Below are 72,089 nucleotides of genomic sequence, written 5' to 3'. Positions count from 1 at the left end.
TCTTGCCTCATTACAGGTTTGAGTTCCATACACTTGAAAAAGAGTTTTATCAAGGTGCATTGAACATGCAGTAGTGCCGGGCAGCAACAGGGTAAATGGTTAAAAGACTCGATCTTATAAGCACAGAGGCTGCAATTGACAATTTTAGAGAGAGGGCAACTCGGGTCCCATCCACCTTGAGACCATTATTAGCTTGAAGCAGCTTTTCCGGTGAGAGCCATGGAGGAATGGCTGTGGTCTGAGGCAATGTGGCTGTGTGTTTGTATATGATTTTTCCACAGCTAGTAATAGCCAGGAGTTCCTGAATTTCTCAGTGTTCGAAAGTGTCCATGTTTTAAAAAACAAATGTGTATTGCTTTAAGTACTGCATGCAAAAGATGTAGCTTTTTTTTAACCTCGTCTGGTCTAGTTGGAGAGAGGAATTGAACATAACTTTACCAAGGATTCTTTCCAGAACTAAAAATATTCTGAAGCACAGCTTTCAAAGACTTAGGGAGTGCTTTAATAATCCTGTACTAGTAATTGATCCAAGCCCCCATGCAGGTCCATGATTCACCCTCTAGCCTAAATTCAAATCTAACCAAGCATCCTCATATGTATGGTAGTAATCTGAAAAGCTTTTTAAAAACTTTAAGCTGGAATTTTTCCATAACTTTGATGAATTCACATGGATAGGCTTCGTGACCGTATTTAGTCATCGGGAGGAGTATGTGATGGGGGAGGGGCCGCTTGTGCACGCGTCACCAGCGCTGCGGCCGCAATAAACACTAGAGACACCTTCTTATGGTTGCTGTGTGGTCCCGACTGCCTTCCGCGGGCCATGCCCCTTTATTTATAGCTATTCAGAAATGGGGGTGGTGATGAACAGAGTGTCCGAATTAAGCAGACCACTCTTACCCAGTCCAAAGATCAGGGCTTGATCCATCACCGTTATTTATCTCACTGCACCATCCCAGTTCAGAACCTGGCTATATGCAAATCAGTCTGTCCCTGGCCCAGTGCATCATGGGAACAGGGCAGACTAAACTACCAAGCCAATTCTTCACCAGAAAGGAGACAAGCTACCGGGGACCGGTTTCTGGCATTTCAGCCGTCTTCGGCCCGGCTTGCTTGAATCCTGATGGTGCAGTGAGAAAGGGACTCATGTCTGAGTATACCCTGCCACACCAATAGTGGCCAAAAACGATTCAGAAATGGGGGTGGTGATGAACAGAGTGTCCGAATTAAGCAGACCACTCTTACCCAGTCCAAAGATCAGGTCTTGATCCATCACCGTTATTTATCTCACTGCACCATCCCAGTTCAGAACCTGGCTATATGCAAATCAGTCTGTCCCTGGCCCAGTGCATCATGGGAACAGGGCAGACTAAACTACCAAGCCAATTCTTCACCAGAAAGGAGACAAGCTACCGGGGACCGGTTTCTGGCATTTCAGCCGTCTTCGGCCCGGCTTGCTTGAATCCTGATGGTGCAGTGAGAAAGGGACTCATGTCTGAGTATACCCTGCCACACCTATAGTGGCCAAAAACGATTCAGAAATGGGGTTGGTGATGAACAGAGTGTCCAAATTAAGCAGACCACTCTTACCCAGTCCAAAGATCAGGGCTTGATCCATCACCGTTATTTATCTCACTGCACCATCCCAGTTCAGAACCTGGCTATATGCAAATCAGTCTGTCCCTGGCCCAGTGCATCATGGGAACAGGGCAGACTAAACTACCAAGCCAATTCTTCGCCAGAAAGGAGACAAGCTACCGGGGACCGGTTTCTGGCATTTCAGCCGTCTTCGGCCCGGCTTGCTTGAATCCTGATGGTGCAGTGAGAAAGGGACTCATGTCTGAGTATACCCTGCCACACCTATAGTGGCCAAAAACGATTCAGAAATGGGGGTGGTGATGAACAGAGTGTCGGAATTAAGCAGACCACTCTTACCCAGTCCAAAGATCAGGGCTTGATCCATCACCGTTATTTATCTCACTGCACCATCCCAGTTCAGAACCTGGCTATATGCAAATCAGTCTGTCCCTGGACCAGTGCATCATGGGAACAGGGCAGACTAAACTACCAAGCCAATTCTTCACCAGAAAGGAGACAAGCTACCGGGGACCGGTTTCTGGCATTTCAGCCGTCTTCGGCCCGGCTTGCTTGAATCCTGATGGTGCAGTGAGAAAGGGACTCATGTCTGAGTATACCCTGCCACACCTATAGTGGCCAAAAACGATTCAGAAATGGGGGTGGTGATGAACAGAGTGTCCGAATTAAGCAGACCACTCTTACCCAGTCCAAAGATCAGGGCTTGATCCATCACCGTTATTTATCTCACTGCACCATCCCAGTTCAGAACCTGGCCATATGCAAATGAGTCTGTCCCTGGCCCAGTGCATCATGGGAACAGGGCAGACTAAACTACCAAGCCAATTCTTCACCAGAAAGGAGACAAGCTACCGGGGACCGGTTTCTGGCATTTCAGCCATCTTCGGCCCGGCTTGCTTGAATCCTGATGGTGCAGTGAGAAAGGGACTCATGTCTGAGTATACCCTGCCACACCTATAGTGGCCAAAAACGATTCAGAAATGGGGGTGGTGATGAACAGAGTGTCCGAATTAAGCAGACCACTCTTACCCAGTCTAAAGATCAGGGCTTGATCCATCACTGTTATTTATCTCACTGCACCATCCCAGTTCAGAACCTGGCTATATGCAAATCAGTCTGTCCCTGGCCCAGTGCATCATGGGAACAGGGCAGACTAAACTGCCAAGCCAATTCTTCACCAGAAAGGAGACAAGCTACCGGGGACCGGTTTCTGGCATTTCAGCCGTCTTCGGCCCGGCTTGCTTGAATCCTGATGGTGCAGTGAGAAAGAGACTCATGTCTGAGTATACCCTGCCACACCTATAGTGGCCAAAAACGATTCAGAAATGGGGGTGGTGATGAACAGAGTGTCCGAATTAAGCAGACCACTCTTACCCAGTCCAAATATCAGGGCTTGATCCATCACCGTTATTTATCTCACTGCACCATCCCAGTTCAGAACCTGGCTATATGCAAATCAATTTGTCCCTGGCCCAGTGATTCATGGGAACAGGGCAGACTAAACTACCAAGCCAATTCTTCACCAGAAAGGAGACAAGCTACCGGGGACCGGTTTCTGGCATTTCAGCCGTCTTCGGCCCGGCTTGCTTGAATCCTGATGGTGCAGTGAGAAAGGGACTCATGTCTGAGTATACCCTGCCACACCTATAGTGGCCAAAAACGATTCAGAAATGGGGGTGGTGATGAACAGAGTGTCCGAATTAAGCAGACCACTCTTACCCAGTCCAAAGATCAGGGCTTGATCCATCACCGTTATTTATCTCACTGCATCATCCCAGTTCAGAACCTGGCTATATGCAAATCAGTCTGTCCCTGGCCCAGTGCATCATGGGAACAGGGCAGACTAAACTACCAAGCCAATTCTTTACCAGAAAGGAGACAAGCTACCGGGGACCGGTTTCTGGCATTTCAGCCGTCTTCGGCCCGGCTTGCTTGAATCCTGATGGTGCAGTGAGAAAGGGACTCATGTCTGAGTATACCCTGCCACACCTATAGTGGCCAAAAACGATTCAGAAATGGGGGTGGTGATGAACAGAGTGTCCGAATTAAGCAGACCACTCTTACCCAGTCCAAAGATCGGGGCTTGATCCATCACCGTTATTTATCTCATTGCACCATCCCAGTTCAGAACCTGGCTATATGCAAATCAGTCTGTCCCTGGCCCAGTGCATCATGGGAACAGGGCAGACTAAACTACCAAGCCAATTCTTCACCAGAAAGGAGACAAGCTACGGGGGACCGGTTTCTGGCATTTCAGCCGTCTTCGGCCCGGCTTGCTTGAATCCTGATGGTGCAGTGAGAAAGGGACTCATGTCTGAGTATACCCTGCCACACCTATAGTGGCCAAAAACGATTCAGAAATGGGGGTGGTGATGAACAGAGTGTACGAATTAAGCAGACCACTCTTACCCCGTCCAAAGATCAGGGCTTGATCCATCACCGTTATTTATCTCACTGCATCATCCCAGTTCAGAACCTGGCTATATGCAAATCAGTCTGTCCCTGGCCCAGTGCATCATGGGAACAGGGCAGACTAAACTACCAAGCCAATTCTTCACCAGAAAGGAGACAAGCTACCGGGGACCGGTTTCTGGCATTTCAGCCGTCTTCGGCCCGGCTTGCTTGAATCCTGATGGTGCAGTGAGAAAGGGACTCATGTCTGAGTATACCCTGCCACACCTATAGTGGCCAGAAACGATTCAGAAATGGGGGTGATGATGATCAGAGTGTCCGAATTAAGCAGACCACTCTTACCCAGTCCAAAGATCAGGGCTTGATCCATCACCGTTATTGATCAAGCCCTGATCTTTGGACTGGGTAAGAGTGGTCTGCTTAATTCAGACACTCTGTTCATCACCACCCCCTTTTCTGAATCATTTTTGTCCACCATAAGCGTGGAAGGGTATACTCAGATGTGAGTCCCTATCTCATTGCACCATCAGGATTCAAGCAAGCCGGGTCGAAGACGGCTGAAATGCCAGAAACCGGTCCCCGGTAGCTTGTTTCCTTCCCAGTATAAGAATTGGCTTGGTAGTTTGGTCTGCCCTGTTCCCATGATGGATTCACAAAAGGGGGTGGTGATGAACAGAGTGTCTGAATTGAGCAGACCACTCTTACCCAGTCCAAAGATCAGGGCTTGATCCATCACCGTTATTTATCTCACTGCCCCATCCCAGCTCAGAACCTGGCTATAGGCAAATCAGTCTGTCCCTGGCCCAGTGCATCATGGGAACAGGGCAGACTAAACTACCAAGCCAATTCTTCACCAGAAAGGAGACAAGCTACCGGGGACCGGTTTCTGGCATTTCAGCCGTCTTCGGCCCGGCTTGCTTGAATCCTGATGGAGCAGTGAGAAAGGGACTCATGTCTGAGTATACCCTGCCACACCTATAGTGGCCAAAATCGATTCACAAAAGGGGGTGGTGATGAACAGAGTGTCTGAATTGAGCAGACCACTCTTACCCAGTCCAAAGATCAGGGCTTGATCCATCACCGTTATTTATCTCACTGCCCCATCCCAGCTCAGAACCTGGCTATATGCAAATCAGTCTGTCCCTGGCCCAGTGCATCATGGGAACAGGGCAGACTAAACTACCAAGCAAATTCTTCACCAGAAAGGAGACAAGCTACCGGGGACCGGTTTATGACATTTCAGCCGTCTTCGGCCCGGCTTGCTTGAATCCTGATGGAGCAGTGAGAAAGGGACTCATGTCTGAGTATACCCTGCCACACCTATAGTGGCCAAAATCGATTCACAAAAGGGGGTGGTGATGAACAGAGTATCTGAATTGAGCAGACCACTCTTACCCAGTCCAAAGATCAGGGCTTGATCCATCACCGTTATTTATCTCACTGCCCCATCCCAGCTCAGAACCTGGCTATATGCAAATCAGTCTGTCCCTGGCCCAGTGCATCATGGGAACAGGGCAGACTAAACTACCAAGCCAATTCTTCACCAGAAAGGAGACAAGCTACCGGGGACCGGTTTCTGGCATTTCAGCCGTCTTCGGCCCGGCTTGCTTGAATCCTGATGGAGCAGTGAGAAAGGGACTCATGTCTGAGTATACCCTGCCACACCTATAGTGGCCAAAATCGATTCACAAAAGGGGGTGGTGATGAAAAGAGTGTCTGAATTGAGCAGACCACTCTTACCCAGTCCAAAGATCAGGGCTTGATCCATCACCGTTATTTATCTCACTGCCCCATCCCAGCTCAGAACCTGGCTATATGCAAATCAGTCTGTCCCTGGCCCAGTGCATCATGGGAACAGGGCAGACTAAACTACCAAGCCAATTCTTCACCAGAAAGGAGACAAGCTACCGGGGACCGGTTTATGGCATTTCAGCCGTCTTCGGCCCGGCTTGCTTGAATCCTGATGGAGCAGTGAGAAAGGGACTCATGTCTGAGTATACCCTGCCACACCTATAGTGGCCAAAATCGATTCACAAAAGGGGGTGGTGATGAACAGAGTGTCTGAATTGAGCAGACCACTCTTACCCAGTCCAAAGATCAGGGCTTGATCCATCACCGTTATTTATCTCACTGCCCCATCCCAGCTCAGAACCTGGCTATATGCAAATCAGTCTGTCCCTGGCCCAGTGCATCATGGGAACAGGGCAGACTAAACTACCAAGCCAATTCTTCACCAGAAAGGAGACAAGCTACCGGGGACCGGTTTCTGGCATTTCAGCCGTCTTCGGCCCGGCTTGCTTGAATCCTGATGGAGCAGTGAGAAAGGGACTCATGTCTGAGTATACCCTGCCACACCTATAGTGGCCAAAATCGATTCACAAAAGGGGGTGGTGATGAACAGAGTGTCTGAATTGAGCAGACCACTCTTACCCAGTCCAAAGATCAGGGCTTGATCCATCACCGTTATTTATCTCACTGCCCCATCCCAGCTCAGAACCTGGCTAGATGCAAATCAGTCTGTCCCTGGCCCAGTGCATCATGGGAACAGGGCAGACTAAACTACCAAGCCAATTCTTCACCAGAAAGGAGACAAGTTACCGGGGACCGGTTTATGGCATTTCAGCCGTCTTCGGCCCGGCTTGCTTGAATCCTGATGGAGCAGTGAGAAAGGGACTCATGTCTGAGTATACCCTGCCACACCTATAGTGGCCAAAATCGATTCACAAAAGGGGGTGGTGATGAACAGAGTGTCTGAATTGAGCAGACCACTCTTACCCAGTCCAAAGATCAGGGCTTGATCCATCACCGTTATTTATCTCACTGCCCCATCCCAGCTCAGAACCTGGCTATATGCAAATCAGTCTGTCCCTGGCCCAGTGCATCATGGGAACAGGGCAGACTAAACTACCAAGCCAATTCTTCACCAGAAAGGAGACAAGCTACCGGGGACCGGTTTCTGGCATTTCAGCCGTCTTCGGCCCGGCTTGCTTGAATCCTGATGGAGCAGTGAGAAAGGGACTCATGTCTGAGTATACCCTGCCACACCTATATGCTTAATTCAGAGACTCTGTCCCTCACCACCCCTTGTTGTTAATATTTTTGTCCACCCTAAGCGTGGAAGGGTATTCTCAGATGTGAGACCCTTGCTCATTGCACCATCAGGATTCAAGCAAACCGGGCCGAAGACGGCTGTAATGCCAGAAACCGGTCCCCGGGAGCTTGTTTCCTTCCCAGTGTAAGAATTGGCTTGTGTAGTTTGGTTTGCCCTGTTCCCATCATGCACTGGGACAGGAACAGACTAATTTGCATACAGCCAGGTTCTGAAACTGGGATGGTGCAGTGAGCTAAAAAACGGTGTTGGATCTAGCCCTGATCTCTTGACTGGGTGAGAGCTTTCTGCTTAATTCAGAGACTCTGTCCCTCACCACCCCTTGTTGTTAATATTTTTGTCCACCCTAAGCGTGGAAGGGTATTCTCAGATGTGAGACCCTTGCTCATTGCACCATCAGGATTCAAGCAAACCGGGCCGAAGACGGCTGTAATGCCAGAAACCGGTCCCCGGGAGCTTGTTTCTTTCCCAGTGTAAGAATTGGCTTGTGTAGTTTGGTTTGCCCTGTTCCCATCATGCACTGGGACAGGAACAGACTAATTTGCATACAGCCAGGTTCTGAAACTGGGATGGTGCAGTGAGCTAAAAAACGGTGTTGGATCTAGCCCTGATCTCTTGACTGGGTGAGAGCTTTCTGCTTAATTCAGAGACTCTGTCCCTCACCACCCCTTGTTGTTAATATTTTTGTCCACCCTAAGCGTGGAAGGGTATTCTCAGATGTGAGACCCTTGCTCATTGCACCATCAGGATTCAAGCAAACCGGGCCGAAGACGGCTGTAATGCCAGAAACCGGTCCCCGGGAGCTTGTTTCCTTCCCAGTGTAAGAATTGGCTTGTGTAGTTTGGTTTGCCCTGTTCCCATCATGCACTGGGACAGGAACAGACTAATTTGCATACAGCCAGGTTCTGAAACTGGGATGGTGCAGTGAGCTAAAAAACGGTGTTGGATCTAGCCCTGATCTCTTGACTGGGTGAGAGCTTTCTGCTTAATTCAGAGACTCTGTCCCTCACCACCCCTTGTTGTTAATACTGTTCCCATGATGCACTGGGCCGGGGTCAGACTAATTTGCATATAGCCAAGTTCTGAGCTGGGATGGTGCAGTGAGCTGAAAAACGGTGATGGATCAAGCCCTGATCTTTGGACTGGGTAAGAGTGGTCTGCTTAATTCAGACACTCTGTTCATCACCACCCCCTTTTCTGAATCATTTTTGTCCACCATAAGCGTGGAAGGGTATACTCAGATGTGAGTCCCTAGCTCATTGCACCATCAGGATTCAAGCAAGCCGGGCCGAAGACGGCTGAAATGCCAGAAACCGGTCCCCGGTAGCTTGTTTCCTTCCCAGTATAAGAATTGGCTCGGTAGTTTGGTCTGCCCTGTTCCCATGATGCACTGGGCCAGGGTCAGACTAATTTGCATATAGCCAAGTTCTGAGCTGGGATGGTGCAGTGAGCTGAAAAACGGTGATGGATCAAGCCCTGATCTTTGGACTGGGTAAGAGTGGTCTGCTTAATTCAGACACTCTGTTCATCACCACCCCCTTTTCTGAATCATTTTTGTCCACCATAAGCGTGGAAGGGTATACTCAGATGTGAGTACCTAGCTCATTGCACCATCAGGATTCAAGCAAGCCGGGCCGAAGACGGCTGAAATGCCAGAAACCGGTCCCCGGTAGCTTGTTTCCTTCCCAGTATAAGAATTGGCTTGGTAGTTTGGTCTGCCCTGTTCCCATGATGCACTGGGCCAGGGTCAGACTAATTTGCATATAGCCAAGTTCTGAGCTGGGATGGTGCAGTGAGCTGAAAAACGGTGGTGGATCAAGCCCTGATCTTTGGACTGGGTAAGAGTGGTCTGCTTAATTCAGACACTCTGTTCATCACCACCCCCTTTTCTGAATCATTTTTGTCCACCATAAGCGTGGAAGGGTATACTCAGATGTGAGTCCCTAGCTCATTGCACCATCAGGATTCAAGCAAGCCGGGCCGAAGACGGCTGAAATGCCAGAAACCGGTCCCCGGTAGCTTGTTTCCTTCCCAGTATAAGAATTGGCTTGGTAGTTTGGTCTGTCCTGTTCCCATGATGCACTGGGCCAGGGTCAGACTAATTTGCATATAGCCAAGTTCTGAGCTGGGATGGTGCAGTGAGCTGAAAAACGGTGATGGATCAAGCCCTGATCTTTGGACTGGGTAAGAGTGGTCTGCTTAATTCAGACACTCTGTTCATCACCACCCCCTTTTCTGAATCCTTTATTTATAGATGGCGTGTCACGACACGCCCCAGCGCTAGCATAACACCTCTGACGCGGGTAGGCTGCACCGCTACCCGGCGTCGGAGAACACTACAGTGTATTGCTCCCAATAAACCTCTTATTGGAACTGTGGAGGGGCTTTCAGGGAGTTGCTTAATTGACATGTTCTAATGATCACTGTCTCTGCCTTTGTTTCTAGGTGCCTCAAGTGTGTTTTTCCTTCTACATTTGACGATCGCCAGACTCCCAAATAGTTGTATGTTTTGGTGCTTTGGATCTTTAGTGGACCCAGGCTCCAAGTAAGATTCATGTGGCCTGACTACTTTAGTCTTTGTGCTGTTTGCCACTAATTTATTGCCAAAGTTGTATTTGTAAAGGGCGTTAAGTGCTCTCTGAATGCCTATTCTGGACTGGTCCAGGTAGACACAGTCATCTGCGTATTATAGCATTGTGACTTTGTTAGCTCCCATTTTTGGCAGGATTCTGTTGGCCTGCTTCAGTGCTGAGCCCATGTCAGCAGTGTAAAGATTGAATAGTAAGGGCACCAGCATGTACCCTCTCTTTAACCTGTTATTCGCTATTGCATGAGGTTTGCAAAAGTTGTGTTGCAGCTTTGTTTTATCGTCTTATTTTTATCTTTTAGAGTGTGTTCTACCTACTCTATTGAATATTCTTGCATTTTGCTTCATCTTGATTTATCTGATTAGATGTTATGCGACATAATATAATATTTTCATTTATTGCTGGTTCTTGGTCTTTTTGGACTGCCCTGGATGTGCCCTTCCAAGGGATAGGAAGGGTGTTGTCAGATGACTCCATAGGCAGCTACTAATGACCAAGCCAGTTCAAGGTATCTCCATACACAGGTTCTCCCTGTGCTGTTGGTAAATTGTGTGTCATGTCTTGTGGTATGTTTGCAGGAAAAGAAAATTTTGAATATGAAAATTGAGAGCTTACTTTTACTGTGCAATTAAGGGTGAGCTTTCAATCCATGACCATTGAGGTTAGGACCTCTAGTAAAGTGCCAGCTTTTCAACTATTGGGCAGCATGTACAAGTTCATTTTCCCTTTTCAGTTGTACAAGCGCATACAACCCTTGGTTCCAGAGCATCAAATCTGCTCTCCATCTTGGTGATTGACATGGCTAAGGCGTCAATCAATTCCAGTTGTTGTTCTAATTTGTCTGACAATCAGGTCAAGGCATTGATTGTCGCCACCACAGTGGAGTTGATTGATCCCAGTAAAATTCCCTGCTCGATGTTTGGTTGGGATGCAGACTGGGCTGATTTACTGTAACTATTCATGCTCCCTGTTTGATTGTTGTTCTGTAATGGCGTTAATCATTCTTTTCCCTGTGGAGTGACTTCATCACTTCTTCTGCAGGTATTGCATATTCTTTCAGCACTCACCTGTATTCAGTAGTGCAAGAAGTTTATTTTGAGTATTCCAATAGACTCTGACATACTCCCCCTCCATCTGGAGTGACCTGTATGATGATCAGTGAAAACACGTAAACTTCATGTGCCCTGGGGTTGTACTTATGCACCTGTGCTAATGTAGTAAATAAAGAAGGGGCAGCAAGCTGTGTCAACAGCACTAAAGGTGTAATGGATTTTAAAGGCCTGTTCGTGCTGGTGGTGCTGATTCCCTTTTTTCGGTTTGTTTTAAGGGATTGAGCATTTTTTGTAGGTCTACATTCCTTTAGTAAGCTATCTGATGACAGTTCAATGATCAAGTCATCCCCCCTCAGTTGGGGGCAGGATGAAATGCTTCTGCGACATTGAGTAGGAGGGGGCGCACATATGCACTTCATGGGCACTTGCATATTTAAGTTGCCCACAAGGTCTTGCTCTACGCTGTGATCTTGAGATAGTTTTTTATTTGATGAGTGGATTCGGACAGTGATGACATGCTCATTTCTGATGAGTGAGTTGCTACATTACTACTATGTTGGTTAATACTTGTTTTGTTATTGTGCAGAATTTGCATTTCTGCATTCTGCCCTAGTGAGTCTTTCACTTTTTGTCTGAGTTCTTATAGACATGAGCAGCCATCTCAAAGGCCCTCTCAGAAATGCTGGTGCTAATTAGGTGCATGTCTATAGACTCCTCTAATTTACCATTGCACCGGTGCATTGCTGAAGGAAATGGTAATGTTGAGGAGGGGGAAGGAGCTGCCTCTTCGAGGTCGCAGCCAATGTTGAACCAGGACAGACTGGTGATGCTGTGACGTTACTACAATATTGCAATGTTGTGGAAAATGGTTCGTAGCAGCTGCTGACAACTGCTGGCTGAAATTTCTTTTTTGCTTCTCTGATCTTTCTGGGGTCCAATGATTCTTGTTAATAAGTTGGAGGATTTAAGGCACCCACAAGCCACACCTAGACCTAGCTAGGTTGCCTGTGCAGTAGTGGGGCCATGCACTGTAACGGCATCTAATTACACCCTCTTGCAGATCTTACCTCACCTTGTTGGTCTCGCTGCTCTCACCACTCTTGCCTACTTGGCAGCTGGTCCTTGGTGGGTCTGAGTGGGCCAGGCTGTTGGAGCTGCCTGAGCTGATGAGATTGCAGGCTGATGAAACTGATGAAGTGACCGGCTTCTGCCGATCCTGTAGGGCCAATGGTGAAAGACCAGCAGTGGAACAGCCTGAGTTTGTTTCCAAAGGGGGCACTCTAAACATTCACTCAGTAGTTACTGTGAGGTGCTCTCCCCTGCTTTCCTCATGGGTCCTCACATGCTCTCCATGGCTGAGCAGCAGTGGGATCCTGGGTGTCCGGAGAAGAGGCATTGTGAGCAGGCTGGGTGTGTCTGGTCAAGCCCCCTGTGCTCCGTGGCTGCTGGGTGGGAGCGGGAGCGGAACGGGGTGGGTACGACGCCTGTGCAATGAATGTGTGTAGAAGGGCAGGGTAGAGTGGCTCCTACTGCTCCATGCCCACTGCTTTCCTACGCTAGCTCATCGTGCCTCTCCTCGTCAGGCCTCTCTTGGCATTGCCTCAGATTCGTTTTGGTGTTCGCATTTTTGACATTCAATGTATAGAATCTATCGCTTTCGAATTCTGTGAGTTACAGGAAATAGATATAAATGCTCTGTTGTTTCCCACCTTCTGCTGTGGGACATGGTGGAAGTATCTTGGGAATAGTTTATTGAGGTCAGAAGAACAATAATAATTTCCAAAATAAAAAAGGTAATTGACTATTCACATTTAGGGATGAATTTGGGCAGGTTTCTTGCTGAGATGATTAAAGTATAAGAGCATACCACCTCTTCAAATTTAGGTAACACATTATTTGAAATTGATTGGAAAATTCAGAATATTTTAAGAATCTTGAGTGGAAGTTCAAGGTTGGCCACATATTCAGCAAAAAAAGGGTTAAAATAATACCTACTAATTGGAGAAGCAATACAAGGAAAGGTGACCTGAAGAGAGAGTGTGGCAAAAGACACTGTATAGGGGATTACGCAATAAGGAATTGTAGTACTTCTGGATGTTATCCACATGAGTTAGAACACTCCACATTTAAGTAAAATGTAGTAGTGGTTCATGGCTCCTGCTCCAGAGACCTGCATTCACCTGGCTGGGTGGGGACAACTCAAGTTTTCTTCCTTAGCTAGTTGGTAAAATGAATATAGATGAATTAGTACTAGAACCACCTACTAAATTAAACTTTCAAGGCTTGCTGTGAGCACCATAGAAATAGTCAACGTGTCTCTTGTCTGCAAATCAATCACTCAATCAAACAGTAGATTTGCAGAGTGCTACTTCTCACCTGTGAGGATATCCAGGAGCTGGGGGAGTCTATTGATTATCTGAATAGCCAGATCTGCAGGAACTTTTTGAACTTTGGAAGAGATGTGGAGGTCCCTAGATGAAGGATAGCCTGTTCCATGTCATCGCTGCTTTTTAGAAGGAGCGACCTCTGGCATGTTGCTTCATTGTAGTAGTTCAGATATGAAATTTAAAAAAACTACTGGTATGCAAATACAAGTTTATTTTCATTTTCTAATTCTGTTTAGCCACTGATAACTAGAACATGTCTTTGGTCACCATTCTTTTCCCTTTCACATTGTGAGAATGTTTCTTCCTCCTTCACAATCAATACATCCAACCCTACAAGAAGTTCCAACCTCTACATTTAAAGTGCCACTGGGCTAATTATTAGACCTGTCAGCCTTACACTGGTGTTCCCCCAAACGTCTTGCCTTCACCATCTTATTTTTCCAAATTTGTTTTTGCTGGCCTTATGTTTCTAGCACTGCTTAGCAGTGTTAAAGTGCACAAAGTGTTTGTGCTCACTCCCTAAAACATAGCAAAATTGACATACTTACACTTGCTCAGCCTGAAGCCGCCATGAAGGAAACGGCACCAGGCGAACGCTGCGACTCACCTCACTGCTACCGCCTACCGCCAGCGGACTACCGCTCCCAGCAGCCCCGGGGAGGGCGTGACAGTTCAACACGCGCCCGGAGGCGCCATAAGAACTTTGAGCGCCGAGCGCTCCTGGGGGACACTTGCTCAGCCTGAAGCCGCCGTGAGGGAAACGGCACCAGGTGAACGCTGCGACTCATCTCACAGCTACCGCCCACCGCCAGCGGACTACCGCTCCCAGCAGCCCCGGGGAGGGCGTGACAGCTCAACACGCGCCCGGAGGCGCCATAAGAACTTCAAATGCCTCCCACCCCGCGGGACGCGAGCGGGCAGCGCCGGGCTGAGCCCGGGCAGAGGGCGGGCCGTCTGTGGCCGTCTGTGGCCGTCCGAGGCAGGCCGAGACAGGGCAGGGCCACGGACCTTGGTTCTGGGACAAGCTCTCGACTTGTAAGGTAGACGGCTTTGCCTTTGGTAATTGAGACTGTTTATGCATTCGCCCAGCCGTACCCTGTATCCCCCATTTAACATTTTAACTGTAGAACTGTAGAACGTTCATTAACGCTTTCGGATTTTATTTTTGCTATGAGTATTTGAGAGTTTATCATGTCTAAATGTACCAACGTAAAAACCTGTCCAGCCCTAGCTACTCTCGATAATTATCTCATTAAGGTAGTAGATAAAATTAATAAAGAGCGTCGGCTTTCATTGGGGCGTGGAACCCTCTCTGTACCTTTAATGAGTCCACCCAAGTCACCTATATCCTTGTCGACTTCCTTAGTCGACATTAGTTGTGACCCCGAGTTCCCTGTACCTCCAACTACGGCTACCCTGATTGTATCAGAGTCAAATTTGTTCACGCCCGAGCCCCCTTCAGATGCAATAGTATCTGACTCCCCGGCTCCTAGAGTCCAGAGGGTACTGAGATCTGGGAGGAATATCGGTAGGACAAATATTCCAAAACGGGGGGGGGGGGGAGGGGGGGAACATTATAAAAAAAGATCGGAGCCTCCACCAGACAGAGTTATAAGTGACCCTGTAGCTATTAATAATAATTCTAATGTACAACTAGACCCTGAACAGCTAGAGCTTTTGATTAGCATCATTGATGCAAAGCTTGACAAAATTATTAAACCCCTAATTGAGAAACTTGATACCATCTCGGTGGAGGTACTAAGGTTGGGTGGCCTTTTGAGTTTACACACTGGGTCTAATGTTAGCCCTGAAGTCAGCTTAAGGGCAAATGGTCCTACAGTGGAGAGCGTAAGGACACCAGATGAGGGACCACGCCCAGTCACGGAAGCTGTATCCAACCCTGCACCTGTGGTGTGTTTAAAGACCCCTATTGCCTTAGCTTCAATGGATAATTCAGGGCCACCCAAAGAGAAGACTAGGCGATATGGTTACTCGCAACCTGATCTTCCCCCAGACTGTGCACCATATGTGGCAGTTCTGACTAACGTCCCACCAGTCAGGGAGACAGGGCTATATGGAAACTTGGAATCACATGAATCTCTGAAGAATAAAACAGTGGGTTGGTTGAACAGATAGTGTGGTTTCCCAGTAGCCCTGTCCGATCAGATTCTAACCACCACTAGAACTAAATGGATAGGGAAATCACGTAAAGATATTAGTGGCGACAGTGTGATAGTTAATTTTAAAAATTCACATCTTGCCACTACCTCTTTGATCAGAGCTACCTCCCGCCCACCGAATGATCAGGGAATTTCACTTAGACCTCTGGGGTATTTCTATAGACATTTATTTGCCGAGCCCACACATGACCTTGGGGGGAGAAGAGGCTGTGTTGCTGGTATGTCTAGTGGTTTTGAGCTGGCAACGTCCAATCGCTACCAACCCCTGAGTGGTTTAGATTCCAACGATTGACTGAACTTTGACCAGGTCTCCTCGCATGAAATTAATACTGTACCCTGTGATGGAGAGTTAGACGGAAATGTCACAGGACTCCCTGACACTGGAAGTGAGAATTATGATTGCCGTACGATATGCGATGCAGTGGGTGATTCTGTTGGGTGTACCGAGGGTCGCTTTGTAGCTGATAGGTCAAGTGTAACTCACCTTAATTCCAACAATATCCTGGACACTCAATGTATTAGCCCAACTATTACAATTGACGTTACCGCTGGGCACCCAAGATGTTTTATTGCCAGTTGGAATGTTGCGGGTTTATTGTCTAAAGAGGACTGTTTGGGGTGGAAATAATTTGTTGGTCTATTCGATATTATTTGCCTCCAGGGAACTTGGTGCAAAAATTTTACTGGCTATAATGGTTTTGTTTCCTACCAATTGCCCGCTGTGGCATCAACCTCTGGTAGAGCCAAGGGAGGGCTTTTGGTTTTGATTTCTGTGAAAATCCTAATAATTGTTAAAAAACATGTCTTAGTGGGGGCTCACTCTCAAATTTTATGGTTGTCGCAAGATGAAGGAAGAAACATCCTCCTAATCAATTTTTATAATAATGTATTCGACAGTACCAGGCACCTGGTGGTTAATGCCTTAGAGGGTGCACTGGCTGATATTATAGATGGTTCGAATATCATTTTTGAATTTATTTTGGCAGGGGATTTTAACACTGCTGTTTGTCCCCTTTCTCATCAAAGTACGTGTGGGGTTACCAATCGTGTAGGGGACGCTGATCTCCATTTTCCACATAACATGTATGGGGAATCTTTGAACAATCTGTTAGCAGCACAGGATATGGAAATATTGGAGAATGAGAAGAACGATTTAGGGGAGAGTATCCCCACTTTCTCAGGTAGAGGGACAAATACCGTTATAGATTTTATGTGTATGTCTTCTAACCTTATCCCCCAGAGTTTAGGCCCTAGGGTCGTGGATATCATGCTTAGCGACCATAACTGTATCACCATTGAAGTCACGCTCTGGAAAGGAAAACATGTACCGGATTCGGGTATTATTGCTAACATTGAACCCCATAGACCAAACGGTACTAGGTTAAGATGGAAAGGCGATAAAGCGGAATTGACGTCTGATTCAATTATCAATAGCTGCTTATCAGAAATCACTGCGATCCTTGAGCATGCTGACGTCACTGTGGATTTTATTGGATATTTTACTAGAATTAATACCATTATTGACAATAAGTTTTCTAAAACAGCAGGATCTAAGCCCAACCAACGCGGAAGATGGTTTGATCACGCATGTACTATTGGACTTAAAAAGCTCAAAGAGGCGTTGGCAGCTAAACCTAGAGTTGGTAGTCAGGTGTCCTAGCTTCGAATAGATTATAAGATAATATTAAAGCAAAGGAAGGCGGAATTACGGCTTGAGGCCTGGGATAAATTGACTCTTGCTGCAGAATCAAAAAATTGTACCCTATTTTGGGCTACTGTCAATTGTCCGTTCCTCAAAGGTACCGGAGAAGGTACCGGAACTAATTTCCATGGTTAATATGGAAACATGGATTTCCCATTTCTCTAATATCCTTGACTCTGATACAGCCTTGGGTAATAACAGGGATGGTTGGCCCACTGTCCCTCTGAACATTACTATTACTGAGGTTATGAAAAGTATCAGCGCTAGTAAGGGAGGAAAAGCTCAGGACCGGATGGTGTGCCCATTGACGTTTATAAGACAGGCCCTGAGGTATGGGGCCCACTGCTGGTTAAAGTTTATAACGCAGCAGTTTGTCATGGGATACCCCCAACCTGGGAAGAATCAATTATTATTCCCATCTTTAAAAAAGGCGATCGAGGGGATGTGAAAAATTATCGTCCAATTTTTTTATTGGATTCCTCGGTGAAAATTATGAGCCGGGTACTTATGGTTAGACTGGAAGAATGGGCAGAAGCTAACGGAATCCTGGCTAATTGTCAGTTTGGGTTCAGAAAAGGGCGTGGGACTGTTGAGCAATGCTTAAATCTCGAACTTTTGATTGGGAAATATACCCAGGCCAAGAAGGGCCCTATTTACCTATGCTTCGCAGATTTGAGCAGCGCTTTTGATATGGTGGACCACGCAATCCTCTGGGCCAAACTGATTGAAATGGGGGCACCCGAGGGTATCGTCTTCTTTTTGGCTCGACTCTATGTTAAATTGCGTACTAGCGTTCGATATGGTTCTAGTGGGGACTGCACCACTAAATTTAAGATCGGTAGGGGTATAAGGCAGGGGTGTGTTTTAGCCCCCCTGCTTTTTACTCTCTTCATCAATGAGGCGGACTCGATATTACAGACAGTAGTGGCAGACGCCCCGCGAGTAAGTGATTTTAACGTCCCCGTATTGCTCTATATGGAAGATGCCGTGCTGCTGTCCAGGACCCCGATAGGCCTACAACACTTGATGGATGGGTTTTCGCAATTTATTAAGAGTAGAAAACTTGTGATTAATGAAACTAAAACCTATGTTATGGAGTGTGGGCCAGGGCCGAGTAAGCCCCAATCTTATTATATAGAAGGCAAAAGGGTCCAAAAGGTCGACAATTTCTGCTACCTCGGGATCACCTTCTCTAAGAATTGTTGCTGGACCAATGAGCATAAGAAAGACAGGACTAAGATGATGAGAAGTGCCAATGGGGTGTTTACTTTTGCCACCAAACTAGGGAATAAATGGATAAAAGACATGCTCAAGATCTTCCAGTCTAGATGTCTCTCCGTAGCCCTCTATGGGGCAGGGGTCTGGGGTCTGGCCCCAGTTGGGAGTCTTAAGGTGGAGAAGAATGCTTTCCTAAAAATACTTTTGTGCCTGCCAAAATCTACCTCCAACGACTTAGTCCACAGAGAACTGGGAATCCAACATTTAAATGATTTGATTCTTCTGCGACCTTTAATGTCGTGGTGCTCTATTTGGCTGAAAGAAGAGACATCTTTAACCAGAGCCATTATCAATGATTGTCTCTCTGTTGATTAACATTTAAAGATTCCATGGATTAAATATATCATCAACAGCTTTCAGGAGCTCTATGGCCTTAATATTATTACGGATCGACATGGGGCTTCAGACTTTTCTAAGTCTGAAATGAAGAAAATCTTTTTTAATCACAAATTAGAGAGGCGGGCATGTAATGAAGGAAAGTTATCCACCTGTGTGTTTTATAACAGCATGAATGAAATAGGGGGCTACCAATCGTATTTGACCCAAGTGACAAGAGTTTCCCATCAGTTTGTTTTAACAAGGTTAAGGATGAGGATTGTGCATAATCTAGTTGCTTTCCCTTCCCCGAACAAGCACCCTACTGGTCCTTGTCCGTGTGACAACACTTCTGCACAAAGCACTATGCACTTTCTTCTGCTGTGTCAATTGTACGGGAATTTTCGGAAAACTTTTTTAAAACCTATTTTTGTCACGTTTGGTGTTAGAACAGTACATGATTCTATAAAATTGCTTTTTAATCTGCACCATCCTGATGTTTGTTTTTATACTGCTACTTTCCTGCTTAAAGCAATCAGTGTCAGGAAAAGCATGAGTTTTTAATTATTTATTCTGTCCCTGCCTGTATATTATGCTTTTTTTTAAATATTGATTGTCGAACTGTAAAAGTAATTGTATTGTAATTGTTGTTTGTTTTGTATTTATTATATGTGTGCTTTTATGGACATGTTTTTTGTTCCGAATAAATCCTTATAAAATGAAATGACTTACTCCTCATTGGAATATTTTATTTACTTATAAGTTATGTTATGTTATGTTATGTGTTTTTATTAGGCGCACAGATGCTCCAGCCAAGGAGCGTCCTGGCGCCTAGTAAAGTGGTATTCTATGTATCCAGGGCTGACAAATTAAATGCTACTGGTGGGCCTGCAGCAATTTTTGTGCGACCCACTTAAGTAGCTCCTTCAAACATGTATCAGGCCTGCCATTGCAGCCTGCTGGAAGTTTTAAACAGCCAATTTGACTTGGCAAAATGACCCCCCCTTGCTAAGCCTTAAAGTCCCCTTTTATTACATATACATCACCCCAAAGGTAGGCCCCAGATAGACCACAGGGCATGGTACATTGTAAATAGAAGGTTGGACATGTATTTTTAAGTTTTTCATAACCTGTTAGTGAAATACTCCCAAATTCGTTTTACATTACTGTGAAGCCTATCTCTCCTATGAGATAACATTGGGTTGCCTTATTACATTTATGCTACATCAGACCTACACCAACCTTAGAAAGCTCTAGGAGATCCTACAGCCTCAGCAACCATCATAAATCACACAGTTATACAGCACAGGCCACAAGGAGAACAAAGAGAATTAAAAACAGGTTTGGATAGGGACGGAAGCTGCCTCACAGAGACTGCTTACATTGCCTACACAAATAACAGGGATACCAGGCAGCGGCATATCTGCATAACACTCACTGCCCTTGATAAAGACATTAAGCATTAAGATAGTAAACACAAGCTACCAAGCGTCTTCCAATCAGCGCACTAGTCATACAATAAAACTTAGCAGCTCAGTTACCTTTAAACCAACAGAGGTAATCAGGCAATTGGATTCAGACAGCAGAATGACACCAATTGATATGTTAAACAGTACAGCGGCCTGACATAGGGCGCCAACTCTCCCAGAGGAGAATACAAGGCCCAGGCAAGTAACATAATCCATTCTTACCTGGGTGGAAATTTACCCACAGACTTTTCCTTAAGCAGCGCACCGGTGCTTAGGCAAAACAGAGGGGTCTAAAGACATGCCAAATTACCTGGCGAAGCACTAAATAGGTGCTGACTTTTTATTGTGAGGTATTAGGAAATTCATTTTTGATGTCTTAAAATTGATATTTAAAATCCCCTTTTAATGGTAACGTAAGATGTTAAATCACAATTTTTAAAATGCCACTTTTAGAAAGATTTTTTTTTCCAAAAAGAATTACCTGGCCACCAGTTTTTGAACTGCTAGTTACTCATGCAGATTTGGAAATACAACGCATCACGTCATTGCATTTTACTTTCACAGTTGTATTAATTCAACTTAATTTCAAACATCCTTTCATTTTTTGAAGCATGAAAAGAATACACATTTCATTCATTTATACATTCCTCATGAATAAATGTTAATAAACACATAAAAAACTGGACAATCAAAACCTTAAACATGACGACAATAAATTCAAATCTAACGATTAATTCAAACAATTACACCAGTCGATGATTCAAACAATGCCTGTAAGTATTGTTCAGTTTGTTGAGCGCTTAGTTGAATTAATACAACTGTGAAAGTAAAATGCAATGAAGTGATGCGTTGTATTTCCAAATCTGCATGAGTAACTAGCAGTTCCAAAACTGGTGGCCAGGTAATTCTTTTTGAAAAAATATTGTATGTCCTACCGGGCCCCCGAAACGGACGTAACCTCTATAGTTTAAAACTTTTAGAAAGATGTCATTTTTTTGCCCAAAATATTGGATGCTGCTCATGTCTCTGAGTCAAATGCTTGGGTGTAGTTGGCACTTAATTTATTCCTCCCAGACAGCCACACAATATAGGGATTAGGTATACCTGGATGAGCCATCAATGGCAGGATGGGGGGTGAAGCTCAGCACAGCTCGCATACAAATCAATATGATGTGCCCTGCCTTCACCCAGAGAACTTCACACTAGCCATTTGTGATACAGTTCTCCTACTAGGCACGACGTATCTTAAATGTGATTTTATCTTTGTACATAGGATTTAATTCCTTAGATCCTGGATCTCATTTAATACATTTCTTTAAAACAAATCCCATTAAAAGTACTATGGAATAAACAAAGTTATGCAGTTTTGCAGAATGTAATGAGCTTTTCATTACCATTGTAGACGGAGGGGGAGGCATCTGACCCAGTAAAGGCTTTGCCTCATTCGAGTCACAAGGAGAATAATTTCAGTCTCTACTCAAAGCAAACAAATGGTAAGCATTGTTAAGCACTAAAATTTGGAAAGAAACTATTTTTTTCTGATTTGCCTGCACAATCAGAGGTGAAAAATATTTATAATTATAATAGTTTTCTTATGACTTAACCGCATAAGCCCAGTCCAGCACACAGCCCAATGTAAACATTGAATCAGGAAGTCTGTGCATTAATTATTTAACCTACTGCTGTTTTACCACAAGGCAACTTCAGAATGAAGCGAATGGCAGGCTTCCTAATGACTTAACGTCTATTGTCCCTGCGCTAAGTAATTTGTAATTTCTCCCTTAACACTGCGTCCTATTCCAGTGAATTGGTCCCATCAGGAAGTCCTACATATTGTAACATGTCAGGCCTCATTTATATATTATTGTCTGTTTCTTTTAGCAGTCTTGCTTTATCCCAGCCTAAAGAATAATTTCAACCAGGGTCTTTTCTAACGACTGTGTTCATGATGTATTATTAAGCATATACCGGAGTGACGGGTGCTTTCAAATGAGAGGATGTGTGGGAAATCCAACTGTTCTACCATATGCCTCTATATTTACTCGCTATTTTAAAGTGTAAACATGTTGAATAAATAACGTATGGGTAACATGGGACCATTGGATTTCATGCATAGCAGGTACACGTGGGAAACCAGGGATTGCGCAGATAGCCTGATTACCTTACTTCAGAGACAATGCACTCTTGTGCATTCCTGATACACAAGAGGACAGTGGTATCATTTCACCAAACCCATGCCGTAGTGGAAGTGACATCACTTCATCTCCCCGCACCTTCGATGATATCACAGAAAGTAATTTTACACAGGCAATGTGCAATGCCAGTGTGCATTGTGATTTGTATTGAAAATTTGAGACTGGAAATACTGAAAAGTTGAGGCTGCAGCACTTTTATGAACAGTGGCTGATAATAGACTCAGACATAACATAACATCGATGAATGACAATACATAAAGATTTGGAAAAATTCTACAGTGAAACAATCCAAAACAGAAGAGTATTTCTTTTATAAAAATCCTATTGCCTTGTGCATATTTTCTTCAGCCAACTGAGATTCTGGAAATTAAAAATGTTCAGCTTCAAATTTGAGTAGCATGAAAAAGATGTCAGTATATTTGGCTTATTTTGGTTGGGTGTGTCTTTTGAATGGTGTGGACAAATAGGTATGAGAATAGTCAGCAGCAGCCAGTGTGCTGGACAAGCAATGGGGTGTGTGAGGGCAGGCTGACCATAGGACTTATGGGGCCCTGGGTGGAAGGGAAAATGTGAGGCCCTCTAATTTGCATGTGATATCACAAGAAGTGACATCATAGAAAACCAACATCACAAGACTATTGATCTTTGTCATTGCTGAAGAGACACAGTGTTGATATCATTAACATGAATTAAAAGATAAATACCCAAATAAAATATGTCTACCTTTTTTGAAACTGTATTAAGTGAATTACACAGTCACATTGGATGGGAAAGCTAGACGCAGGTCTCACAAAGATGGCTTTCTAACTTCTAGTTAACTGTGTGTTATCAATTTAGTGCATAGAAATAATTAGAGAGCATTGCATAAAATAAAATGAATGGCATCCCTGATAAAAAATTATGCAACAGGGTATAGCGAGATGATGTTGAATTCAGATACAAATACCTTTTTTATTCTTTTTGAGACCTTCATAAATCAGACTAGAACAAAAAAGGACAGCAGAGTTCTGTCAAAAAAAAGCTTTCGGATTTAGGATTCAGAATGATTATATTCTCCTCATAGGGGATGTAAGCCATGTGAGGGATATATAAATTTCTCATAAAAAGCAGATAAAAAGAACTTTACATTCAGACAGTGAGGAGATAAGTAAATTGATAAGTACATAAAAAGACAATTCCAGGGAAACATAAATAGAGTTACCTCAAGGTTCTAGGTTATTCTCATTGGGTGGCTCCCTGGTATTAATTAATTACATAAAGTTTAGTATCTGTGTGTGTAAAGTAAAGGTATGCTGAAGATTTATGGGGTTTTCATACCATGGTTTTTCATTTGGTGTCAGACCAGTTGAAAGTGGTAGTGGCAGAATGGCATTATTCTGATGAAAATCCATCAAACGCCCCAAAAATATAGTTCTATTTTTGTATATAGTCACAACTTTATGTGGTATTCCAACTTGAGAAAAATATGAGGTAGGACAGGAATGTGAAAAAAAAGATATTTCCATCTTCGATTTATGTCCTGTACAGATCTGGAAGTTATTCGTAGAATGTATCCTGTTTCGCCTAAATCTTAATACAAACATATACATATAACAGGTTATTAAAAACTAACAGGAAAATAATACAAGGCAACAAAAAGATCGTTATGCTTATCTTCTCCTTCAATGATCAGGTGGTGACGATTCTCTGATCCGAATAGGATATTACTCAAGACATTGGAGACCAGAAGTTAAGTTAACTTGTGGAGACACACAAAAAGTGTTTTTCACAAGGCTCTCATGTTAGAGAAGAGCAGGTATATCAAATGGGGGGAACCAGGAGTCGTTAGGTCCAGCATATAAGCTCCTTACTATATATAATGGTCCAATAGTTCTATGAAAAGATCTCCAGTAAAGTCCCCCTTGTGGGTGCCCATTGGGCATTGAAGTGCTGGCCTGACAAGGAGCTTGCCCGATGATGAAGCATGTCCCGCATTTAGGTGTGTGAGGGCACTTGCTCCTATTGCAGCATATTCCCCCTCCGATAAACGGTATTTCTACACACTTATTCCACCATCTTTAAAAAGAACTGCATACTCTTGTTGGATCAGAGAAGAGCATTTAGAAATACAAATCTATGCCATGATGCTCTCTCAGACAAAATAATAGAAGCAGGGTAATTCTTATTTCTCCAATTGTGTCTTTTTTTTCCTTATATGTCATTCACTACTAATAATGGTGAACATTTCTGGGAGGACATTCCTAATGGTCATGAGGAAGTTTTGTCATGTTAGCTAGATTGAACAAGGGTCCCTGGGACTCAAAGTAAAATATTGGGCTTTCATGGAGGGGTGATGCCAGCAAGGCAACACCTGGCAGCACAGTTTGCTCTTGTGCTCTCAGGGCAAAAACCTATCAAGCACTTTGTCACTTAGTTTTCCATGTACAGGGTACCAGTGTGGCTGGGGTCTAAACCACAATACGAATAAGACCCGTCCAAATGGTGGTGACCTGCTTTTTACAACCTTCTGCTGCTTGTGAGGGTTGTGTGGAGTCCTGCTACAAAATATTGTCTTCCTTCTGGCGAGTAGAAGTAGGTGGAACTTGGATGGTTTAAAGTTTATGTTGTTTCTGCTGAGGTTGTCAGCCTTGATTTCTCTTCAGCTTCCTTCCTCCTTTATCAAGTGTTCTTCTTTAAGCATTAGGCCATACCTCTGCCGCTAAATAAATAAATAAATAAAATAGTGCATGGCTACAGCTTATGTCACCAATTACCATTCTAGCGATTTTGGCATTTTTCATTCATTGAAAGCCTTTGCTGCCAGGCACATGTCACCAGGTGGATTACTGGGCCTTCTGTGATTATCACCCTTTTTGGGGTACAGGCACACATCATTCCACTATCACTGTGGCTAAGCTGGGAATTCATTAATATAATTACAGTTTGTGAGTCTCCCTCTCACATACTCTCACCCATCTCATCCCCTGGTGCTGCTTCCCATAACGTAAGCTGTACCTTGTTGCCCATCACGCATGACATAAAAAACATTACACATATGCTCAAAACAACACAACAACTTTCCAACCACATGCTCCAGGTTGCTATCTATGCTGGTAAGTGCTTCAGTGCCTCACATATAGGTAGTAAGCGCTAAACAAATGTTACAATACCATACAATATCGTAATTGGACACATCCAAATAAGACACACTTGAAAAGCTAAAATCCCATTAAAACAAATTAGAAATGCTTCCAAATTGCTGCTGTGGGTTACACAGCATTGACAATTAATCTATAAGGCGGCTTGGTGGGGTTAAGGGATTTCTGTGATCGGTGTGCAACCTCGAGCAGGCTAGCTGACATAAGGTTGACATGGAAGTGCAGACCTCTCATCTTTCCTGGAGAATTTCATAAATGTACCTATTTAATTGCTCACTTAACAGGCTGCCCAGCCTCCGATTAGGGTATCCTTAAACTGGGTAACAGTAACGTATGCTTTTCGCAAACACTTCAAATTACGTTTCTCAAAGATAAACCTTTGAAAAGGAAAGCTCCAAATGGCTGCCATCTTGCCAATGTGCCAAAACCAAAGTATGAAGATGGGGATTAAGGAATGAGTTAGTAAGTATCATTGCCATACTAGGGCTACATCTTTATAAGCAAGGAAAAAGTGGAATGAAACACCTCTATATGTACGTGATAATTCAATACTTTTGTCACACCACCACATGGGTATTGTGCATTTCACTACTGCGTTAATATCCAATGTTTTGTGTGCTAAATATTATAGGCAAATGCTCAGAATAACATCACCATTAACAAGCATTGGCAAAGCCAATAGGTTTCGGTTATGAGAAATATTGTTTTGACAATGTTGAGTTGCCATGTTGTACACCAGTGTGGCTGCTGTTCAGCATGGTTAAAAGTAAGTGGCATGGAGTGTCCTTGAGTGAAGTAGTAGGAGTAGAGTGCCATAGACTGCATTTGTTGGAGTGGTACTTGTAGAGTGGAATAGGGGGTGTAGAGTTTCATAAAGTTGAGTAGAGGGTCATAGAGTGCAGTGTTATCAAGTGCAGAGTTGTAGAGTGGAGTGTCGTAGATTGGAGTGGGGTGGAAAAGGGAGGAGTGGGTTGGGTGGACTGAGGTAGTGGGTGGATTGGATCGGGTGGATTGGGTTGAATAGGGATAGAGAGAGTTGCAGTGAGTGGAGTGAGGTGGACTGGGTGGGTGAGGTGGATTGGAGTGAGATGGATTGAAATGGGGTGAGGTGGATTGGAGTAGGGTGTATTTGATTGGTTTGGGGTGGGGTGGATTGGCGTTTGGTGGGCTGGAGGGATTGGACTAAGTGGGGTGGTCGGAACTGGGGCGGATTGACTTGGGGTAAAGTTGGGTGGATTGGATTAAAGTGGAGTGGATTAAACTGCAGTGGAGTGGGGTGGATTGGAGTGGGGTGGACTGAATGTGGTGTATTAGACTGGAGTGGGTAGATTAAAATGGTGCGGGAGGACTGGATTGGGGTGGGGTGGATTTAAGTGAACAGGAGTGGGGTGGACTATAGTGGAGGGGGATGGACTAGAATGGGGTGAAATGTAGTGAGGTCGGGTGGAATGGTTTGTGGTGAATTGGATTGGGGTGAATTGAATTGGGGTGGGGTGGATTGGAGAAGAGTAGATTGAATTGCAGTCGGATGGATTGAATTGGGTGGGGTGGGGTGGCTTGGATTGAGGTGAATTGGATTGGGATGGGGTGACCTGGACTGGGGTGAGGTGGGTTGGATTGGGGTGAGTGGGTTGGATTGAATTGAGGTGGGTTGGATTGGAGTGCAGAAGTTTGAATTAGAGTGGAGTTGATTCAAATTGGGTGGATTGGATTGAAGTGGGGTGGATTGGTGCGGGGAATGGATTGGATTGGAGTGGAGTGGAGTGGATTGGATAGGGGTGCGGTGGAGTGGATTGGAGTGGGGTTGAACGGAGTGGGGTGGATTGTTTTGGATTTCAGTGGGTCAGACAGGAGTGGTGCAGATCAGAGTGGGAAAGATTGTTTTGGATTGGTGCTGATTGGAGTGGGGCAGATTGTTTTGGAATGGATTGGGGCTGATTGGATTGGAGCACATGATTTTAGATTGGAGTGGGGCAGATTGTTTTGTGTTGGAATGGGCAGACTGTTTTGGATTGAAGTGGGGCACGCTAGTCTCACTGGGAAATAAAATGTAATGATTTAGCAGGATAGCGCTGTGAGGCCAAGGACACGGCCTCCCTGTCCTGGGCCTCCCAGCACGACAGAATGGCTACAAGGCCCTGTGACTGGAGGCCCACATCAGGAACTTGCAGCCTAATGGAGAGCTGTCAGGCCCACCTGCTCTGAACTTTGCAGCACTGGATAATGGCTCAAGTCCCAGTGACAGGGGCCCCACACCTAACTTTGCAGCCTGATTCAGTGCTTCGAGGACCAGAGGAAAAGGACCACCTCCTCTGTGCCTCAAAGCAGTAGGGAGACAGTTTACTAAACACTTCCCTACAGTGCCAGTCTGAGCTGGGTGCTCCCTCATCCCCTCATCAACCTCTCCTTACCTGTTAATGTCCGGCTCATCGTGGAAACAAAAGAGGCTTCTGTTGCCTGGAAACTTAATACACAAATGGCAGACAAGTTCTTCTACACAGAGGTGCTGCCCCCCCCCCCCTTTGTCCCCCGGAAAACCAACATAATTGCTGACTTTGCTGCTCTCGTGTTCTCTACCCCTTGTTACGCCTCCCCTCACCTTTCACAAGCAGGAATGCCACCATGCCCTGAAGACACCTCGCGTATACCTACATTAGCAATTTGATCAAGTTCAGGATTTGGGCCTGGGGGAGTAGGTGAGCTGACTGTGAAAGTGTGAAAGCAGGGTCCAATGTTATTGACCTGAGCGTGGGCCCTGGGCAGCTGACCACACTTCCCATGCCTAGCGTTGGCCCTGGGTGCGGGGTAAGGTGACATAGAGGTAGTGGGTGGGGAGAAGAACAAAAGTATTACAATTTTTAAAAATGTATCTGCATCCGACCTCGTTGCGCTCTTCTGTTCTTTTTCTCCAGGTGGCACAGGCTCCCAGAATTCCCTCCTGAAGCTGCTCTGACAGCAGCTTCAGGATTGGTCTGAGCACCCTTCATTTGCGCTCCAGAACAGATTGTGAGTCTGTGCCTGCTCTCTCCAACCCAGCTGCGTTGCTGAGTTGGAGAGAGCAAATAAAATGATATTTTCATTGTAATTTTCATTTCCTGCCGTTTTTGGCTGGGTGACGCTCCCTGTCCCATCTTTCATGTTCACCTTTCCCGTTATGGGCCTATCTGTAGCTAAAGGAGACCCAGTTGAAACAAATGGCATTGATGGAGCAAAATGCGGAGCGAAGTGTTTGCTTTATGGTGACAACAATGTTCATTTTTATAATTCTATAATCCAAAGACAGTAAACATTGACTCGTCAAAATAGTAACTAAATATATGTCCCTGATTTAAATATGTTGTCAAATTTATCAAGTATGTAGAGCATGTGGCACACGTAAAGACACAAAAAGCTACTTATTTTACAAAACTTCATTCATTCAAAAGTTAAGATTTCACAATTGTATTGCTGACCCACTTTTTAAAAGAGTCAGGAAGAAATAAAATTTAAATATCAAATAAAGATGCAAATGGGAGCAGCCAATATGACGGGAGAGAGGAAAAGGTGTTTGCATTATCGCAAATGCCATCTAATCACAGGGTGGGGAGGACCTAAACAAATGAGTTGAGCGGGCACACATCAGCATAAAAGGTTGGGAATATGAAATACGATGCTACTTTGTTTTCTGCATACATTATGCAAAATGTTACTTTATATGGGATTGTACATTTCTCAGATGAGAATAGGGGAGTCATTAGCATTTTACTGGACTATTATACACCTAATTTGCATATTGTCGGCTGTTCAGATAACAGCACCTTCTTCGATTTTTAAATATAATGCCACTTTTCCACTTCACCAGAAGAATTAATTTCATCTTGATGGCGATCGTGACGGGCAGAGGTGAGTGTGATATGAGTGTTCTATGGGGATAGCGGAGTGTAATATACTCTGCTGTGTTTTTGTACACTGCATTCAATGTCACTGCTTTTAAACTTCTCGATCACGTTGGTCTGATGCATGGTATTGACTATTAATTTAGCAGACAACTTCATTTAAAATGAGGGAATGATGATACAGAGGAGGAGCAGTAGCCAGTAGTACATGCACACATACTTAAAACGCATAAGCCATTCTACAGCACTGGCATTGCACTTTAATAGAAAACAGTATACTGACAATATGTCATATTAACGTGCATTGTCATGCTTACATGTGTTACACCAATATAATGTACCTGTTCTTTGGTGTTTGTAAAGTGTCAATGCTTTAGAAATATCATACATATTCAATAAGGTGTCCTTTTATGGTATGACTTGACAGTGCCCTGGTCTGAGAGGGATGAGAGCCCCAGTCCAGTAATACACTCAATCCTTTTCAGGATAAACCACAAAAGTCACAAAATAAACCTATGCATAAACTTCGGGTAACTTGGCACAAAATCAGTCAGGCTTAACTTAGAAGCAATGTGTAAAGCATTTATGCGGCACTCAAACAGTAATAAAGTAAAAACACACCACAAGAAAAATCCAAAATCAATTTAGAAAAGCAGAATAGATATTAAGAAATAAAATAACACCAAAACAACAAAAATCCAATAAGTAGAATCGAAGTATTGCATGTTTAAAGATTCTGGTAAAAATAGCACTAAAAATCACAAAGTGCTAATTGCATTTATCTGGTTGCACTGTACTGGGTCAAAGTCATAAGTTCAAGCTGATCGCGATGGAGCACGGATCGAATACAGGTGCCAGGCTTGTCCCAGTTAAAGGTTTACCTTCTCACACCATTACATTTCATGCAAGGAGCCTCAGCTGCAGCTTTGCATTAGCAGGAGCTGCTAGGAGATTGTCCCCGGCTTGAAGAAAAACTCGCCGTTGTGGATTTGCATTGGTGGGAGACACAGCCGGTTGTTACTGTCTCAAAAAGCAGGTCGCTGTCAGAACTTCATGTTGGCAGACTATGAGGGGGGTCATTCGCAGTCATGAGGAGTGGAAATCTTCTGTATTTTCACCTGGCTTTCAGTTCTTGCAGTGTGCAGTTTGGAGGAGCACACTCTAATACCAGCCAAGGGTCTAGAACCTGGGGAGGGACCACTTGGGGGTCAGACCCCACTCCAGCAGAGGCCAGCAACAGGGTTCAGGCACATCCAATTGGTGCTGGTCAGGTGCAGGAAAGGCCTCTGGAAGTTGTTTGCGCTTTAGTAGCTCAAATAGGAGGTTAGCCAAATGACCATGAGAAAAAAATACAGAATTTACAAGAATGACAACAATTCTATCACCCAGCATGTTCACCTTCCTTCTGAAAACAGTACCCCACCGGTGTGGTAAGCAAGTTGGCCAGTACAGAAAAGTCCCTAAAATGCATCATGGAAATGGCAAGAAGAAATGTTTTCAATTTACTTCAATTCTGGTATGTGATGTGCATAATTGCTGACTTAACCAATAGTATTTAGCCTGGGATTAGCCCACACCAAGGGAAATCAACCTTTTACAGACATATTCTAAAAAACACAATGACATGGTTTGCATAGATTCCTGTGTCTTCCACAGTACATTGTCCTACCAAGAATTCCCTACACATGTTATAACAAGCTCTAAAACCACTCAATTTCCTCTCAGTTTCCAAGGGGGTGGCTACAGTATTTCTAAAGGGACCAGAATATACCCATAGAACCCTCTAAACCTTGGGGGTTTTCTGAGTGAAAACTATAGACGAGAGGAATCAAGTCGGGCATGGCTTGTGTGGATCTGATTAAGTTTTCTTACCCAAAATAATGTGCAAATGTCTTAACTATTCATAAAAAATTCTCTGACTTTCCATAAGTGGTGTGCTGCATTATTCAGTCAAGGATTCGACTGACACCCAGGAAAACCTTAAGACACAATATGTTTTCGAAACCTAGTGACTCCTGGATCCCTTCATTTACCAATAATGCCACGTAACTTTCAAAGCATTGATTACAGACTCAATTTTCACACATTTATGTGACAGAAAACTCTGTCACATAAATGCAGGGTCCCTTCTGAATGGACCTTAAGGCCACACCAGAACCATTGTTTCCCAAAACAGCTTACCACCCCAGATTCACATATTGGGGTAGCCTTATTCTCCTTATTACTAGTGGTACTTTTTGCCACCTTAGGATAGCGTAATAATACTCTTTGAATATTGTCAAAATAATTTTGATGTTACAACTTTTTGCCACTAGTCCTGGCAGCCCTCAACCTAGAGTGTGTAACCTTATCCTCCAAATGGAAGCCGGGGGATGGTAAAGTACAAAGGGATGTAATTGTGAGACCAAAGGACAAAGAATCTATAAACACCGTTGTGGGCCTTACAAGGCCTCAGTCTGATGTTTCAACAACACATTCTGCCTCCATGGTAAGGACTGTACTCAACACTGAGTTATATGACTTTTGTAAACCTTTATTTCTTAACATAGAGGCTCTTCTGATGTACCTCTGACAGGATATCCTTGAGCAAATAAAATCCCTGGGTGACAGAGTATAAGCCTTAACAGAGATTCAAAATAATGTTTTTCTGCTGCAACCTTAGCCCAGATTGCCACAAGCTCTCTCATCCATCCTGTCATGTCTGCTGCACTTCTTCCACCTCCATGTCTGTCTACAGCAATAACCCCTTCCTACCTGCACAAAACACCTTCAATCAGGCCCAGGCAGCAAGAAATGCCCAACCTTCCCAGCTTCCCAACAATCAGAAGATTGGAGGCCATTTGGGACATTTACTCCTACCTCCCAAATGCACCCCATACATTGTAGTTCTGGAAGGGGTTCCAACTCTGGGTGAAGATGTTGGTGAAGACTGAGATGTCTGTGAGGACTGACTGTGCCTGAAAGTTAAAGCAGCCCACTGGTGCAAGAAAAATGTAGGTTGGTCAAGGAACCTAGATGGTAACATTGTAATGGAACGGAGAGTCGGATGGCTAGGCTCATCACCAAAAACTTTAAAGGGAGATTGTGTCATAAGCAATTTTAAAAACCCATGTCTGGTGCACTCCTTGCTGCACTAAATAGATCACTGAATTAACCAATGGATCAAGATACGTGCCTATCCCTTGGATTTCTTTTAACGGCCATCCAATATGATAACACCCCAACAAACAGGCCTAGGCCAGGCCCTAATACAGTAGATGAGCCCATTGACCCCCTTGCTTAAAGAACCATTTTGCTCCTCTATCTGGGTTTTCCGACAAATAATGACTGGACTGGTATTGAACTACAATATTATCTACCCCTGCTCATTAGTCTGTCAACTGCTGGGGAGAGCCACCTAGTTCCGGCCTAGCTCAGTCTCTTGCAGAGGGGCTGGTTGGTTTGTGACTGCGTTCATGGAACATTGACAGTATTTGCCAGAAGTTGTCAAATACCAATTGGTTACAAATAGTAAACAACTCTGATGTAGCATGCTACCCAGAGATACAGAAACTGTATTTCTAAATAGAGGGTTTCCAATCATTTTGTACACCAGCTATGCCTCTTCATTTGGCAGATCCAAGAGGGAGGAGCGTCTTCCAATTTTAATCTCGCCTAAATGTTGAAATATCAATGCTTAAGAATTATTTTCTACTCCCTCTTGTCAAATTTTAAAGTTGTCTTTGCCAGATTTCATAAATGTTTTGCAATTTTTTATAATTTTTTTCTCTGTGCGGCTTGTTAAATTAATAGAAGACATCGATTGTTTTAATACAGACTTTGTTCAAAGACGTTGTGCTCATGTAGTTATTATTTGGCTGGGAGACTTTAATATTATTAGGTGCCCTTTAAGTGGAGACCACGTATGTGAGGTTACGAACTGGAAAGGATGGAACATTGCACACTGTTCCCATGTTGATTTACAAGGGTGCCTTGATTCAGATAATTGCTAAACACAATGTGTTCCTACTCATCAGACTGTCTCAAAAAGTACACAGTGTATCTGCCAAATTTGTAGGTAAAGGTAGAGAAAGTATATTCAATTTTATTTTAATATCTCCAGAGCTTGCAACTTTAATGTTATACTCCGTTATTCACTCATTCAATATCAATATTTTTGATCAAAACCCCATGTCAATCAGTTTTAATTGTCTTTTTTTTTCTTTAAAACCCAATAAGATTGGATGCAGATCTAATCTACATCATCACTCAAAAAAGGGAATTCGAATTAAATGGAAAAAACGTTGATTCTGCTAATTTTTCAAGGATTTAATAGTAGAAAAATATGACGAGGTAATTTGTTGCCTGTCAGAAGAAGCCGAATCAGGGGAAATTTTTAGTAATTTTGTCGAGCTATGTAAAACTCGGCGTCCCATATGTTGATTGTAATGAAACCACCTCATAAACCACCTGCCTATAAATGGTTTATATCCGCTTTCACTGCTGCCCTCAAAAAAGTTTAATTGACTACCAAAGGCCTATCACAAAATAATGAAGAGATTAGAATAGATAGAAATGCATATAAAACCACCCTAGAGGAGAGAAGGAAAGAAATAAGAAGGGAAGATATGGAATCTGAAGCACAATTTAGGAATAAAAGGCTTTTTGAGAAATAATCAATCATCCCTATTTTTCTGACCAAAACCAACCGAGCATAGAATGTCATATTCCAGCCAAATAAATGGGTAAGACACTTTTAAAAGATCTTAGATCAGGAAAATAACCCTTTGGTCCAGACAGTCTCCTTAGATCCTCCAAAGTTCAAACTGGATAGCACTTCCATTTTAAGTAACTCCACTGAAGTAAGGAACGTTTCAATTGCCATTTTGAGGGGCCCTGGCAGGAAAGCACCCACCCATGATGGGGTTCCAATTGAAATTTTTAGACAGAACCCCATGTTTTGTGCTCCACTTTTAACAAATGTATTTTGAGCTGCAATTCAGGAAGGTCCACTAAATTCCTGGAGAGATTCCATTATTGTACTAATCTTTTGAAAAGGGGGATAAAAACCCTCCCGGGCCTGCTATTGGCCTTTTTCCCTTCTGGACTTTTCTGTAAAAATCCAAGGGAGGGAAATTCTCCAAAAGCTGAACAATTGGGCTGAAGCAAAACATTTTTTTCTGATGTGCTATGTGGTTTTCGTCCAGATTTGGTCACAGTTGAACAATCCTTGAACATATTTTTGCTAATGGGAAACATGTCAAAGCCAGGAGAGGCTCTTTACACATGGCATTTATGGACCTCTGCTATGTTTTCTACATGGTGGACAAGGGGAAGCTTTGGGTTCTGATGGAGGTAGCGGGTATTAAGAATTCTCTGACAGACCTCCTGAAGTGTCTGCATTGGGGTACAACCGCCCAAGTCCAATATGGTCAGGATGGAGAATATACCCCAGTCAACAGGTCAAATAGAGGGGTCAGGCAGCGTTGTACCTTAGCCCCTTTTTTATTTTTATTTTATATCAACACTCTTGATTTCAAGCTAGTAAAAAAAGGAAAGGACATACCAAAGGTCAGAAGTCACCCAGATCCGGTCCACCTTTATACTGATGATGCGGTCTTAATCGCATGCACCGTAAACGGCACTCAGGTTCTACTTGACTCTTCTAACGATTATATGGGAAATTCAAATTTAAAGGTGATTTATCAGAAATCTTACATAATGACCAGCGGACCCAAAAATACAGGCAAGCAAACGTACTCTATAGGTGGGACCACAAAACCCAAGGTCTCAAACGTTAACTATTTATATATTCTTTTTGACAACAAATTTAAATGGGAAAAGTTACTTATACAAAGAGCACAAAACTTCTCAGGGGCATGTGAGGCAATTTTTTAATTTGCGAGGAACCTTGGTCCTAAGCCCATTAAAGAAATGGTTTTATTATATAAAAGCAAATGCCTCTCTGTTGGGACATAATGGGCAGAAGTCTGGGGTCATATCAATCCAGGGACTCTACAATTCCTAGAGAACACATCTTTATGCAGGTTTCAGGTAATCCTCAAGTGTACTGAAAGCTATTTCGCTCATTTAGAACTAGGCCATTCTTACCTGGAAGACACTGTGAAGATTGCACTGCTACTCCTATAGATAAAACTAGGGTGCTCTCCGGAGATCAAATTCTCCCGACTGGGGCAAGATTACTGTACTTACCCGGGTAATATAGTCTTGATCCTCTTGCTAGCCTATGTCAAACAATCCTTTCTAGATCTTGGCCAGCCAAACCTTTCTATCTACTTAATAGAATTGATAACTGTATTTTTATTGATGTGATGATATTTGTATGGCAATTGCCATATAAAAGATTACTGAATGACTGTCTGACCTCGAGAGGAAATAGTAAATAAAAAAAGGCTGCACATAGATATTACACATGCATGGAGATATACAGAAACCCTAAGCAAGTCCACAGACAGCCACAGCCTACGAAGATGCTTCGCACGAAGGGGATAGCTATTAAAAAAGAGCACTCAAATCCGTGATTTTACACATTTGCTACCTCGTCGAGAACTTTGTTGTAAACATTTTTAAAAGCCAATATGACACAACTACATATATCAATTTTCACCTTGGTAGTTTGTATTTTATTTGAATTATAGATACACAAGTAGGGCTTACATGATATTGTTTTGCATTGTTTTTACTTTCTAATCACAGAGACATGCAAACGTTTCTCAGCAATGTTATTCATCAGGTTAGAGGGTTGCTAGTCATAACACTGCAGGTAACAATCTTTATGGTGCAGGACAAGAAAGAAAGTGCTCCTTCACTGACATTGGATGAGAGGGAAGAAGTAGAGTCTGTCTTGAGGAGTCAATAAGAATCCCTTTCAATCAAATAAATGGGTAGGTGCAAGATGTTGTATGATGCACTAGGAAAACAAGCATTTGCAATGCAATAGGTTTTTTGGGGCATTGTCAATAACAATGCCTTTTATATATGTGTTTTGAAAAACCTGCAAGCGGTGCATTGTTATTGCTTACTAGAAGCAAGCCTGGCAGTAAGTGCGCCTCTTTTACTGCCAGCCTGGCTTCTCGTAAGTAATGGCTATAAGTACAATGTGTGTGTTTACGCATCGCTTGCAGGTTTTCAAAACACATCAATAAAAGTCATTGCCATTTACAATGCCAATCGCTTAAACTCTGGCAAATGCGAGACCTACTGCATTGTAAATGCTTGTCAGTATTAGCAACCAGGTACTACTTAGGATAGTAAGTACCTGCACCTCTTTTACATTTAAACCACTGCCTAAGCTTCTGTGGCAGTAGGGTGGGCTCCAAGTACTTCGTAGGGGGTCCTCAGGTATCCTAATGCATGTTAAGTTATGGGCACCGGGGTTCTGCAAGGCAACGCAGGCCCACACAGCTTACAGAATTTTCTATGCAATGACGACACTCACTTGGATTACTGCATGGTAACTCCCCACGGTCACAGCCCGGTGTTCTTTAGTATAATGTATGCGGGGGGTTGTATGACAAAACCCCCCTCCCAAAGTTGAGTGGGTAAGACTGGCCCACTGACTAAACATAACAACGCTCTTGTCAGTAAGCTCCTTCCAGCAACGAGAAACAGTGATAATAACTGCTTCTCAGCTATAAGTTAATTCTCAAAAACACGAGAAGCGCAGTTAAAGTCAGAGGTGGGTGTGCATACAGCTCATTCATGCAGCGTCAAGATTGGCTTTAAAGGAAACAAGCGACACAGCAGAATTTAATGAGGCGTGAATGAGGGCTGCGACAGCCGGACCATGGAGCTCTTCACACAAGGACACGGGAATGTTTAAAAATGTCTATCTATCTACATATCTTTGTATAGAAGATGCCGAGACCTAAATGGACATCAATTTAGTTCAATTTCTATGTCCGTGCCCCTCACATGCCACTAGCTCGATGCCACTGCACCTGCTGAACTATTGGTAGCTAGCCCCGGCCCCCTGGAAAGTTAACAAGACGATGGGTTGTAGACATTCTAAACCCCATTCCACCTTCAACACTCCCTCCCACGCTCACTGCTGCAAAGTGACACTCGTGTGTCAGCGTTGAGAAACAACTGTCATCCTGGAAAGCAGTTAACACTCAATTTTAGTAAACTATTGTCCTTCCTGCCTCCACAGTACTCCGCTGCGTGTTCAAAGGACCGCAAAGTGCAGTTCGCCCTGAAGTGCAAGAAAACACTCTCGCCACTGAAGGAAGCAATGTGATGACTCTGGGTGGGTTCAACACTGTTTATTCTGTGAACAGGCGCTGCGTGGGAGTCTACCAGCCAGGCTCACCGTCTGTGCACTCTGAAAGCACCCCAAGCCCTGCACCTTCGCCGATGAAGGTGCACTGAGCCACCAAATCTGGTTAAACTTGGGCTCAACAGACATCTGAGACCCCCCGGGGCAGGGGCACTCACTCACAGTGTCCGTCCCATCTGCCTCCCTCGGCCATTTCTGGCTGAAGCATACAGAAAGACTGAAGCTGCAAACAAACTAAACTATTTCAATGGGCGTGGTCTGTAGCCATACATTTGATAAACAGAGCCCAGACAAGGAACTCTCCCGCAATTGGATACAAACATCATTAAGCAAAACTGATGAAAAGGGATACCGCCACCTGTGCATAGGCTCTGTCTTGAAAAATAAGCTTCTCTTCCTGGTGGCTCCCATGTGTGTGTCCTAAGCTTATGTAACAGGCAGCGATGCGCTGTTCTAGTCTATGCGGAGCAGCTGTGAAAACACAACAACAAGCGCAAGCCTCTGAGCTGCAAATTACAGAAAATTACTGACGAGCGCCGTGGTGACTGGAGCTCAGCAAGCTGAGCTGCACAAATCGCAAAGAAATGAAAGTTCCTCTCAAACAGACATAAACAGTAGTTAGGCGCTGCTGCTTCCGGACTAAACGGAAGTGAGCATCACATCAACAGTCAATAAAAAAACACCTAACAATAGCAATTACTAAGTTTAACTAATGGTAAGCAGCAACAGAAATGACCCGACAATAGGCGTAGTTTCACCTAACTTACTAATTACTTGATGCCTCTTAGAGGCAGCACATGCGCTGCCTTTTGCGAGACCTAAAAACGTGAATGACTTAAGCCGTGCCACTGGTTACCTGAGCATCAAGCACTGATGTTGAGCTAAAAAGTTAAACATTGTTATATCTTGAAATTAATGTTTAGCTGAATTTTTATTCAGCTGTATCTCATTGATACTCATGGACTGCAAGCAAGCAGTGCTTGGATTGAGCAGCTGTACACCCTGATCTTTTCCTAATTTGGGAAGTATCTGGGTGTTTCAGTTTGCAAATAATGAAATCCATATATCCGAAGGAGGTGAGCCAGAGCCTGCACATACATTTTTAAAAGTTGGTAAAAGCATCGAGCCCTGAGAAAATCTTTAGTCGGCATTCTTGTCCACAAAAGCAAGTAGTGGTAAAGCTGTATTGGCTGATGTGGGGGCATTGGCACAGTGAAGGAGGCAGCGATGGAGCTGTGTTATTTGAATTGCATAACGGGCACAAGCAGCCAACGCAAAATAAAGGTTCGGGTAGGCACTGGAGAAAAATGTACCGATCTGTGGAGAAGTTTCAAGGTTTGAAATTCTGCAGTAGAGAAACCGATGGCCAGGGCTGATTTATCATCTGTGGAAAGTAAAGCTGGACTCCTCCTATGTTCGCCTGGATGCTTACTGGCAGGTTTTCCCTGTAGGCAATTGGCCAGCTACCCAACGTACAAACAGTGGAAAATCGTACAACATAGGACCACTTAACATTTATGCTCAATATGGATAGTTATTTCACACCCAACTGTTTATAACACAAAGAAAAAAAGATTTGCACCACGTTTGTTGGCACATATTATTTGCACATAGGTATAATGTTACCACCTATGTTTATTGCTTATGCCTACAATTCTTGAAGTTTTGTTTTGTTTATGCTGAGTGTATTGGTAGTTAGTGCATAAAAGAGATAGGCCAATGCTCTCCGGGTATATCAAGGTCTGACCCTGAAGTGGAAATCTGCCACATGCAACATAGTTGGACACATGTCTGATCTCTGAAGCAGGAATGTGTTATAGTTTGTTGGATAATATGCAATCACACTTAAAAAAAAATAAGTAGATATTGCATACATTGACAGAGCAAAGAGAATGGGGACTCATGCATGAACATATGATAGTATTACTAGAGCTGACTTTGAAAAGTAGATAATCAATATTCATTTTATATGCTAGCTCAAATTCTTCTACTACAAGGGCAGAGGAATTTCTAGCCATACTCTGAGGCAGTAAAGTAAAACAGATCGATGATAATGTTTTTGAATTATGAGTTTTATGGACAATACCCTTGGGAAAATTGCCTTTGAATATTTATGGGGGGCTCCCATAAAATTGTAATGACCACAAATATCCACAGAGCAATATATGCACCCTGTGAAAATGCATAAAGTTGATGATCTGTCGTCCTGTTGGCGAGGTTAGGCCACTGCAGTGAGGTGTAACGTTCATGTACCCTCTGCTTCCACCTCCTCTTCTACCCCACAGCTACACAGATTAATTTTGGCACCACTACCAATAGCACAATAGGCATAAAAGCCATACAATGTTCTTTCTAACAAGATATTGTATTTCTAATATGGCTATATGTTAGACCTGAAATTCTTGGCATGGTATTCCCCCAAATATTTTTTCATCACTCCTCTTTTTTTCTTGAATTAGTTTTTGCAGATTTTAGGACTCTGCACACTTAACCACTGTTAAGCAGTGCTAAAGTGCTTTTGCTCTCTTCCTTAAAGACAGAAAAAAATTGGCTTATACCTAATTTTGCCACATTTAATGTACTTGTACATCCCTAATAAATGGTACTACGGGTACCCAGAGCTTGTAGATTAACGGCTATTTTTGGGCTGTGCTACTCATTGTGCAAACCTCCAATGTAACACTGTAAAGCATTTCCCCTGGTCTGTCTCTGCTGCCTAGGTAGGCAATTTTAAACTGCCATTTTAGCCTGGAAAAATAAACCTCATGGGCTCATAGTAAACAACGACCCTAAAATATTTTTGTAAGACCAGCAATTTAGAAAGGATTGGTCACTGTTTCTTGGTTGATGTTCTCACAATTGGCTAATTTTAATGATTAATACAGCCAAATGCCTGTCCGATGCCATGTTGATTAAACTTAAAGCAAGTGCAGATAATTTGATAATTTGAACACACTGAACTAAATTAGGGTGTTTAAGAAGTTGGAAGAGATGAATAAAGAAATTGGTGATGACAAAAGATTTTTTATGCAGAGTAAGGTAAAAAAAAACTTCAAAAACATTTCAAGAAGTTTTTGTATGAGAAAGTCTATGCCTACACTAGAAAGGACATCAAACAACAAAATATAGAGACAAAAAAAGAGGACAAAAAGATCATAGCTGGTCATCTAGCTCAGACTCAGAGGATTGGTCAAAAGAAAGTTCCAACAAGAGTTCCAAAGGGAGGCGTGGTGGGCAGAGAGGCAGAAGATTCTACAACCAATACTTCCAAACACCTACACCCCACCAGACAATATTTTGGCCAGGACTCATTATGGGCCTACTGCCACCCCTTTTCTTTCAGGGAAACCAGCCTTTTTTAAGGAGAGGTGAAGAGAGAGGAAATCGAGGCAACAGAGGAGATAAACAAACCTGCTAGGAAGGACAGGAACAAGAAGGAGGTAAGATCACATAGCAAGACCAGGGAACCACAACCCAGGAGAAGCAGCCAGTAGACCTAGTTGTGAACCTAACAGCAGAACCTTTGACCACAGAAGAGCATCAAGCTCTAAATAAAGACAGTGGTTTCGTTCCAACTAACTGTGTTGACATGTTAAAGATAATAATGTCAACCAGCGGAATTCTCCTTCAAGATAAGAGAAAATGCTTTTTTAAGAATTTACCAGAAACTACACCAGTCCAAGGCCATACTGATTTGCAAAAGAAATACTATTACAATCCACCAGCCTTTACTATCCCCTGCAAAGGTCTTGGCTCTTGAGAAAGTAGGATAAAAAGACATTAAGGGCATCAACACAAAGAAGGTGGAATAGCAAAACTTGACAACGAAGAAGAGAGAAAAGCCATCTAGTTATCAAGCAAGCTGATAAAGACATAAAGACAGTGTTATTGTGATCCAGTCTGCTGAAGATTACAGAGAAGCATGCCTGGCCTTTATAAGAGATGCAAGCAACTAGAAGATATTACAAAGAGATCACACTGAAGCAATAAAAGAAAACACAACATTAGTTGATATAGCAAAAAATGAAGAATGGAGAACCAGAAAGGAGGCTGATTTTTTGACTAACACAAATTTCCAAATGCCCAACTTCAATAACCTACCTACAATTCATAAGCAGAGAATTCCCCCATCAGCTTGTCCAATACTTTCTGACATTGTCTTAGTTTTAGAACCACTTTCCTAGTTTTTGGATTTGGTTCCTAAGTCATTTAGTTATGGAAATAAGGCTTTATGTAAAATACACAAAATATCTACTTAACCCCTTCCACGCTGATGACGAGCTGGGCACGTCATGGCGTAGCCTCCTCGCACGCTGATGACGAGCCCAGCTCGTCACGTAACATGCGCTTTTAAAAATCTCAGCGTACGAGCGGAATTCCGCTAGTGCGCATGAGGTTAACATCATCTCAGAATTGGATTACGACATCACAAAGGAACTCATGATATGTCTAGATGTCGAGGCAGAGTATACAAGCATACCTCAGAAGAGTGCCTAAGAGTCATTAAAGACATCCTATCTGAAAAATGATTGGCCCTTTGATGGTGCGGTTGAATGGATCAAGCAGCTAGTCCGCTTGGCCCTAACAAAAAGCTTTTTCAAGTTTGAAGACACCATTTATTTACAACAACAGAGGACTTCAGTGGGAAATATGTATGTGCCGAGTATTGCTTTTCTGTATATGTACTAGTTCGAACAACAACACATATGGAACAACAATTTCTTTGAGCAAGACCTACAACTCTTGCACAGATATATTTATGACAAATTCCTCATTTGCCATTGTGACATAGAGAGAGTAACACACTTTTTAGAATGTCTGAACAACCAAAAACAATTTGTACGGTTCATGATGACCACTAGTAAAGATGAAACACTCATCCTCACTGAAACTATAAAATCAGAAAGGGGCAGATTCATTACCAAACTTTATACAAAACCTACAGACAAAAAAAAAGTCTTCTTTATTTTGAGAGTACACCTCCCGGGCGCTCAGAGAAAACCTCTCAGTGGGATAATTTGCCTGCATTAGCAGGAATTGCGCCAATGTAGAGGATCATAAAAAAGAAGCAGCAGAACTCACTACTAATCTAATGGATAGGCATTACCCCAAAAATTGGGATAGAGGGCCAATAAAAGGTCCAGGAATAACCATAGAGAGATTCACCTGTAAGATAAAGATATAGAAAAAAATACCTAATTTGTGTGAGTACATATGGCATCATTTCCATTCAAGGAAAGAAAATCATTACTAAGAATTAGCAAATCCTGACATGCAATGAGCTGAACTTTCAGAAACAACTCTTCTCCTTCTGAAGGAGTACTAGTCTCAGGAACCTTATACCTCATACAAGACAATAAAAATAATATTACAACAAACCAGGATACACTGTAGGACATCTAAAGGGTCACAGGCCACTACCCTTGTGGGCAATGTGCACACAACAAGACTTGATCTTAACCTAACAACACCATTCGAACAGAGAATCACACCAACTGTAATTCCAATAGTGTACTTTATCTGATCGAATGCCCATGTAAATTGAGGTACACAGGCATGAGGTCAAGAAATATTAGGACAAGGATTGCCGAAGACGGAACCAACATCTCGTGCCAATGGACCTTTACCAAACTAACCAAACACTATGTAGAAAAAGGAAATAGTGATACCGATCTCTACTGGACAATTATTGAGAAGGCCACTTATAGTAATGACATGTTTAAAACTCTGCTGGAGCACAAACAACGTTGGGTCTATAGACTTAGGACACCCAAATGTGGCGTAAACAATGACATTCCTTGAAATCAGCTCAACTCCTTGTAAAAATATTATCCCAGCTAAACCAAAGCCTATGTTCCCTTGGCAACAAACCTAGTCATCAGGTATCATAGAAATAGACTACACGCGGATGCCCTTACTCCACTAGTAAACAGTTCGTTAGATTATTCTTTCAAAAGCTATGGGAAACATCCTGAACAACACGGTCAGTACACCGCAATGCTGTTACATCGCAGTTATTACAACGACCGCGATGTAACCACGCTATGCCATTACAACGCAAGTCTTTACATCGACTTGCGCTAGATGGCATGCTAACATTAAAAATAGTGTAGTTTACTACCCCAACACCTTCCCTACTGATAAGTGGACTGGAGTTGGAATAGTAAATTACACTTTTCTAATGTTAGCACGCCACCTAGCGCAAGTCAATGTAAAGACTTGCGTTGTAAAGGCGTAGCGTGGTAACATCGCAGTCGTTGTAACGAATGCGATGTAACAGCACGCGTTGTAATAACGCGCTTTGTAACATCATACAACCAAAAGCTACACATTAAGCAACATGTTCATTTTGTCTTTATTTTTGCCTACAAATCCTCATGTCACTTTTCCACTCAATGCTTGCCCCTGACACAGTGTGCACTACTATATCAAGAGAGCATGAGCAAAAATACTGGTGATGATTACACAAAACCTTAATTCCCAGACTTACACATCTCATTTAAAGCTTACTAACAATGTCCTGGGAAATAGTGATTCTCTCTTTTTCTTTTTTTTTTTTTAAAGAAAATACACCATTGCAACTACGGGTATCATGGTCCACCAACTGGACTTCATTTCCTATGGGCATGCGCTAATGATGGTGATGTAATTACATCACCATGCCCTCTACAATGGCTTCTTAACAACTAGCCTCTCTGTCATCAAACCCTCATGGAGCTGGCAGGAGCCAGGATATTATTAGGTACACAGTGGGCATGACACCCTTGATGGGGTGAGTACAGAGTATGGGGCCTTCTGTCCCTATGTTTACTGCAACATGAATATTTTTTTATTTCGATTCGCTTGACAGTATATTTACAACATTGCAACATTTCAATCATCATCAGTGTGTTACTACAGGAGCATGCCCCCTCCTTCTCCCATGTTGCCTTCAACAGTTCCCAGATAGGGTACAATGGTTTTATGTCTATATGTGTGTCATAAGTCAGTTTGGGCCACATTAGTGTTTGCGAATACCAAATACCGAATTTTTGTGATTCACTATTTAGTAATGGCAACCACCAATGTACTAAAGTGTGTTGCACAATTTTTTGCTAATCTTAGTGGGTTGCAAATAGACCTACCTTATCAAAAGTAATGAGGCAGGTCTCAGTTTGCGACCCATAGGGAATCACAAAAATCACAGGGAATGTTGTCCTGCTAGAGTCATCAATTCCAATGCTGTTGAAAGGAGAACGTATTAGTGCCCTAATCTGTTATGTTGCGTTAAGGTATGTCTGAAAGTTTAGAAACTTACTTAGTGGACGCACAGCGTCTCTACTGGATTTAAACTGACCATGAATGCATCCTCGTCTAGCGCGAAGCAGACAGAATTGGCAGCGAATCGCGATAGATATTGGAAACGTCCGCGGTGGTTTCCTATGTGTTAGGTGACGAGATTGGCTGGAGTGCCGATCAGGTGATCGGAAGTCCACCAACCACGAGCTGTTCTATGTTAAGAAGTACGCTATTGTTGAATGTGAATTTGGCTAGATAAATAAAGCTATCGTATGCACAAGTGAAACATAAAAAGTTGTTCTCCTTTCAACAGCATTGGAATAACGACACGCCAAAGTTAGTCTGAAAGAATAACACGTGAGTGATGTCGGCTGTTTACTTTCGGTTACTATGCACACTTGGGGTTGCACTATGGTTTTAGCACGAATTGTCACTCCTTTCACCCTATTGTTTAGTGTATATACATTATTATGTATGATATATTGTTTACAGACATTTGAATAGCATATTTTTTGTCTTGCTTCTAGTTGTTGTCCCAGAAGAAGGGCTATTCAGCCCGAAATGCATTGGACTGAATAAGTGGGTATTCTAATTGAATGTAACGAATCACAAAAATGAACTGCATTGAAAGAAATATGAACTTATGACCATAAATAAGATCATTTCCGTACAAATTTGCTCATGAACTTTTATTTACATTAATTGATTTGGAGTATTTCAACCACACAAGAGTGGAGCGCCAGGGGATGCTTCCAACATCCATTGGAATCACTATTCTTGATGTTATAATTGACGTCCACGACAAGAGACGCCACCCAGGCAGCAACCTCATACTTTGACAATATTCATAAACTATTTTTATAAAACTTTGAATATATTTTGAGCTGTGCAACTCTCCACCACTTGAGGCCTGCTAGAGTCAGCAGACCACAATGTCTAGGATTGCTTCTAAACTAAGCAATCTTTTTTAATTTTTTTTATTTAGCTTGTTTTCTCTAAAAGGAAAACAGTATGTGTTTCAAACAAAAATTGAAGGGTTTTTTTTTCATTTTTTTAAGAGTGCTCTTAAAAACTATTTTTTAAACCATTCTCAAAGGGGAAGTGGTCCCTTGGGGACCCTTTCCCTTTTCCAAATGGGTTACCAACAGCTTCAAGGTGGTGGTAAAGTGTGAATGTTTTACAACCATTTTAATCGTGAAACATTCATACATACCATTGGATATCAGTATTTGGAAGGGATGCCCTAAACACGCCCCTTCCAAATTGCAAATCGGAAACACAAATTGCGATTCGGTAATGTGTTACCAAATCGCAATTTGCATTTTGTACAGTTCTAAAATAATTTTTGCCTCAGGAACGGCCCGATTGGCAATTTCCTCACCGCCAAAATGCTTCATAGATGTCGTCCTTTGTGTTTTGTGTACACTCTGAGATTTTCTAGCCATTTGTAACTATTTTTGGTATGCATTTGTGTGCTCCTCCACAGCATGAGCCTACCACCCGCACTGATGAAACGCCAAGCTTAAGTTATTATGTTTTACAGAGAATCAGTGGTGTGCTATAGCTTCTGATTGTCACACGTTTTCTTGATGACTACAATGGATTTTAGTACATTCATAAAGATAATAAACTCAGCAGAATGTATGAATTTGTTCTTTTACTAAAAGGAGTCAAGATTGAATAACGCTCCATTTAATTGTGTTAATAAGTCATTTACTGCATGTAATCAGTATTCTATGTTTGTCTGTCCCCTTCAAATAAAGACATAAACAGGAAAATCATACCTGAACAACAGCTAAAAAAAGGATAACTTTTATTCTCTAAAACAAGACAAGACATTGGCTTCTATACATTTCAAAAGTGATCTCTAGAATCTTGTCGAGCCCATCCTGTTTTTAAGGGACCAGGATGAAACCTGATGATGAAGCATGCCACTACTAGAGTAGGTGAGGGTCTAACAAAAGAAACATTTCTGTTTCTAGTGCACTTGAAAGTCTGATTCTATCAGAAATATCTCTTGGGTAGGGATACCCATTTGTGTGTATTGAAAATAAACCTTTTTCCAGGCCTAAACCTTCCTTTTTAATACATATAAGTCATTCCTAAGATAGCCCCTAAAGGCTCATAAAGCACAAGGTGTCTCATACTTAAGAAGTAGAATATGTAGGATTAAGTCTTGGTACTAAAAAACTCCTACGCTTCTTTTTCTACTGTAAGACCTATTTCTCCCTTTGACTAGTATGGGGTTACCTTATTACATTTAATCGGCCTGATTGACAAAGGTAAACTTATACTTTTGTGTAATTTTACACTTAGTTGCTATTCACAAAGGTAATTTACTAGTAGTATCTTTACGACAGCAGAGTCTGTGCATAAAATATATACCTGTCCCATCTTTTTATGTGCTTCACAGTTGTAAAGATACTACTACTAAAATGCATTTGTGAATAGCAAACAATCACAAACCTACTGAAAAAGTGTAAATTTACCTTTGTGAATCAGGCCCAATAAGTGATAACTTTTGATTGGGAGCAGATAGTGATATGCTGCTTTAAACTCAAATGAAATGTAATTTAAAATTCTCTTTAATAGTAAAGTTGGGTTTGAAGTCGCAATTCTGAAAATGGCACTTTAGAATGGTGGCATGTTCTTGTCCTAACCATTTATGCCTTCTGACTGTGTCCTGGGTCACATGACTGTGATCGGCTTTGCTGTTGGGGTTTGTATATTTTGTCCAGACAGTGACACAAAAGTGGATTATGTGTTGACAGGATGGCACTTCCTGTCAGGATGTTTGGGGGCAGAGCTGTACCATACTCACTTGCATTTCAAATGGGCTTGTCTACTGACCATACAAAGGAACCTGACACTAGTCTTTTGTCACCACCAGTCTTCTTGAAGCCTTAACAGAGAAAGGGCAGAACTTTCCAGATCCAGATGTGGGGGTTATATAGGGAAACTCCCCACTTCAAAGGTAAGCACCAGGTATAAATATTGGGCCTTTTTAGTAAACGTCTGGACTTGTGAACATTACAGAAGAAGGACTTCATTGTTCCCCAGAGGACTGCCTTGCTCCTTGAGGCCTGCCATGTTCACCAGCAGACTGCACTGCTGCTACCATAGGACTAACCTGCTGCTTGAGGCCGGCCTTGCTCCCCAGAGGACTGCACAGAGGCTTGAGGCCTGCCTTGCTCTCTGAGAAGGAACACTGGATCTGCTCCCTGTCCCACAAGGCTAACCTGAGAGAATCTAAATATCAGTTGGCTGACCTACTGTTTTGAGATACAGGAACAGAACAAGGGGCAGAGGAGTCCTTCCAACTGCACCTGTACGTGGGCATGCTTGAACCCCGATGGACTCTGCTAAAGTGAGTCTCTGACCCCCAAGAGGTGCTTCTCCAGGTGCTGGTCCCTTGGCTGGCATCAAAGTGCACTCTTCCACAAGAAAAGGGGAAATTCTGATGTTTTGGGCTCTTCGCAGCTGTGAATGACCTTGTTCAGCCCAAGACTCTGCAGTTTGCAACAACCAGCAATGCAAAGCTCTGGTAAACCCAACTCTTCATGCTACAGCAAGCGCCAGCAATGACCAGCAACTTGAGATCTGCACTTTTCGTTACAGCCTGCTGTGAATGCTAACATAAAGCTCAAGCAACAACCATCTGCAACACCCAACCAGTTCTTCACGCTACAACGTTTGGCATCTGTAGTATCTTGCACTACTGTCCATGCCTGTATATCTTTATTCATCTTATGCCCTGCTTCTAGAATCTTACAGCTTGATGATGTGATATAGAATGTTGAGTGTCTCTCAAGATCGGGACACTTATAATGGGGTTGAGCAGCATGATGGCTGTTCGTTGTGGGGTTCTTCTACTGGACATATGACTCCTTCAATAAATACTTCTCAAATAGCTCTACCAGCTTGGAGTGAACTACTACAGCATCCTCAGCACAAGACCTGCTCTTTGCGCTAAAGTGCCTACCAGGAGTGCAATTAAGACCTGGCTCTTTCCAGATTCAGTTTTTATCACTCCCTGCTCCTTGGTCAGCACCTGAAGATCTAGCACTGGGACGCCCATCACTGAGGCAGCCATGCGCTCTACAAATCCCATAACATAACACATCTGCGACACTCTCTGCACTGCTCATGGCCTCCTCCACTACTAGCAGAACATTTTACGGTTGGCCTGAACTTGTGACTTTCCCCTGGTCTGGTATGGCCAGATAACCACAAGTGGCACTTTTGTTCAATTAAACATCTCCTTTTCTACTGAATGAATGTTTGTCTTTCTGGTTTCATTTCACTTACAAAGATTTACAACAGTTTCATAAATTGGTTTTGGACTTTTCTTATGTTGTGTTTTTACTTTAATTCCGTTTGTGTGATGCACAAACACTTTACACTCTGCCTCTAAATTAAGCCTAACTGTTTTTGCGCTAATCTACCGGAGGGTTAAGCACAGTTTGATTTTCTGACTTTTGCGCTATACCCTGTCAAGGATTGTTGTTGTGGCCTTAGTGGGGCTTCTACCCCCCTCAGCCATTAACACACATCCTTACATTGATTCTCTGTGGTGGGATCTAGTACTTTTGTTTGTGCAGTGTCTCTCAGGTATTTTGTGTTCCATTAAAATCCCATAAAAATAATTACCATAAGATTCCACATCTTTTTTAATTCTCCCTGATTGGCCTAATATTCTTTACCCAAATTCCCTTCCATTCTGCCTAACTGTGTGCACCATGTGACTCTGCCTGCAAGCTAGGAGTTTGAGATCAACAACCTAGAGAGCTACACTTTGTCTGAGCTCAAGGGATTCTGCAGCGAGAGGGGGCTTCCATTAACCAAGAGCTCCAGGACGTAGGAGCTCCAAAAGGCCTATAGTGCCTGGAAGGAGGCTGCCAGTGCTCCAAGAGAGCTCTGGAGGAGAAAAAATTGACCCTAAAGGAGAAACAAGCTGACAGAGTCATGCAGGAAATAAAACTATTGTTGACTCATGAAGTGAGTCTCAAGTAGCTGGACATGAAGGTCAAACAATACAGTAATGATGGAAGTGAAAATCACATGAAGATCCACGTCCCCAAAGACCGGGTACCTAGCTATGTGGTTGAGGGTGACATTGCTAAATGTTTTTCAGCATATGCTCTATCCCTAAGCATGTATTGGGTCCCAGAGGAGGCTTGGGGGTGAGTCTTTGGAAACATATGCCACAATGGGGAGGGATACCCTGCTGCTACCAGAGGTTGAGGACCAGATGAGGTGTGCATCCATGAAAACCATTCTTATCAGCAGATTTGGGGGAACATCCTTTACAACGCGGATGCTACACCCCAGTTCCCTTACGACGCAACTTTTACAACGCAAGTTGTAACAACGAATTGCGCTGGGGGGCGCTCCAGAACAGTAAATAGTTTAATTTACTATCCAACTCCTTCCCTACTATCCACGAGGACTGGAGTTGGAATAGTAAATTAAACTATTTACTATCCAGCCCCCAAGAACGTAAGTCGTGGTAACGACTTGCGTTGTAAAACATGCGTCGTAAAGTACTGCGATGTAAAACATCGCGTTGTAACGACATACATCCGCAGATTTGGGTTCACCCAACAGAAGTACTGCATGAGATTTACAGACAGCTAGAAACTGCCAAACTAGTCTCGAGTGAATTTGTTTGATTACTCCAGAAAGGCACTAATTGAATGGGTGGGGGGCAGTGAGTGATTTTAATTGACTGTACGATCTGATTTTGAGAGAGCACATGCTCAGTCCTTGCTTTAAAGAGTTGCACCAGCGCCTCATTGATAGCAAGCTCACTTCACCTAGAGATATTGCCATGGAGGCAGACCTCCGGGTCAACACCAGAGCGTCTAAGAAGGGACTTGGGGGCAACAAAAGGGCAGACAGGGTCCCTACCAGAAGAAAGAGGGAGGAGACACAAATAAAAGCAAGGTCTTCTCTAAAGGCCTCAAAAAGAATCCTCAGGGGGAGGATGCCCAGTCCCAACCCAATCAGAAGAAGTTTGGTTCCTGAGACAAAATTCTCAGGAACATTTTTCACCAAATGCTAAGAGTGCCACAGGTACTGGGGCATCAATGTGATGCCCAATACCGTAAGCAGATGCAGCACCCCACTGGTGGGCAGACACCGGGATTGGCTAGTTTTGCGCTGAGGTAAGAGGTTGTCCCAGTTAGCATGGGGAGTATTGGAGAAGTTACCCTAGTTTCCCTGGGTGATAAGGAGATGGTGCAAAAGGCCCACATGCCTAATAATGCTTCCAAGTGCGGGCAGTAGGTCATCATCAATGGGCAGTGGGTGGAGTGTATGTGAAACACAGGAACCAGTATGACTATTGTTAAGTGTCACCTTGTGTCTTCAGAGTAGGTAATCCCGCATTTATTCAACCAAGTTGTAGTAGTGGACCGTTGTGAGAGTCACTATCTAGTGACGCTGGTTTCCTTTGAATGGAGGTGGTTTCAGGTTCCTCAAGGGTAGCTGTGAGTCTGTTTATAACTGGATTGTGTGCTTGGCAAATACATGGAGCATACCATCTGGAAGAAGGAGGCGATCCAGTCTCAACGGGAGATGTTAGGATTGCCTGAGTGGGGATGCCTGCACACACGTTCAATGGCAGTCTCAGAGAGAAGTCAAGAAGGGTCTGGAGCCTGGAAGAATGGCCCAGGTACCTGCCTAAAAAAGAGGAAGTGCAGGGGTGTGGGAACCCTCTATTGGCACTCCCATGGTCCAGGAGGAGGTTGCGCCTAAGGGTAACACCACAGAGCCTACAGGGCAGGGCATTGCCACCCTGGGGAACTCACCTGAGCTGCCAAGTGGAAGGTGGAGACTCCAGGGCAGAATTGTGAAAATCCCAGGAAGAATGCCCTACTCTTGAGGGCCCAAGGCAGCAGGCTGAGGTCCAGACAGCTGGTGGCACCTCTGCTGATCTCCTGGGTTTCTGTAAGACTGATCTCCTTTATAGCAAGCCTAAGGTTCCTGAGCCTGGTGCAACCCGTGTGATGGTGGTCCTCTAGTAATACTGTGCCTTCCTACGGGGTCTGGCAGGACATCTGTGGCAAGACAAGACTATTGCCTGGCTTGTGACCCACTTCTATTGATCTCGGATGAAAGTGACCTCAGATGCATTCTGCAGGTCTAGTCCAACTTACCAGGCCAGTGGGAAGTCAGGGAGAAATTTTCCTTTTGTTGGCACCATCTTTGAAAGGGTAAGCACCAACATTGTTGGTCCCTGGATCCGAAGGATATGCTAGGCAACAGGTTAATCCTGGTCTTGGTCGACCATGTTACCCTGAGGACAGTAACAGCGACTGCTATGGCCAGCGCACTGATGGTGATATTTAGTTGGTTTCCCCAAGGAGGTAGTATCTGACTAGGGACCAAATCCATGTGAGCATGCATGAAGTCCTCGTGGCATGAGTGTAGAGTAACTTAGAATTCTACACACCCTATCATCCCAGGATGAATGGGGTTGTTGAGAGATTTAACAAGACCCTCAAAGGCATGATTGCGGGTCTCTCAGAGACTTGAGGCAGAGGTGGGATGTCCTTTTGCCAGGTCTGTCTTTGCCTAAAGGGATGTGTCAAAGAAGAAAGTTGTGTTCAGTCCCTTTGAAGTCCTCTCTGGCCATCCTGTCAGAGGACCTTTCAGGCTGGTAAAGGAAGGGTGGGACCAATCTCCCATGAAACTCCATAGGATATATTCATTTACATGTTGGGTTTCGGGACACAGATGAAGCACTTCTGAAAGAAGGCTACTGAGGCACCGGAAGCCAGCCAAGGGGTTATGAAATTTTGATGTGTCCTGAAGGCTCTCCTGTTGAGTTTTAGCTGGTCAAAAAGTGTAGGTTATGGAGCAAGTAGAGGCCGGGCCTTGCAAGACTTGGTGGGCCAGGCCCTATGAGTTGAAGGAGACCAATGGAGAGGTCATCTACCTGGTGGATGTCAAGACCCCCAGGAAACCCTTGTGGGTACTACATGTCAATCGGCTCAAACCACACTATGAGAGGTTTGAAGTCACCATGCTCCTGAGAATGGATAATGCAGTGGAGAAGGAGAGTTAACCTCTACCTGACCTTCTATCTTCCAAAGAGCAGGATGGGTTGGTGAAAGTTGTCAACCTCTCCATTATTCTGTCCCTACAGCAACAGAGGGACGTTTACCACTTGCTATGTCAGTTTGCCTCCCTGTTCTCATTGACCCCTGAGCTCACCCATTTGGGTACCCATGACATTGATGCAGGGGACAACATTCCTGTGATCAAAAAGGTCAATAGTCTTCCTGAAAAAGTGAGAGCCAGAATCAAGACAGAAGTATCCAAGATGCTAGACCTTATGGTGATTGAGCAGCCCTTGGCCCAGCCCAGTGTTGCTGGTACTCAAGGGCACCCCACCGGGGTGCTTCACCAGAACTCTGTTTCTTATGGATTACAGAGGTCTCAACTCACTAAGGCTGTTGCTAACCTCATCACCTCCATCTGATGAGCTCAGTGATTGGCTGTGAGCTTCCATTTTCCTGAACATTTTTGATTTGACATCCATTTACTGACAGATTGCCTTAACAACTGGGGCTAAGGAGAGGTCTGCATTCTCTGACCCATAGGGCCACTTTTAGTTTAGAGTGATGCCCTTTGGGTTAAAGAAAGCCTCTGCCACCTTCAAGAGGTTGGTGAACAGAGTCCTGGCTAGGAAGTAGGCTTTTAGTGTAAACTTCCTGGTTGGCATTGTGACCTTCAGTTCTAGCTAGGAAGACCAACTTTTTCACCACCAGGCAGGGCTGAAGGCACAGCAACAGGCAGACCTGACTAGTAAGGCCAGCATTTGCCAGATAGGGCAGGAACAGGTACTCTACGTGGGACGTTGGGGCAGGGTGCAACACATACAGGCAAACATTCAGACTATCTCTGCTTGGGAACCCCCCTGGATCCAAACTGAGGTGGGAACCTTCTTAGACCTCACAAAACTACCGGAGATTTGTCAAGGTATTATGGCACTATTGTTTCCCTCTTGACTGAGCTAACTTCCAAGAAATAGCACAGAAAGGTGATCTGGAAAGAGGCATGTCAGACTTCTTTTAACACCTTATAGCAGGTTATGTGTACTGCACCAGTTCTCAAGTCCCCGCACTTCTCCCAGGAGTTCATTTTCTAGATGGACGACTCAGAGCATGGAATAGGAGCTGTGCTCTCCCAGCCAAATGACCTTGGATTACACCAACTGCATAGCCTTCTTTCTAGAGAACTGAGGTAGAGTGTAACTGAAAGGGCAGCATTTGCAATGCTCTAAGCACTGAAAATGTTAAGACCATACTTGTTTGAGACTCACTTCCAGGTGTAGGTAGAGCACAGATACTTCAGATGGCTGATGCAGTTAAGGGGTGAGAATCCCAAACTGTTCATGTGGTCCATCTTCCTTCAGAGAATGATTTTCATGGCGGAACACAGACCTTAAACTGCTCATTCCAAAGGTGATGGTCTCTCCAGGTTCTTCCACCTTAGCAATGAGAATTCCCATGAGGGTTGGAAGTTCTCCCTGCTTTCAGCTGAGTAGGATATATCTAAAACCTGGCATCCTTGGCATGGTATTCCCCCAAACATTTTGCCTTCACTCCTCCTGTTTGCTGAATTGGTTTTGTTGGACTCTGCACACCTTACGTTAGCCAAAGTACCTGTGCTGTCTCCCTAAAACATGGTGAAATTGGCTTATACCTTACTGTCACAATTAATGTCATCAATGAGGTCATTTAACTTGTCTTGAGTGATGTAATTTGTAAGGTCATAAGCAGTGCATGGTTGGGCGCAAATTATAGTTAGCTCACTGAACCATAACTGGAGGATTTCATTTTTTTTAAAACATTAGTTTTTAACTTGTGTCAGCATCTAACTCAAATGTTACTTTAACCTTTGTTTTTTAAGTGAATTTCTAAGAGTTGTTTAATATAAGCTGGGATCATATTACCATAATTAACAATATCTCTTTAAACTTTGTGTTTTTAAAAAATGCATTTTCAAAAAATGTAATGCAAGATCATATAATCATACATTTCTTTAAACTTTTTCTTTCAATGAATTGTATGCATGCTCCTGTTGCTAAACTCCGACTAGTCTATTTTGCAGCCCATGTGTTGCCACTGTCACTGTGGCTGCTCCTGAACCCCTACTCCCTGCCTACTGGTTGTACATGTTCATGACCTTGCCTCCTCCTTCTCTGTTCTCTTATGCTGTCACTCCCCCTGTGCTACCATTGGCCTCTGTTGCTACCCCTGCCTGCTTTCCTGCCCCCTCATTCTTTGTGTGACTGCCCTTGCCCCCCATCCCTGTCTGTTGTGCTGCTATTTTCCCTCTCACCTGCCTGGCATTGATGCCACTGTCCTCCACGTATTTTTTATGTGTGTGTTCCAGACCCCTCCCACCCTGGCCTGATGTGCTGCCACTGTATATGCTGCTGCTGCCCTCTGTTGCTACCTCTGCCCCCGTTCTCTATGTGTGTATTCCTGGCCTGCTGTGCTGCCACTGCCCCCTTACTGCAATTGCACTCCATTGATATCTGATGTACAGCAAAAGGAATATAGAAGATAGGATAATGTGTTCCAATCAGGATAGAGTTTAACAATGAAGACATGGGCAATTCTTTGCCCTGTGCCCTCTAAAGTCTGATACCCTGAGTGTTATGAATCTAAAATACCAGCATCACTTGAATCAACTCTACTACTGTTCAACTGTTGGTTTGTAACAGATTAACCAAAACGTTTATCTGCAACATTGTTAGTATTAGTTAAGTTCTGTCATTCAACAGACCCAAGGGTTCTGAAATTGGCATTTGTTCCACTCCTGCACTAGGTTCATTTAAAAATTTAAGGTTACCTACAGGCAAAGGAACCCATTTATGGACTTACATTTTCTTTGCCTATTTTCTTAGGTTACACAGGAACATTTGGAAGCAAAATTGAAATCACTGTGTATTCAAATGTATTTTTAAAAAATATTAACCAGTTATATTTTACTACTTCTTTAAGATTATGTTCATCGAAAGTAAATGCACACCCCTTGTCTGTGACTTATACAAACTTATACAATTACAGACTAGCTGACCTTTTCAAGTTAATCTACGTATGCCCTCATTACAATCAGAAATGTGTCTAATTTGATTTTGCATACTTTTGTGCAATTTTTAAACTAGCATTCAGTGTTATATCTTAGCGTGAAACGTTGGGACGAATTAGGTGCTAAAAAATAGCAGGATAAAACACAAGCACCGCAAACAGCAGCCACTCACATTCTAGTACTTCATGTTGTGAACACACATATGAAAGTTATGAGTTTTGTCAAATATATCGGCAGGTCAAACCTGCCAATATTTTTGGAAGGAAATGACAACTATTTACCTGATAATGTGGATTTGCAGTTAGCTTCTGCATGTTATTCCCCCAAAACTCAAGATAGGTGATCATTATGCCACCCGACAAATACCAAACACCTCAGTGTTTGTTTTTATCAGATGAGATAATTATTGCATCCAAAAGTGGCCAACTTATAATGAGGGCCTAAGAGAGAATACGGATGCTGCAGAGGTTGGTATATTCATGTGATTGAAGGATGCGCCCTATGAGAAAGAGAAACACATTTGTGGACTGTGACATTGTAGAAAGTGTCTACTTTTGTAAACATATGTGTTCCCTGTGCCTTTGCATGATTTATTGGAAGGAAATAAAAGCTCAATCAAATGAAGCTGGTAAGGAGCAGATTTTCAAAGCAGAGTGCAATCTGCGTGTATAAAGAATCTTAAGAGGCGTGCCTCAAATGTATCTTGCTAAATAGATTGCTATAGAAATGAAATAGTTTATCCTGGCATAAAATCCATACTCACATTTTTTTATGTCTTGCTCACCAGAATTCTAAGGAGTCTATTTTAAGTACATCATCACTCTCTATCAATTTTAATGGCAGGCTATCCTTTGGTCCTTTTCAGTCATGAAATTATGCTAACAAAATTGACGCTAACAGAATGTAACTAGCAGTGCCACTGTCCATAATGCCTCAGAATGTTTTGCTAAGCTGGATGCGGAAGAAAGTTTCTTATTGCAGCTGAACATCTCTGTGAAGCAATTTCCAAGATATTTTTTATTTTAGGCTAGTTTGACAACTAATGTAAAAACGCGTTACACTCTAAACGAAACTTCTTTGTGACAGCATTTGTTATCATACATTGCTGTTTTTGCTGGAGTGTCAATTTTATACAAAATGGTACAATTCCTTACTTACAAAAGCATAGCTAGACCAGGATATGTTGCAAGCAAACACATAACGGGTATGCTCATTTGGTTTGAAAGACATTAGTCATTGGGATTTGCATGTTCTGCAGTTCTTGTGGGCAAGAAATGAAGCAATGATAGTCGAGAGAAAGACAAAATGCAGGATTTTGGATATGAGGCAAGCAGGTATTTTCTACGTGGGAAAGAGACAGGTGTGTTCGACATTCCTTTTCATGGTGGATGAGGAGCACCTCAAAAAGATAAAGCTTCAATTTGTGGTAACATGTTGGTGCTTAACTAGTGAAGGCTAGTTCAATGATTTTTTGATTTTGTTTGCACTTTCTGACTCCTGGTTTGGTGATGTCATTGCTTTGTGTTTTGCTTCGGTCTCCTTAGATGGCGAGGCTGTCAGACTGGAATATTCGAGTGACTGTTTTTACTGCTGTGAAGATCTAGGGAGTAGGAAAAGCCAGTGAGGTTGCTTCAGGGTTAAAAGAATGTAGTAATTGTTCATAATATTTTATGAATGGGGTAGGAGAGTGCAGCATACTCTTAATTTATTTATTTGAAGTTGTTATGTAGCATTCTGTCCCCGGACATGTATTCAGCCACTTTGCAGAGAATCAGACAGTTAGTCTTATTCCTTAGAACAGTGTGCAGAGATTGGCTAAATGGCTAGGACTGTTTTAGTTTAAGGCTTTGAAGGGGTTGCAGTTTAAGCTAAACTGATTTCCTCCTAAAGGGCAATATTGCTATGTCCTCTTATTTAATTAAAAACGATTGCTTACTTCCACACACGCATCACGTAGCTCCCGGAATCCCGGTGCGACAACCTAGGCCACCATCTTACTCAGGGTGTGTTGTCGGGGGGCATTTCGGCATAAATCATGCACGCTGCGCGGACACCAGTGCCTTGGGAGAGAGGTGGTGTTAGGTTGCCACTTTTTCTTGCTCCACGTGTGTGAGACCCTAATTCTAGCCGTCATTGGTGCTAAAGTGTTTTTTAAGAATTGATGCTGCTACCGTATTTTGAATTAGAATTTTATTTCGCAAAGTGCTGCCACTAGGCTTTTAAAAAACTGATGCTGCTACTGATTTGCAATATTGCTATGTCCTCTTAATTTAATAAAAAACTATTGCGTACTTCCACACGCGCATCACGCTACTCCGGGAATCCCGGTGGGACAAACTAGGCCGCCATCTTGCTCAGGGCGCGCTCTAGTTGTCGGGGGGGCATTTCGGCATAAATCATGCGCGCTGCGCGGATGCCAGTGCCTCAGGAGAGAGGTGTTGTTAGGTTGCCACTTCTTCTGTTTCCAAGTGTGTGAGACCCTAATTCTAGCCGCTATTGGTGCTAATGTGTTTTTAGGTCTCGCCTACGCAGCGCATATACGCTGCATTGGAAAAAATACCTTTTGTAATCGGTACGCTTTTCGCCCTAAAAACGTGCACGCGTTGCATTGCTTTCAATGGCAAGGCATGCACGTCTATCGATTCCCTTGCGGGAGCGAGCTTTGGCACCAGGTATTAGCAATTATCACCTTCTGGAGCTTCTCGCTCCCGCAAGGGAAACACTTTTACTTGTTTGGTTTAAAAGGGTTTCACGTGAATTTGTGAAACCCATCCGTGGTTTGAAATCAGCCTTTGCCAGCTATGGAGTCCGCAGGTCCTGAATTTGGAATGTTGCCATGTACATACCCCACCTGTGTGTGTGATGCATTTTATCAATGTTTCACTTGGGGCCAGTGATCTGAATGTTCTTCAATGTTTATCCTTTGTGGTTTTGTGCTTCGTAGTTGATAAACACTAGATTACCATGGCTGAATGTCACTAGTGCCCACTGACTGGTTAATCATTCACAAACTGGTCTCATTTGTAAAAAAGCACGTAGTACTAGCTAACTTGACAACCAATCATCCACAATCATTTCACCATCAGAGTGACATCCGATATTGGGCAATCGCTTTCTGAAATGCAGAATTCTTATTTCGCAATCACACTATTCTCTCTTTGGGGGAAACTGTTTTGTGCCCAAGTGAGTCTTGTGTGAAAATGTTGCAGTAAGATCACTGCACTGAACCTGTTCTAGTGTTGCTGAACGAAATTCCTCTTTAAGACCCAGTCCTCTAGGTAGGGGATTAAATGTACGGACTGTGGCCCGGATGTACTCTGCCAACACCAGCAGGCATTATGTAAATGCTATTGGGGCTAGCGCTGTGACTAAAGTGGAGCACTCTGCATTAATAACGCCTCCCCACTTCTTCAAGCCTTCAATAGTTTCAATGTTTCAAATGCATTGTTATGTGACAATAGGCATATTTGGGGTCTAATGTTGCAAGGGGTCCTGCTTTTTTAACATTATTGTCTGTCACTTCCTGCAGTATTCCCTGGTATATCATCAGCGCTATATTGTGGTAGGAAACGCCTTTCTGTTCCCGTATTTGTGCTTCCTTTTCACATTTGCATGGACTTACTGTCTATCCTTATCTCAGGTCTCCTCTTAGGGTGTGTGTCATTAGATAAAGGTAAGGGACAGGTATGTTCCAGAATGTCCAATTCACGCTTTAGTCTTTTTCCTCTAATGACTATTCTGGGATATTGAATGTTTACAAGAGATTTTATTCCTTTGAGCCTCTTATGGTGTCAAGGGATTTCTTTTCAATGCCAAATGGTTTTTGTGGCAGTTGCACTTGAGAGTTACAGTGTTGTCTGATGGGTGTACACCGGGTCTGGTCGACTTGGAAAGACAATGAGCAAAGGTGAATTGTAACAATTGCATGAACTCTTCCCAGCATCTTTTCACTTTGACCTGAAAGACAATTTGTCTGTATTTAAAGAAAATACACTTTCTTTCTTCTTTTCAGTCACTAATATGCCGTTTGACGTTAAATATGTTCTCAATTTGAGAGAGATTTTTTTTACCCTTGAGTCCGAGTTTTATGGTTGTGAAAACGTGTCTGTGGCAATGACTTTGATTTTTCTCACACTGACAAGTCCTTCCAGACTAGGCCAAAGGCTCAATTTAAGTTTGAACAATTGATTCTACAATGTTAGATTTGAGGAAATGTTCTCCACATGTTTTCTTTGCCCCTGACTCGACCCCTAATTGTCAAATGTAAACCCAAATCAAACAAGTGCTGCACCAAAGACACACGATTACTTGAATCTGATCTCTATGTCACAGTGCAGTGATCCCTATGTTGTCCCCTTCCAATTTTTAATACCTTTAGTATGAATTTGGAACAAGTCTTGTGTTTACAGAAGAACAATTACATGAATTACACAGGTCATTCAACACAAATGTTCAAAGATAACCCTGGCAGAACAAAAATGAAGCCATATTCATAGTCAAAGAACAGTGAAAAAAGGATGAAGCGAAACATCCTAGTACATGCGTTCTCTCCATCCTAGACCTGCTGTGATCCAAGAGAGTTGAATTTTAATGCGATCTTAAGTTGATACCCACCATCATTCAGCACTACCACAGCATCAGTCAGTACCACCAGATCATCACTCACCACCACCACAACATCACTCAGGGCCGCCACAACATTGCTCAGGAACACCACAACATCACTCAGTACCACCACAACATCACTATGCACTACCACAGCATCACTCAGCACCACCACAGCATCACTGAGCACCACCACAGCATCACTCAAGAACACCACAGGATTACTCAACACAACCACAACATCACTCAGGAACACAACAGCTTCACTCAGTTCCACCACTGCATCACTATGCGCTATCACAGCATCACTCAACACTACCACAGCATCACTCAGCATCACTCCACACCAACACAGCATCACTCCGCACCACCACAGCATCACTCAGGGGCACCACAACATCACTCAGTACCACCACAGCATCACTATATGCTACCACAGCATCACTCTGCAGTGCCACAGCATCAATCAGCATCACCACAGCATCAGTGAGCAGACCCAGAGCATCACACAGGACCACCACAACATCATTCAAGGCCAGCACAGCATCACTCAACGCCACCACAGCATAACTCAGGGCCAGCACAGCATCACTCAATGACACCACAGCATCACTCAGTGCTTCTTGCACTTTTTAATTACAACTTCTCAGCATGCTGCACAGCAGCAACGCTTCTCTACTGCACAACTTAGAATCATTGGCAAAGTCAAAAGCTCTACCTAAACACTTATAAGGCCCCCCAATGCATAGCTGATAGGTCTCACCTTTAGGAAATTATAAGTGTTTATTTATCCAGCACAATATCCTTAATTAAACAACATCAAGTGCTGCATAGCTAAACACTTCTAAGGTCCCAAAAGTGAGACCTATTGGCTATGCCAATGCTTGTTTAAGAATTGATGCTTCTACCTTATTTTGAATTAGAATTTTATTTCGCAAAGTGCTGCCACTGTGCTTTTAAAAAACTGATGCTGCTACTGGTTTGCAATATTGCTATGTCCTCCTAATTTAATTAAAAATGATCGCTTACTTCCACACACTCATCACGCAACACCCGGAATCCCGGTGAGACAACCTAGGCTGCCATCTTGCTCAGGGCGCGCTCTAGTTGTTGGGGGGCAGTTTGGCATAAATTATGCGCGCTGCGCGGACGCGACAAAGGCACGCCTAAGGCAAGCCTGTCTGCGCCCGTCAGCATCCCGGAAGCGACCAGCACCAGCCATGCTGCCCGTTTTCCACTGGATTTGCCCAACGTTCGCCTGTTCCGCGCTGGGATTATGTCAATTGGTGCACACTTGAGTAGGTGCGGCCAAGAGTGGATGGTCTTGGACAACATTTCCAAGACTTGTCAGGTTTGCAACTACTGTTTCAATGATTCCATGGGTTCTATTTCTCCCTCCACTCATGTCCCTTTTGCCCAACAGAACTCTTGGTGTATTCATGCTGCTCTAATTAATGCACGGTCCATGGTAAAACATGCCCTTGATATCTTTGAGCTGCTGGCAGATAGTCAATTAGATTTGCTTTTTATATCTGAGACATGGCTCAATGAGTTTTTGGCTCCTGTTATAGCCATGGCCAAACCTGTGGAGTATAAAATAGCCAGGGTTGACCGTAAAACAGGTAGAAGAGGAGGAGTTGCGGTAGTATTTAGGCAAAACTGGATTTTTACGCAGGCAGAGTCACATGACATTACGGAGGGGGAAGCTTTGGACTTAACTATCTCCCTGCACTTTTTATTGGGGGCCACGTTGTTATATCCCCCTCCCGGTTCCTCTAGCTCCTTCTTAAAAGCCTTAGACGAAGCCATTGTGCTTAGAGCCCTGCATTATTCTAATTATCTACTTCTAGGGGACCTCAATATTCATCTGGATTGTGTGGAAGCATCCGATACAGGAGAACTGAATGATTCTCTAGATCTCGCCCACCTGACTCAATGGATTAATTCTCCAACACACAGCGGAGGGTATACCCTTGATGTAGTTTGCTCCAACTTTCCCATAGCTGTACAGGAACCTCTCCCTGTTCTCAGGTCCTATAATTTTCTAATCCAATTCTCCTGGACCATTAAGCCCTCTTTTCCACCTATGAGGACATCCGAGGGCAGACCTCCCCCCCCGCATGGAGCCTGCGGCTCTTTGCAGAGTGCTGACTGATACTCGCCCTGTTGCTTCTGGGGTCCTGTTGGAAGCTGTTGGGGGTTTCAATAACTGGATTTCGAGAGCAGTAGAACATGTTTCCACACCTCTGGTCCATAAGAGAGCAAGAAACACCCAGACCAAACCCTGGTTTTTCAACAGACTTAAAGAACTAAAAAAATCATACAAAAAGCTTGAACGTGGCTAGAGACAAGCTTGCTGCCCGATGGCCAAAATTGCACTCAGGAAGTGTCAGAACAACTACTATGCTGCTGTCAAGAAGGCTAAAGGCCATTTTTATGCGGAGTGGATTGCCCTATCTAAAAATAACTGTAAGTGATACTTCACAACTGTGCCGAGTTTCCTGAAACCATGCGCAGAACGTAGGGTCACACCCGCCTCTAATGACTGGTGTGGGCAGTTATATGGCTTTTTCATAGATGACAGCCAAACAATCCTGGATAGCTTTGAGTCTGCTCTCCAGGTGCAGGCGGAATACACTCTTCTGGCAGTCTCAGATTTAGATCCTGCCCAGTCTATTCTGACACTAATACTCCTATTCAGCTGCCAGACACTTTGGCCATTCCTCAATCTCTTAAATCAGGTTCCCCAGCCGATCCCTGTCTAGCCAGGCAGTGGGCAGCAGTGGCGGAGGTAGTTAATCCTGAAGTAAACAATATCATTATTCTGTCGCTTCAAACCGTTACGGTTCCAACAGAGTGAAAACAGGCAAAACTCCTCCCCCTGCAAAAAAAAACCTCATTAAACCCCGCCACTTTGGCTAGCTACCGACCGATCTCACTTCTCCCGGCTGTGGAGAAGGTGTGTGAGAAGGCAGCCTATAAACAGCTCTCTGAGTTTGTTGAGACTGCTGGTGCCCTCCACCCAGCCCAGTCGGGCTTAAGGGCCTCATATAGTGCTGAGAGGGCCCTGGTTGAGATGGCAGAGGCTATTAGAGAGTGTCTTGATTCCAGCGGCAGAGCGGCCCTGGTTTTATCAGACCTTTCTGCCAGGTTCAACACAGTACCGCATCGCCAACTACTAGCCCGCTTGTCCAATATTGGAATTTCTGGCATGGTGTGGGATTGGATCAAATCCTTCTAGGCAAATAGAACACAGCAAGTGTGGCTGCCTCCATTCTCTCCCACACCGAGAAGCCTGACCACGGGCGTCCCTAAGGGCTCAACCCTTTAACACTTTAACGTTTATGTGATGCTGCTAATCTATCTGGCGGAAGAGCTGGGTGCTAAAATCATGGCGTATGCTGATGATACCCAGCTTCTCTTCACATGGAAGAAAAATGATTCATCCCCTGATTTAGCCAAAAACTGCCTGGCTGCAGTTTTTAAATGGTTAGCCCTGGCCCAACTCAAATGCAATGAGGATAATTCTGAGGTACTCCTCTATCGGTCTTTCCCCCTGCATTTTAGGGATGGCTTTTGGCCTAAGGGTTACCCTATTCCTAAGTCTATGGGAAGCCCAGGGAAAAATGTAGGGGTCTGGTTCAGTGAGGACCTCAGATTCCTAACGCAGATTAAGAAATTGGCTGGAGTGTGCTTCGGCACATTGAAACTCCTTAAGAAATTTCTGCCACTATTGCCTAAAGCTGCAAAAGAAATGGTGACTCAAGCTCTTACTCTCTCGCGGTTAGACTATGCCAAAGCCCTCTACATCGGTCTTCCTGATTAACAGCTAAAAAAACTAAAGACCGTTTAGAATGCGGCCGCTAGAACGCTACTGGGTATTCCTGGTAGGTCCAGCACTAAGCAATTTCTCCAGGATTTGCATTGGCTCCCGGTGGGCCAGCGTGTTTTGTTTAAGGCTCTCACCATCGCTCACGGTGCCCGCTACAAATTAGGGCCCATGTATCTCAGGAAACGCTTTCATTTCTATGTGCCACCCAGACATCTCAGCTCTGCTGGGCAATGCCTTGCTGTTATTCCTCGCTACCGCCTCGTTAGAATGGCAGGTAGCTCCCTCTCTGTCATGGCGGCCAAGGCTGGAATCCCCTGCCCTTCGGGCTTCGGAACATCCACGACCTTAGGCTGTTTAAAAAGCAGCTAAAAACCTTGCTTTTTACCAGATCATCCAGCCACGCCTCCCTGTCTCCTTAGAACTGGCTCTTGCGCTGGGACACTTCCAAGAATCTGTGCGTGCTACAAATGGCGCATAACATAACATACCAAGTGGTAGTCAATAGAGGTCTCTCAGAATTGTTGATATATCATTGAATCTTTTATTCCCCAAGATAAGTCTATAAGTGGAATGGAAGTTAGCTGTGAGCGAAGTCAATGTTGATGTGGGAATTACCACTAGGACCACATTGCCTGCGTCAGTTCTTGAGATGATGAAGGAATGTGCTGCTAATCCTAGCTGTCATAGGAGAGAAGATGTTTGATTAACTTAAGATGGTAAAGATGGAAGTTGGAAGATTGTGCCATTTTGTTCATTTGTGCTGCCGAGGATAGTGTGATAGCTAGAGTAAAAACTAACGCTTTGAACGTATTGCTCTGAGCTGATTTGATCCTCAGTAAGGATATTTCAGTGAACAGAGAAGGATTGATTTTGGAGGAGTATTTGCAAGAGATTAGGAAGATTTCCGTTTTGATAGGTTCAAGTTTCATAAAGTGTGAGTCTATCCATCCCTGAACAGTTTAACCCTGTGCCGTTTACTCGGACGTGTAAGTCTTGTACGCTGATGAAGTTTTATGGCAGTGTTGTTTGAAAGAAGTTTAAGTCAGTCCACATACAGATTGAAAACATATGGGGTGAGATTCGAGCCTTGTGGGATGCCACAGGTCATGCTTTCAGTTCCTGAGGTGTAATTATTTTTTTTTAGACCTGCCCATCAGGAGGGAGAGGAACCAGCCTGGCACTGTTCCTTTGAGACCCATTGTAAGTGTTCAAAGTTTATTTATTGCATAGTTTGAAATTTTTAATGATATATATATATATAAATATACATATATATATATATATAAAAAAATATATATTTTTATATATTTATTATTTATTTATTTAAGATATTTTTATAGCGCTAGCCAGACCCGAAGGTATCAGAGCGCATTACAGCATTTGTCACTCGTAGGATACATTGTCACAGTAGTATGTACAATGACTCATGATGCATCACATAATATTGTCGTAGAAAAGCACAATGTAGCTCTTAAGGTATATTAAAACAGTAGAATGTACAGTGACTCATGACGCATCACGTCATGACGTCGTAAAAAGCACAATTACTCGTGACGAGAATAGTTCAGGAAGGGGGATAGAGAAGGTAGTCATGATGAGAGTGAGGTAGAAGTACTAATGACAAAGTGTCTGTGAGCTGCTGTGGGCAGGCTTCGGCTGTTAGGCGATAGCTATCCATTCGGGAGAGATCGGTTGAGGAGGGGGTCTTTGACCTGCCTTTTTAATTTTAAATAGGAGCGATAAGTCCTGATATGGACAGGTATGGAGTTCCAGATTTTGGGTCCATTTCCTGCGAAGGATCGAGATGAGGTTTTATGTTTGTGAGTTTTTAGAGGGATGAGGAGTAGAGTGTTGTTACTCCTTAGGCTTCTTGTCTGACCGGCCCTCTGGAGTTTGGAGGCCAGGTAGGTAAGGTTCCCTGTGTGCAGCGCTTTGTGAGTGAGGCAGGCAGCTGAAGTATGCAGGCATTTTGATTGGAAGCCATTTTAGCTATCTGAGTGCAGGCGAGATGTGTTCATTTTTCTTAACTCCGGTGACCAATTCTCCTGCAGCGTTCAGAGTTAATCTGAGGGGAGCTAGATGAGATTTTGCTGATCCTGTGAGGGTTTTATTCCCGTAGTCCAGTCTGGACAGCACCAGGGATGCTGTTAAATGACAGCACAGAATATTATAAAATTATTGTTGTATTTGGGTACAAAGTGATCACCCGAAAAAAAGTGGAAAATTAGGTAAACTCGAACTCAGCAACAGAAAACTAGTCAGACTCAAACATGTATTGCATCCTAGTTCAGTGTGGAAATTCCAAACAACCACTGCATTCCTTTTTCTCATGATCGTTTGATCATTTCGCTGAGCTCGGCTATGTTCATTTATTTGAAGGAGAGACTTCAGAAAGGTGGTAACTTTGAAAGAAGAGTTTGTTCAAAACTGGAAATGTTGCTTTCAATTGTGACAAGTGTGTGTTGGATGGCATTTTTTATCTGTTCATTTAGCACACACATACTATTGGATATCCACATTATGTTACTAAGATCAGATAATCTACAGGATGTTGACTAACGTTGACAAAATTCCTTTCCTCATACTTCAATGTTATGAACTTATCAGTGATCACATTTCTTTATGGAGTCACCAATCATGGACATATCTCAGCTTTCCACCTCTCTGTGTATTACCTCCAATATGCATCAATTAGCTAAATGCAAGGGTTGGTGGATGTGCCATGACACCCACTGTTTGACTTCAATAGACATCAGACAATTGACTTCTTATAGCATTTTTAGTTTCTAAATAGCCTCCTATGTGCAAGGCAGAGAAAGGGGCAGGAATGGAAAATACACAACGTAAACAAAAGCTTTTAGAGAAAGGCTTTCATATAAATCCTGCTGCTTTGTCTCTTTGCCCTGAGACCAGAGATAGCAAGGGCAGTGCCAGAAGAATCATGGTCAGACTGGGACAGAAAATAAAAGTGACCCCCATGAGTGAATTAATTAGTTATGAAAAGTTCCCCATGTTTGCAAATATAGGCAGATTTCAACTTGTAACTACACGCTGTATACGTGTTTTGCAAGATAGGGAAAACTGCATGGATTTGAGCGTGCTGCAGGCAATTCTTTTTTAATATTGAGAAAAAAAGTAGTAAAAAATTGCACGAGCAGACCATAAAACAGGCCCACAAACATATTAAACAAGCATTGATAATGCATTAGTTTTGCCTATGTAATGAATAATTAGCAGTTCTCATCATTAATTGTCTGGGAGAAGGAAAGAGCTACCTGACAGATGACAGGTGGTGGGGTGGATGTGGCGCAATGGCCCGAGCTGTTGACTGGAGAGCTGGGGATCCATGTTCGAGTCTTGGCTAGGGTGCACAACATCATGTCATTCAATGCAAATAACTGAGAGAGCGCAAACTGAACAAAATGTATGAGTGCACCAGAGTTGCAAGTAGTACGCACAAATCATAAAGAGAAATGCTATGAGTGCTGAAAATATATTCACCTATACCTTGAAATGTGTAGTTAATCTAGAGATTTCATATAGAAGTGGAACTAATGCAAACATGTGTGAAAATGTATATCTTTATTAGAAGTGATTAATCATGCTCCATGTTATGTAGCTGCTAGTGGAAGCAGTCATGCTGAAAGGCATAGAAGGGAACGGGCCTTATGGCTAGACCAGAAGGGTTTAGAAACATAGATTGCTTTGCATAGACATGGATTGCACTAATGTTATTTAGTAATTCTGTTATTCATTAGATTTATATTCTATAGATGTGTTTTCTTATTATGCCAGAGAAAGAAGCTAACATGTTATTTTAGTTAACTTTTGCGAAAGGGTTGTAGGCCTGAAATGATGGAAGGATTTCTGATTTACATGTCCTGATACAGGCCGAGCTGTGTCAGGAAATAAGTTGCAAACCTTTGTTAGAAGTCTATGGGAATGAAGATTCAGCCACGGATGTCTGTCTGCATATGTGAGGGGGATTCAATTAATAACTGGAAGAATAGAGTTCTGTTCGTAAGATTGGTGTAGACATGGAGGAGGATTCAGGAATGTTTTAGGGGGTATCGGCGGGCCGGAGAAGAGTCTGAGAAGCAAGGTCAACGCTAACGCACGAGGCTCAAGTGAAGATCATCATGGAAAAAGCCAGAAGCGACACCACGTGAGGGGCGTCTCACTAGGGGCGTCTCAAATGTTGTTGTGGTTTTGTATTAGGGTCAGCACCCCGGGGTGGAGTTAGAGCGGTTGCCTGAGGACCCTTTAGAGAGCGGATGGGTAGGCAGTGAGGGGTTCATGACTGGCGATTATAGGTTTTCACCTAGAGACTAAGTGTGGGTGATCTTCTTAGGAAGTCATTCACAGCTGACACCTTTTGGTAGGTTGGGACTCTGTTAAGTAGGGATACCATCTAGAGCAGGGTAGGGACAGCCTAACCTGAAACCTTTCCCTCCTGCTGTAAATGACGGAGAGATCACAATATGTGTCGATGCTTGCAGCCCTTTTGATTTTGGAATTAGTTCTAGTCGTGTTCTTTGCTCGCTTAAGGGCTTTCCGAGAGCACATGTATGTAGTGGTGCCCATATATCTTTTGAATCTCATTTTGAGATGCCTGTACTTGCAGTTAACTTTGACTCTATAATAAATCTTTAAAAGCTAGAAGTAGTTTGTGGTTTTTCTGAGTCGAGTCCATCATTAGCAAAGTTAACCTGGTATTGGATGCACTTTCTTTCCTCAACGACAGGCAATAAAGGTTCAGTTGACCCGAACGGGGTTTAGATCTAGAGTGATAAGATAGAGATCTACAATCTCGCCCTTGCAGTTGGTAGCAGAGGATGGTTGCCTTCTTGAGGAAGGTGATCTAGGCCAGGTTAGATTGCCCCAAGGCCCCTAGAGATCGATGATCGGAAGAACCGCCCGCCGAAGAAGGTCCGGATGACGTGAGACAGAAAAGCAGCAGTATCGGTCGAGAGTGAGTATAAAGGGTCATGCGTGTTAGATTGCGGTGTTTTTGTGTTGTATCTATGTTGTAATGTCTGGCGGAGTTGAATGCCTGTAGAGTGACTGCGGAACAGGTTGTGAGCGCGCGCAACCGGTGCAAATCTTAAGTTCAAGGAGAGCTTAAGTGGTTCCGGTGTATCGGACATCCAGAGTAATTGTCAACCAGTGTGAAGGGGGTCATGAGGTACCATTGATCGCCCGCAGGACCGAGATAGGGGGAACGTAAGAGTGAGTGCGTGAGTAACGGACGCTGGTCGGAAGTTACTGTGTGTAAGCAACCTATCAGAGAGACGGAAGACATTTCGTCAGTTGTGGTGACAATTACAGATAGACTGTGGACGTACAGTCAAGAGAAGTGACGGCTTGGTCGGAAGTAGTCATTTTTCGGTGTATGAATGGGACGCATGTGTGACCGGGAGACGAGCTGAGAAAGGAGGGGTGCTGCTGCGAAGCGGAGACGAGTGACGTCAGAAAGTGCCGCGCTGGGATTGGCCCGCCGGAGCAAGACCGCGCTGTGATAGGCCAGCTAGCAAAGCCGCGCTAGGATTGGTGGATTGTCATCAGGAAGTAAACAGAATAGTGAGGCTGGAAATTGTACGTTTAAACATGAAATGTTTTAAATGGTTAAGAGCGGCGTTTAAAAGAGAGAGGCGGAGATCTTATGAAGGGGAAGAAGCCCCGCCGGAGGGTACGCCGGCTTATTATATGGCGGCAAATGTTGGGTTACACACTATATTGTGGATTTCAGAGTGGAGTAAGATCACAGAAGGAAATGAGGAACTGACGTTTCCAAAGTATGGGACGTTCAGATTAGAGGTGCTACACCGATTAAAAGCAGTCATGACCTCAATGAGACCTATGCCTAGACCGACCCAGTTTGAAGCTCTCAATGCATGGATTAGGGCAGCGCACGAGAGGAACCTGAATAGACGACAAGAAAGGGTGAAACGATCGGTAAGAGCAGTGCAGGATGCCAAATGGGATGCGGATGCTAAAAGATGGAGAGTGAATAACCTAGAAGTAAATAAACTGTACCCAGTATTAGAGGTGGCAGGAAACAAGAGCCCATGTGAAGAGGATGATGAGAGCGAGACAGAAGATAGCCTGATAAATAGGTTATTAACAGATAGGCCACCCCCGTACAATAAAGAGACAGAGAATGTCGAGCCATGCAGGAAAGGGGGGCCTAGCATAGGGGAGTATGGACCGCTTCCCACTACAGATTGGGATCCCACGGCAAGTAAAGAGTTGTCTCAATCTAGTCCGGTGCAGAAGGTAGTCGGAAGGTTTGTGGTACAAAGAGTGCCAGAAACGGAGTGTGCCACTTCCTACGCGCTGCCAGATGCCCTGCAAGTACCTGTTACTATAGGTCCTATAGTATCGATTTATGACCCAGAGAGAGCAAGAGGGGAGGAACAGGTACGACTGGACAGGGAGAGAGCAGAAATGACAAGGAGGAATGATACAATCAATTCCCCAAGTCAGTTGACAAGACCGAGAGATTGGAGCACCCCAGTTCATACAGCAGTAGATCCAATAGGAGATCCGGGAGGCCCTAGATGGCCGGAGGATCTGAGGGGATCAGGACGGAAATCCTTCCAGGAGCTAAGTGAGTACATGAAGAAATGGGATGAGGCAGTGGAGGCTCACAAAAGCATCATAGCAGCGGAAGCTGGAAGGGAAAGCCAGGACAGCAGGACCCAGACTCACTGTGGGGCTGACGAAAGCAGTCCGGAGTGGGACGGGAAGGGTCAGGACAGTAGAGGAGACACTTGTCCTACCAGGAGAAGGGGGAGACCAGACCTGGAAAACAGGAGCCCCGAGTGTGGGGGGGTGTCTCGCCCAATGCACAGCGAAGGGGATAGGAGAACGCAGGAATACAGGAACAGTTTTAAGTGCACCCACTATGAGCCAGACAATAGTGGGCAGAAGGAGAGTTGCGAGAGGTCTCGCCATAACCCCTGTGACTACGGACAGGAACGCAGTCCTGGGGAGATGGGGAGCCGAGAAGGAACCTACCGAATCTTGAGTGACACTAGGCAACGAGGAAATAGCGACAGAAGGGAGAACAGCAGGGAATCCTACCAGGGAGCAAGAGAGGACAGAGAGAGTGGACAAAATGAGGTTGGGGGAAACAGGCCCGTGTTTCATCACCTTCCAAGACAGGATGGCCGAGCATGGGACCTAGAGAGATGGGAACAAGGGAGAACTCTCCTTAACTCCCCTGAGCCCAAGCGTAGGACTCGAAGTTGGGATGGGAGCGAGACTAGTGAACCCCCTAAAAAAGACATACTGCGAGCCGAGATAAAAGCCAAGAGACTTGATGTCGCCAGCCTAAAATCAGATCTGGATGACATGGTGGATGGTACCTTGCCTCTAGAGAGAATGGAGATGTATGAGCAGGATGAAATACTGTTCATGGCAAAGGACATCACTCGGAAAGCGAGAGCGGTACATGAGAAATTAGTCGAACTGGCAGGAAAATATATGGTAGACCTGTCAAGGACTAAAGCATTACAGGGTAACCATAGGCTACATTATTCAGATCAGGACCTAGATGAGAGAAGAACAATAGGACTAAAAACACACATAAGGGAACTGATCACGGGAATAAGGACATGGAGAGCGCTGGATAAATGGGAAGAAAGGTGGTCCAAGAAAGGGACCGTTAGGAGAAGCATGCTTGGAATGACC

This window comes from Lissotriton vulgaris, chromosome 4_1, assembly GCF_964263255.1.
Source record: "Lissotriton vulgaris chromosome 4_1, aLisVul1.2, whole genome shotgun sequence".
Taxonomy (NCBI): domain Eukaryota; kingdom Metazoa; phylum Chordata; class Amphibia; order Caudata; family Salamandridae; genus Lissotriton; species Lissotriton vulgaris.
Note: the sequence above shows the minus strand (reverse complement) of the source record.